The sequence below is a fragment of the Phyllobates terribilis genome, unplaced genomic scaffold, assembly GCF_046119375.1.
Source record: "Phyllobates terribilis strain yellow unplaced genomic scaffold, ASM4611937v1 Scaffold_7__3_contigs__length_470593459, whole genome shotgun sequence".
Classification (NCBI taxonomy): domain Eukaryota; kingdom Metazoa; phylum Chordata; class Amphibia; order Anura; family Dendrobatidae; genus Phyllobates; species Phyllobates terribilis.
The window spans coordinates 164472616-164543930 of NW_027362767.1; the positions used below are offsets into that span (position 1 = coordinate 164472616).

General features: G+C 46.7%; 3 non-coding genes and 3 pseudogenes across 3 annotated transcripts; all 6 read right to left on the bottom strand.

Annotated features, from left to right (window-relative positions):
• Positions 1–17291: 17291 nt before the first annotated feature.
• Positions 17292–17488, bottom strand: LOC141155650 (U2 spliceosomal RNA). The gene has a single exon (XR_012247567.1). It is a non-coding gene; the product is annotated as a U2 spliceosomal RNA (small nuclear RNA).
• Positions 17489–18684: 1196 nt separating this feature from the next.
• On the bottom strand, positions 18685–18783 carry LOC141155638 (U2 spliceosomal RNA; annotated as a pseudogene).
• A 575-nt stretch (positions 18784–19358) lies between these two features.
• LOC141155659 (U2 spliceosomal RNA) lies at positions 19359–19568 on the bottom strand (annotated as a pseudogene).
• Positions 19569–20105: 537 nt separating this feature from the next.
• LOC141155658 (U2 spliceosomal RNA) lies at positions 20106–20296 on the bottom strand. Its single transcript, XR_012247569.1, has one exon. It is a non-coding gene; the product is annotated as a U2 spliceosomal RNA (small nuclear RNA).
• Positions 20297–22236: 1940 nt separating this feature from the next.
• LOC141155651 (U2 spliceosomal RNA) lies at positions 22237–22337 on the bottom strand (annotated as a pseudogene).
• An 11281-nt stretch (positions 22338–33618) lies between these two features.
• Positions 33619–33813, bottom strand: LOC141155657 (U2 spliceosomal RNA). The gene has a single exon (XR_012247568.1). It is a non-coding gene; the product is annotated as a U2 spliceosomal RNA (small nuclear RNA).
• Positions 33814–71315: the final 37502 nt, after the last annotated feature.

The window sequence follows — 71315 nt, forward strand, 5'->3', positions numbered from 1 at the left end:
CAATGTTGATTGTAGTCATGCCTTGACCTAAACACTCCACAATTTGTTGCTTCTCAGCAGCCGACACATCCTTTTTCTTTCCCATTTTGGCAGAAAATGTAGGCTGCTTAATAATGTGAGAGAGCCTTCTTAAGTAGTCTTGCCTTTCATTGGACACACCTGCCAAACTAATTAGCACAGGTGTCTGCAATTGCTTACAGTGATATAAAGAGCCCTGACACACATCACCATCAATGAGTTTAACTGACAAACAAACAAATTCTTCCCTTATCACTCCTAAACACTTTTTGCATAATAATTTGGAACGCAGTGTACATGTGCTTTTCCACAAAACACCAGCGGTTCACGTAGTGAATCTTACAGTTCTAACTTGCCAACCGTGGTCTGTATGGAGTTGTTCAATAAAGGGCCCAAAATTAAGATAACATAGATGGGAGAGGTCTCTATGAATAGGAATTCCTAAGTATTTGATACCCTGTGAGGGACAGGCAAAGGGAAAGTTGGACTGGATGGAATCCTATATGGATTTGGGGAGGGAGACATCGAGGGCCTCAGACTTCGCTGCATTGATTTTAAAATTTGACCATGTAACAAAGTGATCTATTTCAGCCATAACAGCAGGGATGGATATATGTGATTGAGTGATATATACTAGGACATCATCAGCAAATAGAGAGCACTTGTACTCGGTGCCTCCCACCTCAATCCACCTAATATTGGGGTTATGGCGAATTGATGAGAGCAGGTGCTCCGTCACTAGGATGTATAAGAGAGGGGACAGAGAACATCCCTGCCTTGTCCCATTGGTGATTGTGAAAGGTGATGAAAATGTTCTGACGCGCCCCCTGGGCCTTGGGACACCCGGAGCCGGACCCTTTTTGGTGGATGCTGGTGGTTGCAGTCTCCGTGGCGGCAACCCGGTTCCGTGGCTCAGGGCGGTCAAACCAGTGGCGGAACTATTTATGTGGTTTTGATGTTTAAATGTCCGACTACGCCACCCGTGGATTGCGGTCAGAGTGAACCGCCGCTCCAGGGCAGATCGCTGAGGCTGGTGTTGTGGGTGCAGCAGAGCGTAGCATAACTCCCCACGGGAGGAGTATAGCCTCAGGGCAGTGTATGCGGAGGATGGGGGTGATGGTGCAGGGCAGCAGCAGTAACGACACGGAGTCCAGTGATGCAGTCCAGGGCCTTTACTCACAGTTCTTTTTATCCAGACCACGTCTGCAGGTAACGGCTGCCCACGTCGTACTGTGCTCACCAGGTGAGGGGCTCAGACAACTCCCAGATAACTTTGGAGCACTTCACAGGACCCCCTTTGTGTGTCCTTTGTCTGGCCTTTCTTACCAACACTTCTGTCCGGCTGCCTCAGGCCTCCTCTTGGTAAACTTGGCGCCAGTTTCCCTGACCCTATGTGGTGCCTTCCTAGCGGGTGTAGCGAGGGGCTGCGCCACATAAAATGTCAGAGCCTCCGGTTTCTTGCTGAGGGTCGTTTCCTGCCTCCACTAGTTCGGGGACCGGTCTCCCCCTTTGGCCTGACCCCTCCACGCAGGTGGATTCGGGCGTGCGGTGGCGACTCGCCCGTCCGCACCCCTGGGATCCCTTCATTCCTCGTTCCTGGAGCCTTCTCCGCTCCTCTTCCTTCCTTCTCCCTCTTCCAGGCCTGGGCCTCTGTTACTAGGCCCGCCTCCGGAGCAGAGCTCATGCAGAGCCCCTGCTCCCTGCCACTTCTGCTCAGACTTCTCTGCACTGAACTAAGATGGTGCCCACCTTTTATACTCCCTTCTCAATGCACCCAGGAACTGCTTCCTCCCTGCTCCTGCACTACAGGGTTCCCCTTCCTCAGTGTTGCCTCCCCCCACTCCAGCCAGGGACAGGGACTGTCGTGCCCATCTCAGGGGCATATTGGTCGCCCTGCCCCACGGCAATGTGGTGTAATGCATGCAGGTGTCGGGTCCTGATTCACACTCCATCCTTACCTGAGAGTGAGATATCACACCTCTGGGTGAGGTGCAATACGTCTGTAGCAACCGAGCCCTCAGGGTGCTACAGTTCCATTTATCTTCAGCCTAGGTGACGTATTGCAATACAGGGCCGTGATTTTGGCTATAAAAGGGTCCCCTAGACCCCTACCCCAAGCTTTTTAAGAGATTCATATATGGCGTGCCAGGAGACTCTATGGAATGCTTTCTCAGCATCCAACGAGAGTATCTAATTACAAATTTTTAACTGCATCTAGCCCAGGAAATACTTTGTGCCTAGTAGCAGTGTCTGCTAGTCAGCGGATTATCCCGGCTGTTAAGCAAGCTACACCACCTGTAGTTTAGACACTTAATTTTTTCAAAGGAAATGATTCGGGACCATGGGATACTTAGTGAAGAGCATCAGGAGGCACCCCAAGGCATAGGGGCTGGGACTGGCATTAGGATGCCTTGGGGTGGACAGCCGAGCTCGATCCTTATAAAAGCTTTTTAACTGCAGCAGCTTTAGTGGACGCTACTGGAGCTGGAATTGCGCGCCTGCTGGCATGAGACTTGCCCTCCAATAGATCCTTGTAAATGGATTTAAAGTGTATTCATTCAAATTAGAGAGACAATTTAAATTAAAAAGCTTAGAGCTGCCTCCACCACAGGGGGGCTCGCTCGACCCACCAGCGGACAGGCACCAGTATTGGGAGAGGGGGGCTGGCCGTCAGGGTTCACCGCGGCTCTGGCACAAACCCGGCGACACGGAGGTGGCACGGGCAGGAGCGGACTGGCCGTGTCGGCTTCTCACTTTTTGGATTTTAGAAGGGCATGACATGCCTATATCTGTGTCTCCCCCTCCTTTTACTCCTCCACCTCTTTTATTTTCGCATGACTATATGTACTTGTCACTTTTCCATGTGTTAGTTATGTCTTCTGAGCAGTTTGTCAGCTTTTGGACACCTTTCAAGGTGTTTTCTATGTGTTTCTATGTGTTTTTGTTTGCCTGCCATTGTTTTTAACGGTGTTCGAAGGTGTTCGACGAACAGTTCGACGAACAGTTCGGCGAACACACGGGTGTTCGACGAACCGAACCGAACTCGAACACTACGGGGGTGGCTCAACACTAGTCCTAAGCTAGTCTGTACGGAGACCTATAGATGTGGGAAAGGAATCCCTACAAGTACTAAGGACTGGGAGGAAAATGGGACACCTCCTAACAGAAATAGTAGCAGACAGACGAACAAACAAAATATAAAGAACACAGAGGTCCGTAGACCAAGCAAACTAACAGAGTAGATACAGAGCACAGGCTAGCTAGAAAGTAGTTATACAATGAAGTCCAGCAAAGCCAGAAGGGCGGAGCAGGCTTAAATAGGCCAACAAGGTCATGTGACCAGCAAAGGAAAAAAAACCTAAGAGCAAGGTTCTAACAGGTAAAGCTGACCATTTGGTTAAGTATTGTGAGCTTCGTTTAAGTAAAAAAAAAAAAAAAAAAAAAAGGTCAGGTACGCCCGTATTGCTTGTTTACACTCTGCAGGAGTATTTCTTTCTGGTAGTAGTACTTTGTAGGAAGATTTGATTGAATTTCAGGTATTTGTGGATTGTGGTTCAACACTTAATGTGATTGATAAAGGGTTTTTGGAAAAACTTAAATTGAAATCCAAATCTTTGTCATCACCTATTTCTGTGATTGCAATTAATAACACTCCCTTGAAATGTATTACTCACAAGGTTGCTGCATTTCCCCTCACTATCAATGGAGTTCACCAAGAAATTTTGGACTTGGATGTATTAGATAATTGACTCTCTCCGGTCGTTCTAGGTTAGCCTTGGTTAAAACTACCCAATCCTTTAATGGACTGGTCTACTAATGTGATTAAGTCTTGGAGTCTGAAGTGCTATGATAAATGTTGTAATGGTCGCATTGCGGCTGTGGAAAAAGGGGAATTACCGGTACCTACTCAAGATTTTTGGAGGGTTTTTTCGGAGGAGGAGTCGCAAGTTTTACCTCCTCATAGGGATTATGATTGCAACATTGAGTTTGTTCCGGGTGCTACTTGTAACGGGTCTGGGAGGTGGAACCTCTGTGCAACTATACAAGGGGGCAGTCCTTGTAAGGAAGCGGGTGGCTCCCAGGGAAGACGGGCAGGTAGTCACGGCAAGTGACAGGGACAGTCTCTGGGTAGAGGGGCAGGTAGTCACGGCAAGTGACAGGGACAGTCTCTGGGTAGAAGGGCAGCGGGCTGGTGGCTGGTGAACGCTCCCAGGTGAGCGGGCGAGAGTCTCTGGACAGGCAGGTGGTCACGGCAAGTGACGGCAGAACCTCCAGGTAGACTAGCAGACAGGTAGCGGGTGGACGCTCCCAGGTGAGCGGGCAAGAGTCTCTGGACAGGCAGGTGGTCACTGCAAGTGATGGCAGAGCCTCCAGGTAGGCTAGCAGGCAGGTAGCAGGTGAGCGCTCCCAGGTGAGTGGGCAAGAGTCACTGGACAGGCAGGAGGTCACGGCAAGTGACGGCAGAGCCTCCAGGTAGGCTAGCAGGCAAGTAACAGGTGAGCGCTCCCAGGTGAGCGGGTAGGCTGGTCCATAGACCGACTGACAGGTGTCGGAGAGCAGACCGTCGGACCGCAGGCTTGCAAGCTGGTAAGCAGATATCAGGCAGGTATCAAGCAGGAATCTGGCAGATGACTGGCAGGTAACAGGCAGGAATCAGGCAGGTGACTGGCAGGTCACTGGCAACGGGACCTGAGGGCTGAAGCAGAGTGAAGGCTTTGCAACAACATTGCTCGGGCACCTCCATTTTGGAGGAGGTGCCTTATATATGGGAGGTCCTCCGGCAATTGGCCGGGGACTCCTTAGGACGGCGCGCGCGGTCCCTTTAAGAGAGGGGGAGCGCGCGCGCCCTAAGCACACTGCCGGGGAAGGAGCGCGTGCCGGAAGCAGCGGAGAGAGAAGCGCTGGAGGACGCCGCGCCAGGAGCGGGGAGGTGAGAGGGACGGCGTCTCTGCCTAGTACGGGGCAGAGACGCCGATGCTACAGTACCCCCCCTTTAGGCCCCCTCTTTTTTTGGCCAGAAAGAAATTTTTCAAGGAGAAGCGGGGCGTTGATGTTCTCCCTGGGTTCCCAAGTTCTCTCCTCAGGACCAAACCCCTTCCAATCTACCAGAAAAAAGGTCTTTCCTCTTACCCTCTTGGAGGCCAGAATACTCTCTACCTCAAAGACGTCATCAGTGGAAACCGGAGCAGGAGGGGCACCTGGATAATTGGAAAAAGAGTTAAAGACAACGGGTTTGATTAGAGATACGTGGAAGCAGTTGGGAATCCGTAGGGTGGCCGGGAGTTTTAATTTGTAGGCCACAGGGTTAATTTGCCTGAGGACTTCGAAGGGACTGATGAATCGAGGGCCCAACTTGAAGGAGGGTACTTTGAGCCGCACATGTTTGGACGAGAGCCAAACCTTGTCTCCCGGACGGAATTGAGGTGGATCCAGACGTCTCTTATCAGCATATCTCTTCATCCGCTCAGAGGACAGAAGAAGAGCGGACCTGGTACTCTCCCAAATAGTAGAAAATTCACTGACAAGAGACTCCGCAGCAGGGTTGTCCACAGAAACGGAGACAGGAAGCGGAATCCGGGGGTGCTGGCCATAGACAATAAAGAACGGGGACTTGGAAGAGGATTCGCTCTCGTGGTTATTATAAGAGAACTCGGCCCAAGGAAGGAGGTCCACCTAATCAGAATGGTGGGCATTAACAAAGTGCCGGAGATAGCTGGTAAGGATCTGATTGATCCGCTCCACTTGACCATTGGACTGAGGGTGGTAAGCGGAGGAGAAGTCCAGGGTGACGTCCAGCAGTTTACATGTGGCTCTTCAGAAGCGTGAGGTAAACTGAACCCCTCGATCCGACACGATGTGGAGGGGTAGGCCACGGAGACGGAAGATATGGCGAATAAAGTCCTTAGCCAGCTCAGGTGCAGACGGAAGACCAGGCAGGGGAATGAAGTGGGCCATTTTAGAGAAGCGGTCCGCGACCACCCAAATGACAGTACACCCGGCAGAGACAGGAAGATCGGTAATGAAGTCCATAGCGATGTGTTGCCACGGAGCAACAGGTATGGGAAGCGGCAGGAGATGACCAGCTGGTAAGTGTCTGGGAATTTTGTTGCGGCCACAAGATGAACAGGCAGAGACGAAGTCTACCACATCCTTACGCAGGGTAGACCACCAGTAATGCCGGGAAATGAGTAGGAAGGTCTTCTTTTGGCCGGCATGGCCAGCTAGTTTAGAAGAATGACCCCAGCGAAGAACCCTCTCACGGTCTGGGGGCGCCACGAACGTCTTGTCGGGTGGAAGACGAGTCAAATCCAAGGGGGCCACATTCATCACCTTGGAGGGGTCAATAATGTGCATAGGCTCCTCCTCTTGGTCGGAGGACAGGAAGGATCGGGACAAGGCATCAGCTTTGACATTTTTGTCCGCCGGGCGGAAATGAAGGATGAAATCGAAGCGGGCAAAGAACAAAGACCACCGCGCCTGACGTGTATTAATTCTCTAGGCATTTTGGAGATATGCCAGGTTCTTGTGATCCGTATAGATGATCACCGGGTATAGAGCCCCTTCAAGCAGGTAACGCCACTCCTCCAGCGCCAATTTAACAGCAAGCAGTTCTCGGTCTCCTATGGAGCAATTGCGCTCAGAGGAGGAGAAGATTTTAGAGAAAAAGCCGCAGGTTACCATTCTCCCGGAGGAAGACTTCTGGGTGAGCACCGCTCCGGCTCCAGAGGAGGAGGCATCAACCTCCAGGTAGAACTGTTTGTTGCAGTCCGGACGGTGCAGCACAGGGGCAGAGGAGAAGGCTTGTTTCAGGGAAAGGAAGGCCTCCTCAGCTTCGGATGACCATACCTTGGGATTTGCTCCCTTACGGGTGAGCGCAGATATGGGCGCAGTCCGTGACGAGAAGTGAGGAATGAAGAGACGATAGTAATTAGCGAAGCCCAGGAATCGCTGTATCGCCTTCAAGCCCTCCGGACGGGGCCACTTTAGGACAGCAGAGAGCTTCTCGGGATCCATTCGCAAGCCTGTCTGGGAGATAACATAGCCCAGGAAAGGAAGAGAGGTCTGCTCAAAAAGGCACTTCTCGTATTTAGCATAGAGGTCGTTCTGCCTGAGCCTAAGCAGGACCTGACAAACATCCCTCTGGTGTGTGGGAAGATCCGTAGAGAAGACCAAGATGTCGTCCAGGTATACCACCACGCAGGAGTTTAGAAGGTCACGGAAGATGTCATTGACCAGTTCTTGGAAGACGGCGGGAGCATTGCAGAGACCGAAGGGCATCACATGGTACTCATAGTGTCCGTCCCGGGTATTAAATGCTGTTTTCCACTCGTCTCCCTGACGGATACGGACCAGGTTATACGCTCCACGTAGATCCAGCTTGGAGAAGATCCTGGCGCCTTTAAGACGATCAAATAACTCAGAGATGAGCGGAAGGGGGTATTTAATTTTAACCGTGATCTGATTGAGTCCTCTATAGTCAATACAGGGGCGTAGCGAGCCGTCTTTCTTTTTGACAAAGAAGAATCCGGCTCCAGCCGGGGAGGTAGATTTCCGGATAAATCCCCTAGCCAGATTCTCTTCAATGTACTCAGACATGGCCCGGGTCTCGGCTGCAGACAACGGGTAGATACGCCCACGGGGAGGAGTGGTGCCAGGTACCAGGTCGATCGGGCAGTCATATGGCCTATGGGGTGACAACGTCTCTGCTTCCTTCTTACCGAAGACGTCCGCATAGGGCCAGTAAGGAGCCGGGAGACCTGGTAAATTAGCTGGAGTTGGCGGAGGGCGAGCTGGGCGGACCGGAACCAGGCAGGTCCTATGGCAGTCTGGACCCCATCGGAGTACTTCACCGGATCGCCAGTTCAATACGGGTTCGTGGGTCTGGAGCCAAGGTAGACCTAGCAACAGGGAGTGAGAAAGTCCGGACAACACATGGAATGAGATTTCCTCAGAGTGCAGCATTCCCACCTGCAGGGTTATGGGTTCAGTGATGAGCAGGATGGTCTCCGAAAGAAGTCTTCCATCCACGGAAGCGACTGATAATGGTTCAGCCAGGGACTTGGTGGGAATACGGTATCTCTCTACCAGAGACTGGGAGATGAGGTTTCCAGCAGCTCCAGAATCCAGGTGGGCGAGTTCAAAGTGACGGTTTTCTCCCCAAGCAATAGAGACTGGTAAAGTCAGAGACAGAGAGGGCTTACTTTTATCTAGGACGACCTCTCCGAGCGGTCCTAGACACTGGCGTTTCCCGGCTTCTCCGGGCAGGAACGGATGAAGTGCTCCATACTGCCACAATAGAAACAGCTTCCCTCGGCTCGGCGAGATTCTTGGCGAGATCTGACCATCTTGGTCTGGTCGATCTGCATAGGTTCAGGCGAGAGCGCCCGCGGAGTGACTGATTGAGAGGCAGGTCTCAGGGAAGTAGGAGCAGAGCAAGAAAAGTCTTTCTCCCAGGTAGTCTCTTTGGCACGTTCTTGGAACCGGATGCCAATCCGGGTAGCTAGTGACACCAGGTCATCCAGAGTGGTAGGAATGTCCCGACCAGCTAACTCGTCCTTAATCCGACCGGAAAGACCCTCCCAGAAGACGGACACCAGAGCCTCATTTTCCCAGGCAAGCTCAGAAACGAGGGTGCGGAACCGTATGGCATATTGGCCCACGGTGCGACTCCCTTGGCGGAGACGTAGCAGAGAGGAGGCAGAAGAGGTTTTCCGTCCAGGTTCATCGAAGACTTTCCGGAAAGCAGCGAGGAAAGACGGCAGGTCGGACACCAGGGGATCCCCTCTCTCCCACAGGGGATTTAGCCATGCCAGTGCCTCCCCAGTGAGATGGGACATGATGAAGGCCACCTTGGCCCGGTCGGAGATGAACTGGTATGCCAATAGCTCAAAGTGCAGGGTGCACTGGTTTATGAAACCCCGAGCTAAAGTAGGTTCGCCGGCAAAGCGTGGAGGTGCCAGAAGCCGAGGTCCATAGTCGGGTACCATGAAGGGACTTGATTGCGGTACCGCAGGAATGGGCACGGCTGGACCAGAGGTAGACATAGACAAGTCACACAATGCGCCTAGACGAGAGTTAACGGACCGTAGATAGGACAGTACCACCTCCTGCTGAGTTTTCTGACGTAAGACTTCCTGGTGCAGATCGGAGATCTGGGGGCCACCGGGTTCCATGGCCCGAGCAAACTGTAACGAGTCTGGGAGGTGGAACCTCTGTGCAACTATACAAGGGGGCAGTCCTTGTAAGGAAGCGGGTGGCTCCCAGGGAAGACGGGCAGGTAGTCACGGCAAGTGACAGGGACAGTCTCTGGGTAGAGGGGCAGGTAGTCACGGCAAGTGACAGGGACAGTCTCTGGGTTGAAGGGCAGCGGGCTGGTGGCTGGTGAACGCTCCCAGGTGAGCAGGCGAGAGTCTCAGGACAGGCAGGTGGTCACGGCAAGTGACGGCAGAACCTCCAGGTAGACTAGCAGACAGGTAGCGGGTGGACGCTCCCAGTTGAGCGGGCAAGAGCCTCCGGACAGGCAGGTGGTCACGGCAAGTGATGGCAGAGCCTCCAGGTAGGCTAGCAGGCAGGTAGCAGGTGAGCGCTCCCAGGTGAGCGGGCAAGAGTCACTGGACAGGCAGGAGGTCACGGCAAGTGACGGCAGAGCCTCCAGGTAGGCTAGCAGGCAAGTAACAGGTGAGCGCTCCCAGGTGAGCGGGCAGGCTGGTCCATGGACCGACTGACAGGTGTCGGAGAGCAGACCGTCGGACCGCAGGCTTGCAAGCTGGTAAGCGGATATCAGGCAGGTATCAAGCAGGAATCTGGCAGATGACTGGCAGGTAACAGGCAGGAATCAGGCAGGTGACTGGCAGGTAAATGGCAACGGGACCTGAGGGCTGAAGCAGAGTGAAGGCTTTTCAACAACATTGCTCGGGCACCTCCATTTTGGAGGAGGTGCCTTATATATGGGAGGTCCTCCGGCAATTGGCCGGGGACTCCTTAGGACGGTGCGCGCGGTCCCTTTAAGAGAGGGGGAGCGCGCGCGCACGCGCGCCCTAAGCACACTGCCGGGGAAGGAGCGCGTGCCGGAAGCAGCGGAGAGAGAAGCGCTGGAGGACACCGCGCCAGGAGCGGGGAGGTGAGAGGGACGGCGTCTCTGCCTAGTACGGGGCAGAGACGCCGATGCTATACTACTCTTCCCAAGAGTCACTTGTTTAATTTGACTATCCCTGAAAGAAAGGCCTTGGAGGAAAACATACAGACTAGCCTGGCTGCTGGTCACATTAGACCTTCTAAGTCGCCTGTGGAAGTTGGATTTTTCTATGTTATAAAAAAGGACGGGGGTTTACGTCCATGTCTGGATTTTCGTGAAATTAATAAGATTACTGTACGCAATTCCTACCCATTACCGTTAATTCCTGACTTGTTTAACCAGTTAGTGGGGGCCAAGTGGTTATCTAAAATTGATCTCCGGGGGCCATACAATTTGTTACAAGTGAAGGAGGGTGATGAATGGAAAACTGCTTTTAACAATCCGGTAGGTGATTTCGAGAATCTGGTGATGCCTTTTGGTCTTACCAATGCACCTGCATTTTTTCAGAACCTTATTAATGACATCCTGAGACCTTTGATTGGTAAGAATATGGTTGTGTATTTGGATGACATTTTGATTTATTCATCAGATCTACAGTCCCATTGGCAGAGTGTACGTGAAGTTTTGCAGTTATTGAGTGATAATTCACTCTTTGCTAAGCTGGAGAAATGTGAGTTCACTGTGCAGAAAATTAGTTTTTTGGGCTACATTGTCTCCAGCAAGGGCTTTGAGATGGACCCTGTGAAGGTTCAGGCTGTGTAGGAATGGCCTAGGCCTATTGGTTTAAAATCTATACAGAGATTTTTGGGTTTTGCCAATTATTACAGGAAATTCATTAAGAATTTTTCTGTAATTGTTAAGCCTCTAACCGATCTCACCAGGAAAGGTGCAAATACGGTCCAGTGGACTACTGAGGCCATTGAAGCATTTAAGTATCTCAAAGAGAGGTTCAGTTCTGCCCCTATCCTTATGCAGCCTGATGAGACAAAGCCTTTCTTGGTCGAGGTTGATGCTTCATCAGTGGGGGTCGGAGCAGTTTTGTCTCAGGAGAACAGGGATGGAGTACATCCTTGTGTCTTCGTTACAAATTTTTTTTCGGAAACCGAACTGAATTATGATGTTGGAAATCGGGAGTTGCTGGCTATTAAACGCGCGTTTGAAATTTGGCATCAGTTTTTGGAAGGCGTTAGATTTCCTATTCTGGTTTTCACAGATCATAAGAATTTGATCTTTCTGGATGCTTCCAAGCTTTTGCATGCCCGTCAAGCTAGGTGGGCACTTTTTTTTTCTCGGTTTCATTTTTCTGTTACCTGTATCCCGGGTACTAAGAATGCTAAAGCAGAAGCTTTATCTCGCAGCTTCTCTCCTGCGGTCGGTGCCGAGGAGGAGGAGAGCATTTTACAGAAAGGAGTTGTGGTGGCGGCATTGGACTCCATTTTGGAGAATGGGATTCTGAAAGCTCAAGATGATGCTCAATCTAACACTCCCCATGGGAGGTTGTTCGTGCCTAGAACCTTTAGGAGAGATTTGTTTGTGGCGTGTCATGAGTCTCAGTTGGCAGGTCATCCAGGAAGTTTGGACACTAAGAAACCTATTAGTCGCTGTTTTTGGTGGCCTGGATGGCAGAAAGAAGTCATCAAGTGGGTGCGTCAATGTACTGTGTGTGCTAGGTCAAAGGCTTCACATGCTCCTGCTGCGGGGTTGCTTTGCCCTCTGGAGGTTCCCAGTGCACCTTGGACGCATCTCACAATGGATTTTATTGCTGATCTTCCTGTGTACGAGGGTTTTACTGTCATCTGGGTGGTCGTGGACCATTTTAGTAAGATGTGTCATTTGGTTCCATTCATTAAGTTGCCCTGCGCCAAGACACTCGCTAAGGCGTTTGTTAAGGAGATTGTGTTACGGATCTGGGTGGTGGAACCTCTGTCCTTCGGTGCAAGGAGGAACCAGAGGGGCATAACTAGGTATTAACTCGGACTGACCAAGGTCGTATGGCGGCTCAATCGACTCCCTGACCAGGGAAGGACCAAGCAGAGGGACCAGGTGCTACCCTGGGACCGACCTTGTATGAGAGCAGGTGACTCCCACGGGTCAGAAGGCAGGGACTGACCGGTACAGCAGATGAGCATGGCAGGCGGGCTGACGGGTGATTCGGGCAGACGGACTGGCAGACACGGCAGGTAACAAGCAGGAGCCTCCAGGTAGGCTGGCTGGCAGGCACGGCAGGTAACAGGCAGCTGCTTCTAGGTAAGCTGGCTGGCAGGCTCGGCAGGTAACAGGCAGGCGCTTCTAGGTTAGCGGACTGGCAGGCACGGCAGGTAACAGGCAGGTGCTTCCAGGTAAGCGGGCTGGCAGGTAACAGACAGGTGCTTCCAGTTAAGTGGGCTCGCACAGCCCATAGTCAGACTAGTGGACTGGACTGTTGACAGACTGTCAGGCTGGAGAGTAGACAAGCTGGCGGACTGGACTTGTAGTCAGGCTGGCGGACTGGACTTGTAGTCAGGATGGCAAACTGGACTTGTAGTCAGGACGGCGGACTGGAATTGTATTCAGGCTGGCGGACTGGACTTGTAGTCAAGACAGCAGACTGGACTTGTAGTCAGGCCAGCGGGCTGGACTTGTAGTCAGGCTGGCGGACTGGACTTGTAGTCAGGCTGGCGGACTGGACTTGTAGTCAGGACGGCGGACTGGACTTGTAGTCAGGATGGCGGGCTGGACTTGTAGTCAGGCTGGCGGGCTGGACGGGTAGTCAGGCTGGCGGGCTGGACTGGTAGTCAGGCTAGCAGCGGGACCTGAAGGCTGAAGCAGAGTACAACACACAAAGCTACAACCTTGCATGGGCACCTCCGTTTTGGAGGAGGTACCTTTTATATGAAAGGTCCTCCGGCCATTGGCCGGGAACTCCTTAGAACAGCGCGTGCGGCCCCTTTAAGAGGGAGGGAGCGCGTGCCCTAAGCACAGTGCCCGGGAAGCTGTGCGTGCCGGCAGCAACAGAGGCAGGAGCACCAGAGGACGCCAGGCAGGGAGCGTGGCGGTAAGTGGGATGGAGTCTCTGCCTGTCAGGGGGCAGAGACGCTGATACTACAGATTGTCAAGCTTCATGGCATTCCCACGGATATTGTTTCTGATAGAGGACCTCAGTTTGTGGCTTTCTTTTGGCGTGCTTTTTGTGACAGTTTGAGAGTCCATTTGTCATTTTCGTCTGGGTATCATCCTGAGTCTAATGGACAGACTGAAAGAAAGAACCAGGATGTAGAACTGTTCTTTCGCAGAATTTGCTCTTAACAATCATACATTCTCCTCTGCTGGGTGTTCTCCTTTTTTTTGTTGTACTGGGAGACATCCATCTTTTGGTTTGTTCTCCAAATTGGGGTCGGCGGTGCCGGAGGAGGAGAATTTTTCCGGTGATTTGGAGAGAGTTTGGACTAATGTACATTGCAACCTTCAAGAGGCTAACAAGAAGTCCAAGAAGTATTTTGACAGGAAACGTAAGAAGGTTTTGTTTACTGTGGGTGACATGGTTTGGTTTTCCTCAAAGAACCTGCGGTTGAGGATTCCCTCTTAAAAACTGGGTCCTAAGTTTGTGGGTCAATTTAAAGTGCTTCAGGTTGTTAACCAGTCTGCTGTTAGGCTGGATGTCCCTACTTTCTGGAAGATTAATCCTGTGTTTCATGTTTCCTTGTTGAAAAAAGCTGATGTATCAGGTAGGGATGCCACTGTCACAGTTCCTCCTGTGGTGGAAGACGGCGAATATGAAATTTCTCGTATCTTAAATTCTAGATGGCATAGAGGGAGATTACAGTATCTTGTCTCCTAGAAGGGTTTCGGTCCGGAAGATAACTCCTGGGTAAGGACGGATGATGTCTCTGCTCCTATGCTTGTTAGAGCTTTCCACAAGAGATTTCCAGATAGGCCTGGGCCTGGAGGATCCTCATAAAAGAGGGGGTACTGTTAGAACAGCTTTCCCCTTTCTTTCCTTAGTACACGTTGCAGATCATAACACTTCACTGTTATCTTGGGGAAAACCTCTCTTAAGGTTACTTAAAAACGTTTTTCAATACTCCAGCATTAGCGGGTCCCTTTCCATGGCAGATAGCATCTGGCAAAATTTGCTCTTATAACGTGGATATGACAGAGTGGCAACCCAGTAGTCAGCATTATTTTGAAACCTAACTATATGGGGATCATGTTGCAAATAGTGCAGCGAGAAGGCACTGGTATGTCGGGCTCTTCCAGGAGGTCCAAAGCCAGCCTGTAAACTGTGTGCAGAATTATTAGGCAAGTTGTGTTTTAGAGGATTATTTTTATTATTGATCAACAACTATGTTTTCAATCAACCCAAAAGACTCATAATTATCCAAGCTTAATATTTTTGGAAGTTGGAGTGTTTTTTTTTATAGATTTGGCTATCTTAGGAGGATATCTGTTTGTGCAGGTAACTATTACTGTGCAGAATTATTAGGTAACTTAATAAAAACCAAATATAATCCCATCTCACTTGCTTATTTTCACCAGGTAAACCAAGATCAGTGCACAAAATTTAGAAATAAACATTTCTGACATGCAAAAACAAAAAAAATTAGTGATCAGTATAGCCACCTTTCTTTATGATGACACACAACAGCCTTCCATCCATAGATTCTGTCAGTTGCTTGATCTGTTTTCGATCAACATTGCGTGCAGCAGCCACCACAGCCTCACAGACACTGTTCTGACAGGTGTACTGTTTTCCCTCCCTGTAGATCTCACATTTTATGATAGACCACAGGTTCTCTATGGGGTTCAGATCAGGTGAACAAGGGGGCCATGTCATTATTTTTTCTTCTTTTAGACCTTTACTGGCCAGCCACGCTGTGGAGTAGTTGGATGCATGTAATGCAGCATTGTCCTGCATGAAAATCATTTTTTTCTTGAACGATACCGACTTATTCCTGTACCACTGCTGGAAGAAGTTGTCTTCCAAAAATTGGCAGTAGGTCTGGGAGTTGAGCTTCACTCCATCCTCAACCAGAAAAGGTCCCACAAGTTCATCTTTGATGATACCAGCCCATACCAGTACCCCACCTCAGCCTTGCTGGCGTCTGAGTCGGAGTGGAGCTCTCTGCCCTTTATTGATCCAGCCTCTGGCCCATACATCTGGCCCATCAAGAGTCACACTCATTTTATCAGTCCATAAAACCTTTGAAAAATCAGTCTTAAGATATTTCTTGGCCCATTCTTGATGTTTTATCTTATGTTTCTTGTTCAAAGGTGGTCGTTTTTCAGCCTTCCTTACCTTGGCCATGTCCCTGAGTATTGCACACTTTGTGCTTTTTGATACTCCAGTAACGTTGCAGCTCTGAAATATGGCAAAGCTAGTGGTGAATGGCATCTTGGCAGCTTCACGCTTGATTTTCCTCAATTCATGGGCAGTTATTTTGTGCCTTTTTTGGCCAACACGCTTCTTGCGACCCTGTTGGTTATTTGCCATGAAACGCTTGATTGTTCGGTGATCACGCTTCAAAAGTTTGGAAATTTCAAGACTGCTGCATCCCACTGCAAGACATCTCACAATTTTGGACTATTCAGAGCCCGTCAAATCTCTCTTCTGACCCATTTTGCCAAAGGAAAGGAAGTTGCCTAATAATTAAGCACACCTTATACAGGGTGTTAATGTCATTAGACAACACCCCTCCTTATTACAGAGATGCACATCACCAGATTTACTTAATTGGTAGTTGGCTCTCAAGCTTATGCAGCTTGGAGTAGGATAACATGTATAAAAAGTATCGATGGCTGCATAACACTGATGCTTGTTTCCTACATCCCCTCCTGCCAACCGCGTTCAACAGAAAAAGGATGATAATTTAGTAGCCATTTCAAAACTGCAGATGGGTGCAGAGGTCCTTAATCTGTTCCCACTCAGTAAACATGATATGCCCCATGTCTGTACTGTATTGGCCCAGGCTATACGACATGACATACTCCATCAGGGCTCGTTGCTGCTGCCACAGTCGCTGCAACATGTGCAGAGTGGAATTTCAGGATAGTGGTGGAGAAATCGCTGTACCACCAGGTTGAGGACGTGAGCCATGCAAGGTACGTGTGAGAGCTTGCCTCGGCCTAGGGCCGCCACCAGGTTCGTACCGTTATCACACATGGCATTCCCTGGCTCTAGGTTCAGCGGAGACAGCCATTGCTCAAACTGAGCCTGGAGAGCTGTCCACAACTCTTCACCTGTATGACTGCGATCTCCAAGGCATATTAATATGAAGACTGCCTGTTTATGGTGAGCCCTGACTGCGCAGTATCGAGGAAGTGTGTATTCGCTCTGCATTGTTGTAACGCATGTCTCGTTAAGGCAAAGGTTGAGTGCGCAGGTGGAGGCCTTGGACGAGGTGGAGGAGGCAGAAGCAGTGGAGTTTGTGTGAAATACAGAGGATTTTTCTGCAAGCCTTGGGGATTCCAAGATTTGTGGAGCGGCCTCCTTCCTCACCTGCCACCACAACCACCAGAGTCACCCATTGCCCAGTCAGCGAGATGTAACGCCCTTGGCCACGCTTATTCGTCCAGGTGTCTGTGGTGAAATGCACCCTGTCAGATATAGATTTAGTCAAAGAACGGGTGATGTTGTCTGCGACATGCTGGTGTAGTGCAGGCACAGATTTCTTTGAGAAGTAATGTCGATTGGGCAACTGGTACTTGGGGACTGTGATGGCCATCAGCTTTTGGAAACCGTCTGTATCTACCAGGCAGAAAGGCAGCATTTCCATGGTCAACAGATTGGAGATGGTGGAGTTCAACCTCTTAGCTTTGTCATGTATAGAATGAAGCAATCTTTTACGTGATCACAACTGAGTGACTGAGGGCTGGCTGCAGTGCTGAGTGAGGGCGGAGTATGGTGAAACGGACAAACTGCTGCACCGTGAGTGAGGTGCAAATATTACGGTGGATTAAGAAACATGTGGTGTGCTCGGTGAAACAAACACAGCAGGCATGTCTGCTTCTTTTACAGCAGACGGGCTCTCATTCAGCCTGACTGGAGCGGTTAGAGAACCGGAGGTTCTGTGATGGGAGACCTGAATGACAATACTTGGCATGGTAACAGAGGAGGAGGCAGAAGCAGCGGATGTGGTTGATGGGGCAGCTGATGGTTGTTGAGGTCCGCATTTCAGCGCAGTAAGATTCCCAGTGTAACGCATGTTTTATGCACATGTATAGGGGGTACCGCTGCTTGTTTGTTCAATAATTAGTAACCCTCTCTACCCCCCACCCTTCCTGATCATGAGGCGCGTAAGACATTAGGGGGGAGAGGAGAATCTGTGAAAATAGTTGGACGTATAGGGGATGTATCAGATATTAAACTGATAAGAAAAGATACTACACTTGATCTTAGCCAAAAAGGCGAGAAGCGATAACCTGAATTGATTTTGGCCCATGGCTGCACCCTGGCCCCAAGAAGGCACCCATTGTAGGGACAGGGACAAAGACTCCACTTAGGAAGACATGTTGTTCATCAATAGACACCTTAAAACCCACATCTATTCTGCTTGTTGCAGTTGTACCTCACATGTTTTTAATCTGCATAAGTCCACTTATTTTCACACATTCTCCCCCCCCCACCCCAATGTCCCACACGCATCAAGACCGGGGGGGGGGGTAGATAGGCTCCCTACAGACTGAAGCTGGCTGCTGCAGCACTGCCAGGTAAAAGCCAGGAGCCCATTATGACATGTGCAATGTCTGTTCCATTCTTCCATTCTTGCATTATTCCAATGTCCCATTGTACCTTTTCCCCCTAACAATGGAACAATAGAATAATGCAAGAATGGAAGAATGGAATAGACATTTCACATGCCATAATGGAATCCTGGATTTTATCTAGCTATGCTGCAGCAGCCAGCCTCAGTCTGTAGGGAGCCTACAGTCTGCGAAGCAGGGGGACTGCTTCTCGTTTGTTCAATAATTAGTTGCCCTCTCTACCCCCCACCCTTCCCGGACTTGAGGCTTGGGACATTATTGGGGAAAGGAGAATGTGTGAAAATAGGTGGACGTATAAGGGACATATCAGATATTGAACTGATAAAAAAAGATACACCACATGTTTTTAATCTGCATAAGTCGACCTATTTTCACACATTTCCCCGCAATGTCCCACGTGCCTCAAGACTGGGAAGGGGGGGTAGAGAGGAAAACTAATTAATGAACAAACGAGCAGCGGTTCCCCATGCTTCCAAGTCTGAAGGCTCCCTATAGACTGAAGCTGGCTGCAGCAGCACTGCCAGATAAAAGCCAGGAGCCCATTATGACGCGTGCAATGTCTGTTCCATTCTTCCATTCTTGAATTCTTGCATTATTCCATTGTCTCATTGTTCCATTGCCCCCTAACAATGGGACAATGGAATAATGCAAGAATAGAACAGACATTGCACGTGTCATAATGGGCTCCTGGCTTTTATCTGGCAGTGCTATAGAAGCCATCTTTAGTCTATAGGGAGCCAACAGACTGTGAAACAGGGGGGACCGCTGCTCGTTTGTTCAAAAATTAGATAACCTCTCTACCCCCCACCCTTCCCGGTCTTGAGGCTCGTGGGAATTTAGACGGAGGGGAGAATGCGTGAAAATAGGTGGAAATATAATTGATGTATCAGATATTAAACTGATAAGAAAAGATACTACACTTGATCTTAGCCAAAAGGCCGAGAAGTGATTACCTGTATTGGTTTTGGACTATGGTTGCACCCTGGCCCCAAGAATGCACCCATTGTTTGGAAAGGAACAAAGACTCCTGTTAGGAAGACATGTTGTTCATCAATAGACACCTTAAAACCCACAACTATACTGCTTGTTGCAGATGCACCCCACAAGTTTTTAATCTGCATAAGTCCACCTTATTTCACAAATTCAGCCACCCACCCAAACTCCAACTCGCCTCAAGCCCGGATGAAAGTAAAGAGGATAACTAATTAATGAACAAGCCAGCAGCGGTCCCCCCTGCTTCCTAGTCTTTAGGCTCCCTACAGACTGTAGCTGGCTTTATCAGCACTGTAAGATAAAAACCAGGAGCCCATTATGACACATACAATGTCTGTTCCATTCTTCCATTCTTGCATTCTTGCATTATTTCATTGTCACATTGTTCCATTGCCCCCTAGCAATGGGACAATGGAATAATGCAAGAATGGAAAAATGGAACAGACATTGCACGTGTCATAATGGGCTCCGGTCTTTTATCTAGCTGTGCTGCAGCAGGCAGCTTCAGTCTGTAGGGAGCCTACAGACTGGGAAGCAGAGGGGACCGCTGCTCATTTGTTCAATAATTAGTTACCCTCTCTACCCCCCACCCTTCCCGGTCTTGAGGCGCGTGGGACATTACGGGGGAAAGGAGAGGAGAATGTGTGAAAATAGGTGGACGTATAGGGGACTTATCACATATTAAACTAACTGATAAGAAAAGATACTACACTTGATCGTAGCCAAAAGGCAGAGAAGTGATTACCTGAATTGGTTTTGGCCTATAGCTGAACTCTGGCCCCAAGTAGGCACCCATTGTATGGATAGGGACAAAAACTCCCCTTAGGAAGGCATGTTGTTAATCAATAGACACCTTAAAGCTCACAACTATACAGCTTGTTGCAGAAGCACCCCACACATTTTTAATCGCATAAGTCCACTTAATTTCACACATTCTCCTTCCCCCCAATGTCCCACGCGCCTCAAGACCTGGGGGGGGGGCGTAGAGAGGATAACTAATTAATAGACAAATGAGCAGCTGTCCCCTCTGCTTCTCAGTCTGTAGGCTCCCTACAGAATGAAGCTGGCTGCTGAAGCACAGCTAGAAAAAAGCCAGGAGCCCATTATGACACGTGCAATGTCTTTTCCATTCTTCCATTCTTCCATTCTTGCATTTTTCCATTGTCCCATTGTTCCATTGCCCCCTAACAATGGGACAATAAAATAATACAAGAATGGAATAATGGAACAGACATTGCAGGTGTCATTGCAGGGAGCCTACAGACTGGGAAGCAGGGGGGACAGTTGCTCATTTGTTCAAAAATTAGATACCCTCTCTACCCCCTACCCTTTCCGGTCTTGAGGCATGTGGGACTTTAGGGGGGAGAGGAGAATGTGTGATAATAGGTGGACGTACAAGGGAAGGATCAGATATTAAACTTATAAGAAAAGATACTACACTTGATCTTAGCCAAAATGCTGAGAAGTGATTACCTGTATTGGTTTTGGCCTATGGCTGCACCCTGGCCCCAAGAAGGCACCCATTGTATGGAAAGGGACAAAGATTCCACTTAGGAAAACATGTTTCTCATCAATAGACACCTCAACCACTTTACAGCCTGGGGCGTATTAGTACGCACCAGACTGTCACCCCCTTTTCAGCGCGGGCTCCGGCGCTAAGCCCACACTGAACCGGGCACATGTCAGCGATTTATACAGCAGACATATGCCCGCAAAAGCCGTGGGTGGAATCGCGATCCACCCGCGGCTGTTAACATGTTAAATGTCGCTGTCAATCTCTGACATCGGCATTTAACATCACCGCGCCGGAAGAGCGTCACTTAACCAGCCCATCGTTGACCCAGTCACGTGACTGCGGTTCACGATGCGTGGGCATGACAACCCTGGGTCTGCAGCAGACTCCAATGGTTGTCATCAGCTGATCGCTATGAGCGCCGCCTAGTGGTCGGCGCTCATAGCACAGGAGCATTTCTGCTACATAGAGGTGATCTGCTCATCACCTCTATGTAGCAGAGGCGATCAGACAAGTGCTGCTTCTAGTCTCCTATGGAGACTATAGAAGCAAGCAAAAAGTGAAAAAAAATGTTTTTAAAAATATTTAAAAAATTAAAAGAATATAAACGTTTAAATCAACCCCTTTCGCCCCATTCAAAATAAAATAATAAAAAAAAAAACACATACACATATTTGGTATTGCCACGTTCAGAATCACCCGATCTATCAATATAGAAAAATAATTAATCTGACTGGTAAACGGCGTAACGAGAAAAAAATTCTAAATGCCAGAATTACGTGTTTTGGCCGCTGCAACATTGCAATAAAATGCAATAACGAGCGATCAAAAAATCGAATCTACCCCAAAATGGTATCAATAAAAACTACAGCTCAGCATGCAAAGAATAAGCCCTCAATCGGCCCCAGATGCCGAAAAATGGAGACGCTTCGGGTCTTGGAAAATGGCGCCATTTTTTTTTTTTTTAGCAAATTTTGGATTTTTTTTTCACCACTTAAATAAAAAAGAACCTATACATGTTTGGTGTCTACAAACTCGTAATGACCTGGAGAATAATAATGGCAGGTCAGTTTTAGCGTTCAGTGAACGTGTTAAAAAAAATAAAAAAAAACATCTGTGGTATTGCACTTTTTTTGGAATTTCACCGCACTTGGATTTTTTTCCCATTTTCTTGTACATGTTATGGTAAAACCAGTAGAGTTGTTTAAAAGTACAACTCATCCCGCAAAAAATAAGCCCTCACACGACCATATTGACAAAAAAATAAAAACGCTATGGCTCTGGGAACAAGGGGAGCAAAAAAAGATGATGCAAAAACAGAAAATCACAGGGTTGCGAAGGGGTTAAAATCCACAACTATACTGCCTGTTGCAGATGCATCCCACATGTTTTTAATCTGCATAAGTTCACTTACTTTCACACATTCTCTCTCCCCCCAATGTCCCACGTGCCTCAAGACCTGGGTGGGGTAGAGTGGATATCTAATTAAAGGACAAATGAGCAGCTGTCCCCCCTGCTTCCCTTTCTGTAGGCTCCCTACAGAATGAAGCTGGCTGCTGCAGCACTACCAGATGAATGCCAGGAGCCCATTATGACACGTGCAATGTCTATTCCATTCTTGCATTATTCCATTGTCCCATTGTCCCATTGTTCCATTGCCCCCTAACAATGTGACAATGAAATAATGCAAGAATGGAAGAATGGAACAGACATTGCACATGTCATAATGGGCTTGTGGCTCTCATCTAGCTATGCTGCAGCAGCCAGCTTCAGTCTGTAGGGAGCCTACAGACTGGGAAGCAGGGGGGACCACTGCTTGTTTGTTCAATAATTAGTTATCCTCTCTACCCCCCACCCTTCCCTGTCTTGAGGTGTGTGGGACATTAGGGAGGAGAGGAGAATGTGTGAAAATAGGTGGTCGTATAGGGGACGTATCAGAAATTAAACTGATATGAAAAGATACTACACTTGATCTTAGCCAAAAGACCGAGAAGCAATTACCTGAATTGGTTTTGGCCTATAGCTGCACCCTGGCCCCAAGAAAGCACCCATTGTAGGGATAGGGACATAGACACCCCATAGGAAGACATGTTGTTCATCAATAAACACCTTAAAAACCCCAAATATACAACTTGTTGCAGATGCACCCCAAACTTTTTTAATCTGCATAAGTCCACCTATTTGCACACATTCCCCCCCCCCCCCCCCACCCCCCAATATTCCATGCGCTTCAAGATCGGGGAGGTAGAGAGGATAACTAATTAATGAACAAATGAGCAGCTGCCCCCCCTGTTTCCCAGTCTGTAGGCTCCCTACAGACTGAAGCTGGCTACTGCAGCACTGCCAGATAAAAGCCAGGAGCCCATTATGACACGTGCAATGTTTGTTCCATTATTCCATTCTTGCATTATTCCATTGTCCCCTAACAATGGGACAATGGAATAATGCAAGAATTGAAGAATGGGCTCCTGGCTTTTATCTAGCTGTGCTGCAGCAGCCAGCTTCAGTATGTAGGGAGCCTACAGACTGGGAAGCATTGGGTCCGCTGCTCATTTGTTCAATAAATAGTTACCCTCTCTACCCCCACCCCTCCTTGTCTTGAGGTGCGTGAGACATTAGGGAGGAGAATGTGTGAAAATAGGTAGACTTAAAGGGGAGGTTTCAGATATTAAACTGATAAGAAAAGTTTTGTTTTTTTTTCCTCAAATTAAGACCCACATTAATTTTGAAATCATAGCGTGTTTTCACATAACAGGTTCTCAAATCATCATTCATAAAAACAAAACAAAGTCCAAAAAGCACAACCCCGCAATTAACTGTTACTTACTGTAAGAAGTCCAATGTGAAAAGTTCCAGAGTGCTTCTGCTGCTGTCTCAACGTACTTCTTTTTATCCAATAAATTGACATAAAACAGTCTTGCAAGAAAAATCCATCTGAATTCCATGGGGGAAAGAAAAATCTTTTTAAAAATCACCAAATTCCGAACGTCCCATAAAACCTCTTTATATATGGTAAAAATAATGCAGCTTGCCCGTCACCTTTGTGAGTACTTAAAATCTTGACCTATTAAAATCCTTTCAATATCTAAACAATGAAAACCAACTAAAGACACAAACATAAGTGACAATAGGGTAAAAACTTTTTTAGCAAAAAAACAGTCCCAAAAAATATGCGGTATCATTTCCACATTATTGCAACCTTCCCTAGGGCATAATTCTTGTACCTTTATCCCCCGTGCTTTCAAAAAACCCCTTGTTGGCAAGCATCCATGCAACACCATCCAGGTAGCATCCTTCTGTCTATTGCTGATTCCACGCATGAAAAAAAGCTTCCACTCCTGTCCAGACTGTGCATTATTACAAAACAGCACATCACTAGTGTTGAGCGAGCATGCTCGACACTGCTCGTTTACTCGCCTGAGCATCACGCCACTTGGGATGTTCGGCGAGCACTGAGCATTTCCGGGTTACTCGGGCGGGAGCTCGGGTCTCCGCCCTGCACGTTTGGCGCTCTTTACAGAGCCAATGAATAGAGATGAGCGGTGTTCGACTCGAACTGTTCGCCAATCTCAAATTCGAGCTGTTTTGGGAGGTGTTCGAGCCGTTCGACGAACCTGAACGATTTGAAAAAAATTCGGCTGTTCGAGGTTATGTTCGATAACTGTTCGTGCATCAAAATCATAACTGGATTTTTTCTCAGTACTGCTGAAAATTAATGTTAATACGCAGTTTGAGTGTACAGCGGGGCGGGGGGAAGGGCTGGGGATGGATCTCTGCAGAAATAATGAAGATCTCCATTTTTTTTTCTCTTTCCCGCATTTACAGTGGGGAGGTGCAATCTGTCAGCCTATCAGCAGCGCACACACGGAGCAAACTGCTTTTTTTCACACAAGCAAGGGCATGTGTCATTGGCAGTGTTTGCCCTATAAGACCCAGCCATTTTCCCCGTCGCCATCATTTTCTCACTGCTGCAGCTGTGTGTTAGACGGCACCGCTGTTGCTGTGTGCGCTATACTTTGATAATTTGAAGCCAATTTTCGCACAAATCTACAGATAGCTTGGGAGTAGGGAATAGTTGTGATTGCAGTCCTTTTAAGGACTAGGTTACATCATTTCCTACGACTTTTATCAGGCAGGTCTGTGCTCTTAAATAGATAGGATGGGAGCAAAGACTAATTTTAATTGCAGTCCTTTTCAGGGCTAGGTTACATCAGTTTCTATCACTTTTATCAGGCAGGTCTGTGCTCTTAAATAGATAGGTTGGGAGTAAAGACTAATTGAAATTGCAGTACTTTTCAGGGCTAGGTTACATCAGTTCCTATCACTTTTGCCAGGCAGGTCTGTGCCAGTGCTGTGCAAGTTTTTTTCACAGCATTTGGCTAAATCTAGCAAAGCAAATCCTTTTTGTCCTCTTGCAGTGTGTGTTAGTCAGTGGAGAAGCCTATCTGTGTTGCAAGCTACACCACCTGTGTATAGAATACAATTTTTTTTACTGCACCTAGTGAAGTAAAACCTTTTGGGCATAGCATAATTCTATTAGTCCATCTATACTAACCTCCACCAGGTTGCAAATTCAAAATAATTTTTATCTGCAAATAGCTCTGAAAAAATATTTGGGCTTTGGCATGTAGCAGTGTGTGGGACTTGTTCTATTAGTCCATCTATACTAACCTCCAGCAGGCTTCAAATTCAAAATAATTTTTATCTGCATCTAGCTCTGAAAAAATATTTGGGCTTCAGCTTGTAGCAGTGTGTGGAACTTGTTCTATTAGTCCATCTATACTAACCTCCACCAGGTTGCAAATTCAATATAATTTTTATCTGCATCTAGCTCTGAAAAAATATTTGGGCTTCAGCTTGCAGCAGTGTGTGGAACTTGTTCTATTAGTCCATCTATACTAACCTCCACCAGGTTGCAAATTCAATAAAATTTTTTTCTGCATCTAGCTCTGAAAAAATATTTCGGCTTGTAGCAGTGTGTGGGACTTGTTCTATTAGTCCATCTATACTAACCTCCAGCAGGTTTCAAATTCAAAATAATTTTTATCTACACCTAGCTCTAAAAAAATATTTGGGCTTCGGCTTGTAGCAGTGTGCAGTGTGTGGGACTTGTTCTATTAGTCCATCTATACTAACCTCCAGCAGGTTGCAAATTCAAAATAATTTTTATCTGCACCTAGCTCTGAAAAAATATTTGGGCTTCGGCTTGTAGCAGTGTGTGGGACTTGTTCTGTTAGTCCATCTATACTAACCTCCATCAGGTTGCAAATTCAATATAATTTTTTTCTGCATCTAGCTCTGAAAAATATTTCGGCTTGTAGCAGTGTGTGGGACTTTTTCTATTAGTCCATCTATACTAACCTCCAGCAGGTTGCAAATTCAAAATAATTTTTATCTGCATCTAGCTCTGAAAAAATATTTGGGCTTCGGCTTGTATCAGTGTGTGGGACTTGTTCTATTAGTCCATCTATACTCATCTCCATCAGGTTGCAAATTCAATCTAATTTTTTTCTGCATCTAGCCCTGAAAAAATATTTCGGCTTGTAGCAGTGTGTGGGACTTGTTCTATTAGTCCATCTATACTAACCTCCATCAGGTTGCAAATTCAATATAATTTTTTTCTGCATCTAGCTCTGAAAAAATATTTCGGCTTGTAGCAGTGTGTGGGACTTGTTCTATTAGTCCATCTATACTAACCTTCACCAGGTTGCAAATTCAATCTAATTTTTTTCTGCATCTAGCTCTGAAAAAATATTTCGGGTTGTAGCAGTGTGTGGGACTTGTTCTATTAGTCCTTCTATACTAACCTCCATCAGGTTGCATATTCAATATAATTTTTATCTGCATCAAGCCCAGCCAATACTTTTGGGCTAATACCAAAGTTTGGCCACTCAGCTCTGCTTTGTTCCCATCCATTGTTTTTTGTGCAAACAATTCCAGAGTTGTGAATTAGTTAACTACCAAAATGAGTGGAAAAAGGCCTGCTGCTGGTGGACAGGGGAATAGGCATGTTGGGAAGGGAAAAAAAAGGTTGTGTCCGTGGGGTAGGTGTTAAAGCAACAGTAACATCTGCAGAAGAAAGACCATCTTCCAGCCAAACTAAAGTGTCTACTTCTTTTAGCGGACAATGTGATAAGATCCCTTTCTTACGGCCACGCCAATCGCTACAAATTCCAGATGAGGCACAAAAACAGCAGGTGCTTCAACGGATATCAAGTGCTCCTTTAAGTGGGCTCTCCTCCACCTCAACTTCAACATCACAAATACTCCAGTCCTCAGAGGTGTCACCCCAATTGCACTTGCTTCCTCACAGCTCCCAAGTCTCCAGCTGCCCGTCTGAGTTTGGGGTAGAACAGATGGTTGAGTCTGCAGAGCTGTTTACTCATGCTATAGCCAGGGAATCAGAGGTCGGCTCCAGAGCTTCTGTGAATCCAGACGACGAAATGATCTGCACTGATGCCCAGAATCTTTATGAGTCGGATCCAGGACCAGACGCAGAAGGTTCTGACCATAATGTAGACCCTCGTTCCCAAACTGTAACTCCTGTTGGTGGAGACAATGAGGAAGATGATGATTAAACTCAAGTACCTGATTGGAGCGACAACTTTAGTTTTTTGTCAGGGCAGGAAGAGGTTGGCTCTGAGGACCACGGGTGTGATAACACACAGGGTGATGATGACGAGGTTGGAGATCCCACTTACTGTCAACCCACAGTCAGCCAAGAGATGAGGTCAGCAGAGGAGATGGAGGAGGATGCTTGTGACGACGAGGTCAGGTTGCGCCTTCCTGGACAGAGACGTAGTACTGGAAGCACGTCAACAACTGCATCCTCAAACACAACTCTGCCTCTGACCACAAGTTGTGGTGGCTCTTCAGGTCGCATGGGTGCTAAGCCTTGCATAGCCTGGGCATTTTTTCAGATCGATAAAGATGACCCAACTCGTGTAATCTGTAACATTTGTCAGCAAAAGCTAAGTAGAGGCCAAAAAATACATAGTTTGAGTACTTCATGCATGAACCGGCACATGGATATGAAGCATAATTTGCAGTAGGAAGCTCACTGTGCTACAATGCGGCCTAGCCGGACGGGCCAACCACCGTCTGCCACATCTTGTGCATCCGCGGCATCTTCATCCTCTGTGACTGGGGGGACAGCAGTCACACCTGTTTTGGGACGCAGACCTGCCAACTCTTTACCCGCAACAGCCAGCGTGATTGGCAGGTCATCATTTTCTTTGGAGGTGGAAACACCAGCTGGTGTTCAGCGCTGTCCGACATCGATAGCACCACCTTTGGATCAAGGTAACCTATCATGTCCGCCTGCATCTTCCTCACAGACCGGCAGTTTGCCGGGGACATTCTTCTCAACCCCGTCTAAGCACAACAGCCAGCCCTCGGTCCCTCAGATGTGGACAAGTAAAAGACCATTTCCTCGTAGCCATGAGAAAGCTAAGAGGTTGAATTTCACCATCTGCAAGCTCTTGGCTATAGAAATGCTTCCTTTCCGCCTGGTGGACACAGAGGATTTTCAAGACCTTATGTTCGTCGCACTGCCCCAGTACCAGATGCCCAGTCGGCCCTACTTCTCAAAGAAAGGTGTACCTGCGCTCCACCAGCATGTCGCACACAACATCACCGCTTCTTTGAGAAACTCTGTGTGTGACAGGGTGCATTTCAGCACAGACACTTGTACGAGAAGGCATGGACAGGGGCGTTACATGTCGCTGACTGGGCACTGGGTAACTATGGTGACAGCAGGACAAGGTGCTGCTGTCCAAGTCTTGCCGTCCCCACGAGTTGTGCGTCAATTATCTTTATCTCAAAGTTCCTCCACTGCTTCTGCCTCCTCAACCTCCTCTCGGTCCTTCACCTGCACCCAAAGCCTATCTGGTCATGCCACAAGCTTTCTAACTGCGCAGAAGAGATCCTGCACACCTCCTTACTATGGTGGCAGCAGGGCTCAAAGTCATCAGGCGGTTTTTACTTTGAAATATCTGGGAAATGTGAGTCACACAGCTGAGGAGTTGTGGTCAGCTCTGAAGAACCAGTTTCATCAATGGTTGTCTCCACTGGACCTGAAACCAGGGAAGGCCGTGTGCAACAACGCTGCAAACCTGGGTGCGGCCCTTCGCCGGGGCAATGTCACACAAGTTCCTTGTATGGCTCACGTGTTGAACCTGGTTATCCAGCAATATTTAGCCCACTATCCCGGACTAGCTGGCCTTCTGCAGAGGGCACGGTCGCTGTGTGCTCACTTCCGCCGTTCGCATCCCGCAGCTCAGCAACTTACATCTCTACAGAAGTCATTGGGCCTGCCACTTCACCGGCTAAAATGCGATGTGCCTACCCGGTGGAATTCAACTCTGCACATGTTGCAGCTACTCTGGCAGAACCGACATACCCTGGTGCAATACGTTGTGACGTATAGCCTGGGCCAAAGAGATCCAGAGGTGGGGCAAATCACGCTGGAGGAGTGGTCTCAGATCAGGGACCTATGCACCCTTCTGCACAGTTTTGAAATGGCGACGAAGATGTTTAGTGCTGACGATGCCATTATCAGCATGACTATTCCGGTGATTTACATGCTGGAGCACATTTTAAACAGAATTCGAAGTCAGGTGGTGAAACAAGAGGAGGTGGAGGAAGTAGAGGAGGAGGAGTTGTATGCGGAAGGGCTAACATCTGCAAGGTCCAGATGGTCGGCAGCACCAAGGCGGCAGGCATGTGAGGGTGGGGGAGATGGTTTTACCAGGGCGCATGGTAGCAGCCAAACTAGTGAGGAAGGTGCAGGAGCCCAGGAAGAAGTGGAGGACGAACTGATGGAAGACTCATCAGATGAGGGAGACCTTGATCACATTTCTGTTGTGCGAGGTTGGGGGGAGAGGGCAGAGGAAGGAAGCATGATTGTTACCTCGCCACCAACACAACAGGGACTTGGTGCTCCTGGATGCGCAAGACACTTGAGTGCCTTCTTGCTGTACTACCTGCAACATGACCCTCGAATTGTGAGAATTAGAAATAATCCTGACTACTGGGTTGCCACACTCTTAGATCCACAGTACAATAGTAAATTTGCAGAAATTATTCCTGCCATAGAAAGAGATGCACGCATGCAGGAATATCAGCAGAGACTGTTGCAGAATCTTACATGTGCTTTTCCCCAAAACACTAGTGGTGCACGTCGTGAATCTCACAGTTCCAACTTGCCAACCGTGGGACCGTCGAGTGTTCAGCACTCAAAACGTAACAGAAACACAGTATCTGCTGGTAACATCAATTTTGCTGAATCATTTCACCATTTTTTGAGCCCATCCTTTGCAAGTCCTCAGGAGACAAGAAGTCTGACACATAGTCAACGCCTAGAGACGATGGTACAAGAGTATCTCCAAGTAAACATTGAAGCCATGACTGTGTCACTGGACCCTTGTTCTTTTTGGGCTTCCAATCTGAATAAATGGCTGGAGCTCGCCACTTACGCCTTGGAGATGTTGTCATGCCCCGCAGCCAGGGTTCTGTCTGAACGTGTGTTCAGCGCTGCTGGTGGTGTGCTGACAGATAAGCGCACATGGCTCCCCACTGATAATGTAGACAGACTCACGTTCATAAAGATGAACAAATCATGGATCTGAAAAGACTTTTCTACCCCTGTGTCATCCTGGGGAGAGTAAAAGCTTGATGATTTGTTAAAATCACCTCACCAACCGTTTTAAGCTTTCAAATTACTAATCATGTTTATCTGTATCTTGGCTGGAAAATAATTTGGGCCATGTAGCAGTGTGCAGTGCTGATTCTATTAGGCCATCTATACTAAACTCCACCAGATTTAAAATTACTAATCATGTTTATCTGTATCTTGGCTGGAAAATAATTTGGGCTTTGTAGCAGTATGCAGTACTGATTCTATTAGGCCATCTATACTAAGCTCCACCAGCTTTCAAATTAATAATAATTTTTAGCTGCATCTAGCCCGGAAAATAATTTTGGGGCTCCTAGATGCGCAAGACACATGAGTGCCTTCTTGCTGCACTACCTGCAACATGACCCTCAGATTGTCAGAATTCGAAGCAATCCTGACTACTGGGTTGCCACACTCTTAGATCCTCCACACCCTTCGATCAACCTTTTCATTTAAATAAAGAACAAAAAAATGGTCATTTTTGAAATTATAAGCATTAGCAGGTTATTAGAAACTGAATCAAAACTTTATTGTAGGTGATGTTACATTTGCACAGAGGACCCCTTTTTCGAAAGGAGCTTCAGAACTGTCTCGTCCATTGAATTTGTCAGGTTTTGGATGGTTTCTGCTTCAATTGTTTTGCATGAGGACAGAATACCCTCCCAGAGCTGTTGCTTAGATGTGAACTGCCTCCCGCCATCATAGACACTCCTTTTGATGATGCTCCAGAGGTTCTCAATGGGGTTCAGTTCAGGGGAGCATGGGGGTCACACCATAAGTTTGTCCCCTTTTATGCCCATATCAGCCAGAGATGCATATGTGTTATGTGCAGCATGAGACGGTGCATTATCATGCATGAAAATGATCTTGCTGCGGAATACACGGTTCTTCTTCTTGAACCATGGCAGGAAGTGCTGTTTGAGAAACTCCACATACATTATGGAGTTCATCTTTACCCCTTCAGGGATCCTAAAGGGGCCAACAATCTCTCTCCCCATGATTCCAGCCCAAAACATTACTCCACCTCCTCCTTGTTGGCGCCGTAACCTTATTTGCATCGGGTGTCCATCAACCAGCCATCCTCCACTCCATCCATCTGGATCATCGAGCGTTGCACCGCACTCATCGGTGAACAAAACAGTTTTGAAGTCAGTCTTCATGTATTGTTTGGCCCACTGGAGCCATTTCTGCTTGTCTGCAGTGGATAGAGGAGGTCGACAGGATGGCTTACGCACAGCTGCAAACCTCTGAAGGACTCTGCATCTTGTTGTTCGGGGTACGTTGGAGGCACAAGCAGCTTCAAAAACTTGTCTGCTGCTATGACAAGGCTTTTTTGCCACTGCTCTTTTAACCTGACGTAAGAAAGAGTCCTCAATTTTCCCTTATCAGCACGCACACGTGTGTACTGTGAATCAGCTACATACTTCTTGATTGTGCGATGATCAGGATGAAGTGTCTTGGCAATGTTGATTGCAGTCATGCCTTGACCTAAACACTCCACAATTTGTTGCTTCTCAGCAGCCGTCACATCCTTTTTCTTTCCCATTTTGGCAGAAAATGTAGGCTGCTTAATAATGTTGGACAGCCTTCTTAAGTAGTCTTGCCTTTCATTGGACACACCTGCCAAACTAATTAGCACAGGTGTCTGCAATTGCTTACAGTGATATAAAGAGCCCTGACACACATCACCATCAATGAGTTTAACTGACAAACCAAAAAATTCTAACCTTATCACTCCTAAACACTTTTTGCATAATAACTTGGAACACAGTGTACATGTGCTTTTCCACAAAACACCAGTGGTTCACGTAGTGAATCTTACAGTTCTAACTTGCCAACCGTGGTCTGTATGGAGTTGTTCAATAAAGGGCCCAAAATTAAGATAACATAGACGGGAGAGGTCTCTATGATTACGAATTCCTAAGTATTTCATACCCTGTGAGGGCCAGGCAAAGGGAAAGTTGGACTGGAAGGAATCCTGTATGGATTTGGGGAGGGAGACATCGAGAGCCTCAGACTTCGCTGCATTGATTTTAAAATTTGACCATGTAACAAAGTGATCTATTTCAGCCATAACAGCAGGGATGGATATATGTGATTGAGTGATATATACTAGGACATCATCAGCAAATGCAGAGCACTTGTACTCGGTGCCTCCCACCTCAATCCACCTAATATTGGGGTTATGGCAAATTGATGAGAGCAGGTGCTCCATCACTAGTATGTATAAGAGAGGGGACAGAGGACATCCCTGCCTTGTCCCATTGGTGATTATGAAAGGTGATGAAAATTTTCCATTTATCTTCAGCCTAGGTGACGTATTGCGATACAGGGCCGTGATTTTGGCTATAAAAGGGTCCCCTAGACTCCTACCCCAAGCTTTTCAAGAGAATAATATATGGCGTGCCAGGAGACTCTATGGAATGCTTTCTCAGCATCCAATGAGAGTATCTAAATACAAATTTTTAACTGCATCTAGCCCAGGAAATACTTTGTGCCTAGTAGCAGTGTCTGCTAGTCAGCGGATTATGCCAGCTGTTAAGCAAGCTACACCACCTGTAGTTTGGACACTTAATTTTTTCAAAGGAAATGGTTCAGGCCCCGGGACACTCAGTGAAGATCATCGGGGAGGCACCCCAAGGCATAGGGGCTGGGACTGGCGGTAGGACGCCTTGCGGTGGACCGCCGAGCTCGATCCTTATAAAAGCTTTTTAACTGCAGCAGCTTTAGTGGACGCTACTGGAGCTGGAATTACGTGGCTGCTGGCATGAGACTTGCCCTCCAATAGATCCTTGTAAAAGGATTTAAAGTGTACTCATTCAAATTATAGAGACAGTTTAAATTAAAAGATTAGACCTGCCTCCACCGCAGGGGGGCTCGCTCGACCCACCAGCGGACAGGCACCACTATTGGGAGAGGGGGCTGGCCGTCAGGGTCCACCGCGGCTCTGGCACAAAGCCGGCGACGCGGAGGTTGCACGGGCAGGAACGGACTGGCCGTGTCGGCTTCGCACTTTTTTGGGTTTAGAAGGGCATGACATGCCTATATCTGTGTCTCCCCCTCCTTTTACTCCTCCACCTCTTTTCTTTTCGCATGACTATATGTACTTTTCACTTTTCCATGTGTTAGTTGTGTTTTCTGAGCAGTTTGTCAGCTTTTGGACACCTTTGAAGGTGTTTTCTATGTGTGTCTATGTGTTTTTGTTTGCCTGCCATTGGTTTTAACGGTGTTCGAAGGTGTTCGATGAACAGTTCGACGAACAGTTCGGCGAACATACGGGTGTTCGAAGAACCGAACCAAACTCTAACACTACGGGGGTAGCTCAACACTACTCCCTACAGACTGAAGCTGGCTGCTGCAGCACTGCCAGATAAAAGCCTGGAGCCCTTTATGACACGTGCAATGTCTGTTCCATTCTTGCATTCTTGCATTATTCCATTGTCCCATTGTTCCATTCCTCCCTAACAATGGGACAATGGAATAATGCAAGAATGGAAGAATGGAACAGACATTGCACTTGTCATAATGGGTTCCAGGCTTTTATCTAGCTGTGCTGCAGCATGCAGCTTCAGTCTGTAGGGAGCCTGCAGACTTTGAAGCAGGGGGGACTGCTGCTCGTCTGTTCAATAATTAGTTACCCTTTCTACCCCCCACCCTTCCTGGTCTTTATGCGCATGGAACATTAAAGGGGGGGAGGAGAATGTGTGAAAATAGGTGGACGTATAGGGGATGTAACAGATATTAAATTGATAAGAAAAGATACTACACTTGATCTTAGCCAAAAGCCCAAGAAGCAATTACCTGAATTGCATTTGGCCTATGTCTGCATCCTGGCCCCAAGAAGGCTCCGATTGTAGGGATAGGGACAAAGACTCCCCTTAGGATGGCATGTTGTTCATCAGTAGACACCTTAAAACCCATAACTATACTGCTTGTTGCAGATGCACCCCACATGTTTTTAATCTGAATAAGTCCACCTATATTCACACATTCTCCCCCTCCCCCAATCTCCCACACGCCTCAAGACCAGGGGGATTAGAGAGGATAAATACTTAATAAACAAACGAGCAGTGGTCCCCCCTCACCCTGATGCTCCTTCCTCCCACCATGCCGAGTGTCGACAGACAGCAACTGATCCCACACTTGGACACTCTGAAGAGCTGTTCATTGGTCCATTTCCATATTTGTGCCCCTTGCCTGATCCGCTTGAAGTGGTGGAAGAGGAGATGCTATGTAGCGATGCCCAAATATTTGAACAGCCATGGCCAGAGGAAGTCGACCCTGGCAATTTGTCACAAGACGTGGACTATGACAAGACACAATTGCCACGAAGTGAGGAGGAGGATTGTGGTGCGCAAGTGGAAGAGGAGGAGGTGGTGGATGATCTTGTAACTGACCCAACGTGGCAGGAGGACATGCAGAGCGAGGCCAGCAGCACACAGGGGAAGGGAGGCAGAGTATCCCAACAGGCAGGAAGAAGCAGTGTGGTTGCCGCACATAGAATATGGACAACAGTTCACCGTAACACCAACATGAGGGACGTTGCCAGTACAACCGGTAGGTCTTCCAGAGTCTGGAATTTTTTTAAAGACTCTATTGACAACCCCAAAAAGGCCATTTGTATCATCTGCCATGCCAGCATCAGCAGGGGTGACAAAACCTCCAGCCTGACCACCACCAGCATGATCAGGCACATGTCAGCAAAGCACCCGACTTTGTGGGGCGAACCCCAGGGTCCACAACCAGTATCAGCGGGTGTCAACACTGCTTCTTCCACTGTTGTGCATATAATAGAACCCCCTGTTGTGCGTGCAAGGCAATCCCCGGTACATACTGCATGCAAAGATGCCCCCTTCTCTCAGTCTTCACTTGTTATGGCAGTTTCTCAAGAAACAGCAATCAACATCCACATCCCACCGCAGCGTTCAATTGTCCATATCCCAGAGCTTTGAACGAAAGTGCAAATTCGCAGCCAACGCCCCACAGGCCACAGTCCTAAATTCACACATTACACGACCGCTTGCGTTGGAAATGCTGCCTTTTATGATTGTGGAGACAGAATCCTTCCGCAACCTTATAGCGGTGGCCGTCCCACGGTACTCGGTCCCCAGCCGTCACTATTTTGCCCAGGGTGCCATCCCCGCACTACACAAGCAGGTGTCCCAAAACATCTGCCGTGCCCTCAACAACGCAGTTACTGGGAGAGTCCACCTGACAACGGACACGTGGACTAGTGCTTGTGGCCAGGGATGGTACATCTCCCTGACGGCACACTGGGTAAACATAGTGGAAGCTGGGACCCAGTCGGACCTTGGGACGGAACACATCCTCCCCACACCGAGGATTGCAGGCCCTATGTCAGTCAGAGTTGCCCCCACAGTGTACAGCTCCTGCGTATCATCCTCCTCCTCCTCATGTTCAGCCTCCATCTCAGATATCACCACATCAGTTACAAGCTGGAAGCACTGCAGTACTGCCTCAGCCAAGCGACAAAAGGCTGTGCTGAAACTCATAAGCTTAGGTGATAAACCTCACACTTCTTGAGAGTTGTGGATAGCTGTGAAAGAGCAGGCAGATCTGTGGCTGAGACCGCTGAACCTACATCTACGCATGGTCGTGTGTGACAATGGCCGTAACCCGGTGGCGGCTCTGAGGCGAGGCGAGATCACACACGTACCATGCCTGGCTCATGTGCTTAACCTCGTCGTTCAGCGGTTTCTTATATCGTACCCCGAGTTGCCAGATCTGCTCGTCAAAGTACGCCGCCTGTCAGCTCATTTTCGCAAGTCGGCTACAGCTTCCACCGCCCTTGCTGTGTTGCAGCAGCATTTGCAGCTTCCGGCACACCGACTGGTGTGTGATGTACCCACACATTGGAACTCTACCCTCCACATGTTGCAAAGGATTTGTGAGCAGAAGAGAGCAGTTGTGGAGTACTAGCTGCAACAAGGCCGTCAATATTCACATCAGACTCCACACATAAGACCTCAGGAGTGGACCTGGATGTCTGACATATGTACCAACCTGACAAACTTTGAGGAGTCCACCAAGATGGTGAGTGGCGATGACACCATCATTAGTGTCAGCATCCCAATTGTCTGTATTTTGCAACACTCTCTACAGAGAATTAAAGAGGAGGCATTGCAGCCAGAGTATGATGAGATGGATCAAGAAGCCATAGCGGTCGATTACACACAGCCCAGCCTCATCTCATCCCAACATGCATTGGGCGACAATGAGGGAGAGTAGGAGGAGGAGGAGGAAGAACAGGAGCTGGTATCATGCGCTTTAGACGGTAGTATCTGTACAAATGTCATACCGCCGGTTCAGCGTGGTTGGCTTGAGGACAGGGGGGAGGAGGAGGAGGAGGAGGAGAGCATGGTCAGTCGTCATCTTGGTGAGGACACGAAGTCTTGCCCATTACCAGTCTGGCACGCATGGTTGACTTTATGTTACGCTGCCTTAACTGTGACCCTCGCGTTGTCAAAATGTTGGGTGACAGTCATTACTGGTTGGCGACACTTTTAGACCCCCGCTACAAGGAGAACTTTCACTCTCTTATTCCTGAGGTGGAGAGGTTTACAAAAATGGGACAGTACCAGAAGGACCTTGCTGCAGAACTGTTAAAAAAATTCCCATCTGAACACGCTAGCGGCAGAGGTCACAGTTCCTTTTCCAACTAAGGCGTATAGGCGAGAGAGACGCAACACCAATCCAGCAGAGGCAGGGGAACGCTGTCAACGTTCTGGGACAGTTTTCTGAGACCCTCCCAGCTTACAGGCCCTGAGGCGCGGGGTACTCTCACAAGGAGTGGAAAGTTTCAAAAGATTGTGAGGGAGTACCTTGCCGACCGTACCAGCGTCCTCCGTGATTTCTCTGTGCCTTTTAATTTTTGGGTATCCAAGCTGGACACTTGGAATGAACTCGCTCTGTACGCCTTGGAGGTCCTGGCCTGCCCTGCCACTAGCGTGTTATCGGAGCGTGTTTTTAGTGCCGCTGGGGGAATTATAACAGACAAGCGCACTCGCCTGTCAACTGACAATGCTGACAAGCTGACCCTTATCAAAATGAACAAAGGCTGGATTGGGCCAGACTTCTCATCACCACCAAATGACAGCAGAGAAACATAAAGTCAAATCCACTGTGTTATTTTGGGAGGTGTATTCCCAAGCACCATTTCACACCCACACATGGGTATACGCTTCCTCATTTCAGCTGTATTTTGATCTTCTCCTTATCCTCAGCCTCCACCACCACTATGCCACCAGGGTGACCTTCGTCCGTGTTGCCAGCATTGCAAGTTTCTCCCTCCTATTTTTTGCAGCTTTTGCTTGGAAGGCATAGGCAAAGACTATGGGAGACCCACTCCGCAACAGTGGGAATAACATTTTTAAGATGCTGTACTGCATGGCTCTTGTTTGCCAGCATTGCAAGTTCCTCCTTCCTAATTTTTGGCAGCTTTTACTTGGAAGGCATAGGCAAAGACTATGGGAGACCCACTCCCCAATAATGGGAATAATGTTTTTAAGACACTGTACTGGATGTCTCTCATTTGCCAGCAATGCAAGTTCGTAAGTACTAATTTTTGGCAGCTTTTGCTTGGAAGGCATAGGCAAAGACTATGGGAGACCCACTCCCCAATAATGGGAATAATGATTATAAGATGCTGTACTGCATGGCTCTTCCAACGGGCATTTAAACAGTCTTTTAAGCTACTGCGACCTCACCACTTTCCCCAGGGGCATTAAAACCGTCTTGTTAAGCTACTGCGACCTCCACATCTCTTCCAAGGGGCATTAAAACCATCTTGTTAAGCTACTGCGAATTCCAGGTCTCTTCCAAGGGGCATTAAAACCGTCTTGTTAAGCTATTGCGACCTTCAACACCTTCCCCAGGGGCATTAAAACTGTCTTGATAAGCTACTGCGACCTCCACCATTCTTCCAAGTGGCATTAATACTGTCTTGTTAAGCTACTGCGACATCCACCACTTTTCCAGGGGCATTGATATTGTTTTTTTATTCCACTGCGACCTCCACGTCTCTTCCAAGGGGCATTAAAACCGTTTTGTTAAGCTACTGCAACCTCCAAATCTCTCTTCCAAGGGGCATTAAAACCATCTTGAAAAGCTACTGCAACCTCCACATCTCTTCCAAGGGGCATTAAAATCGTCTTGTTAAGCTACTGCAACCTCCACGTCTCTTCCAAGGAGCATTAAAATCATCTTCTTAAGCTACTGCGACCTCCACCACTTTTCCCAGGGGCATTGATATTGTCTTTTCATTCCACAGCGACCTACACGACTCTTCCAAGGGGCATTAAAACCGTTTTGCTAAGCTACTGCAACCTCCAAATCTCTCTTCCAAGGGGCATTAAAACCATCTTGTTAAGCTACTGCAACCTCCACGTCTCTTCCAAGGGGAACTAAAACCGTCTTGCTAAGCTACTGCAACCTCCACGTCTCTTCCAAGGGGCATTAAAACCGTCTTGTTAAGCTACTGCGACCTCCACCACTTTTCCCAGGGGCATTGATATTGTCTTTTCATTCCACTGCGACCTACACGTCTCTTCCAAGGGGCATTAAAACCGTCTTGTTAAGCTACTGCGACCTCCACCACTTTCCCAAGGGGCATTAAAATTGTCTTGTTAAGCTACTGCGATCTCCACCATTCTTCCAAAGGGCATTAAAACCATCTTGTTAAGCTACTGCAACCTCCATATCTCTACCAAGGGGCAATAAAACTGTCTTGTTAAGCTAGTGCAACCTCCACGTCTCTTCCAAGGGCCATTAAAACCGTCTTGTTAAGCTACTGAGACCTCCACCACTTTTCCCAGAGGCATTGATATTGTCTTTTTATTTCAATGAGACCTCCACCTTTCTTCCAAGGGGCATTAAAACCATCTTGTTAAGCTACTGCGGCCTCCTCGTCTCTTCCAAGGAGCATTAAAACTGTCTTGGTAAGCTACTGCGACCTCCACAACTCTTCCAAGGGGCATTAAAATAGTCTGGTTAAGCTACTGCGACCTCCACCACTTTTCCCAGGGGCATTGATATTGTCTTTTCATTCCACTGCGACCTACACGTCTGTTCCAAGGGGCATTAAAACCGTCTTGTTAAGCTACTGCGACCTTCACCACTTTCCCAAGGGGCATTACAACCATCTTGTTAAGCTACTGCGACCTCCACCATTCTTCCAAGGGGCATTAAAACCGTCTTGTTAAGCTACTGCGGCCTCCACGTCTCTTCCAAGGGGCATTAAAACTGTCTCGGTAAGCTACTGCGACCTCCACGACTCTTCCAAGGCGCATTAAAACCGTCTTGTTAAGCTACTGCGACCTCCACCACTTTCCCGAGGGGCATTAAAACTGTCTTTTTAAGCTACTGCGACCTCCACGACTCTTCCAAGGCGCATTAAAACCGTCTTGTTAAGCTACTGCGACCTCCACCACTTTTCCAAGGGGCATTAAAACTGTCTTGTTAAACCACTCTTACCTCCACCTCTCTTCCAATGGGCATTAATACCTTCTTGTTAAGCTACTGCAACCTACACCACTCTTCCAAGGGGCATTAAAACTCTTTTGTTAAGCTACTGTCACCTCCACCACTCTTATAAGGAGCATTAAAACCGAATTGTTAAACCGCTCTGACCTTCACGTCTTTTCCAAGGCGCATTAAAACCGTCTTGTTAAGCTACTGCGACCTCCACCACTTTTCCAAGGGGCATTAAAACTGTCTTGTTAAACCACTCTTACCTCCACCTCTCTTCCAATGGGCATTAATACCTTCTTGTTAAGCTACTGCAACCTACACCACTCTTCCAAGGGGCATTAAAACTCTTTTGTTAAGCTACTGTCACCTCCACCCCTCTTATAAGGAGCATTAAAACCGAATTGTTAAACCGCTCTGACCTTCACGTCTTTTCCAAGGCGCATTAAAACCGTCTTGTTAAGCTACTGCGACCTCCACCACTTTCCCGAGGGGCATTAAAACTGTCTTTTTAAGCTACTGCGACCTCCACCATTCTACCAAGGGGCATAAAAACCGTCTTGTTAAGCTACTGCAACCTCCATGTCTCTTCCAAGGGGCATCAAAACCGTCTTGTTTAGCTACTGCAACCTCCACGTCTCTTCCAAGTGTCATTAAAACCATCCTGTGAAGATACTGTGACCTCCACCACATTTCCCAGGGGAATTGATATTGTCTTTTTATACCACTGCGACCTACACCATTCTTCCAGAATGGAAGAGACGTGGAGGCCTCAGTAGCTTACAAATACAATTTTAATCCCCCTTGGAAGAGACGTGGAGGTCAGACTGGTTTAACAAGACAGTTTTAATGCACCTTGGAAGAAACGGGGAGGTCTGAGTGGTTTAAGAAGACGGTTTAAATGACCCTTGGAAGAGACGTGGAGTTCAGAGTAGCTTAACGAGAGGGTTTTAATGCCCCTTGGAAGAGTTATGGAGGTCGCAGTAGCTTAACAAGATGGTTTTAATGCCGCTTGGAAGAGACGTGAAGTTCAGAGTAGCTTAATAAGACGGTTTTAATGCCCCTTGGAAGAGTGGTGGAGGTCACAGTAGCTTATCAAGACAGTTTTAATGCCCCTTGGAAGAGTGGTGGAGGTCACAGTAGCTTAACAAGACGGTTTGAGTGCCTCTTGGAAGAGACGAGGAGGTCAGAGAGGTTTAAAAAGACGGTTTTAATGTCCCTTGGAAGAGACATGGAGTCAAGAGTAGATTAACAAAATGGTTTTAATGCACCTTGGATGGGTGGTGGAGGTCGCAGTAGCATAACATGACGGTTTTAATGCCCCTTGGAAGAGACGTGTGGGGTCAGAATAGCATAACAAGACGGTTTTAATGCACCTTGGAAGAGACGTGGATGTAAGAATGGTTTAACAAAATGGTTTTAATGCCCCTTGAAAGAGTGGTGGAGGTTGCAGTCGCTTAACAAAACGGTTTTAATGCCCATTGTTAGAGACCACTGAGGTAAGAGTGGGTTAACAAGACGGTTTTAATGCCCCTTTGAAGCGTGGTGGAGGTCACAGTAGCTTAACAAGACAGTTTAATTCCCCTTGGAAGAGTGGTGGAGGATGCAGTAGCTAAAGACGACAGTTTTATTGCCCCTTGGAAGAGACGTGGAAGTCAGAGTGGTATAACAAGACAGATTTAATGCTCCTTGGAAGAGACTTGGAGGTCAGAGTGGCATAACAAGACGGTTTTATTGCCCCTTGGAAGAGATGTGGAGTTCAGAGTAGCTAAACAAGACGGTTTTAATGCCCCTTGGAAGAGTGGTGGAGGACGCAGAAGCTTAACAAGACGGTTTAAATGCCCCTTGGAAGAGACGTGGAGGTCAGAGTGGTTTAAGAAGACGGTATTAATGCCCCTTGGAAGAGACGTGGAGGTCACAGTAGCTTAACAAGACGGTTCTAATGCCCCTTGGAAGGGTTGTGAAGTTCTCAGCAGCTAAACAAGACAGTTTTCATGGCCCTTGGAAGAGAAATGGAGGTCAGAGTAGCTTAACAAGATGGATTTAATGCCCCTTGGAAAAGTGGCGGAGGTCACAGTAGCTAAAGAAGACAATTTTAATGCCCCTTCGAAGAGTGGTGGAGGTCGCAGTAGCTTAACAAGACGGTTTTAATGCCCCTTGGAATAAACGTGGAGGTAAGAGTGGTTTAACAGGACTGTTTTAATGCCGCTTGGAAAAGGTGTGGAGTTCAGAGTAGCTTAACAAGACAGTTTTAATTCCCCTTGGAAGGTTGGTGGAGGTCGCAGTAGCTAAACAAGACAGTTTTAATGCCTCTGGGAAGAGACGTGGAAGTCAGTGTTTTAACAAGACGGTTTTAAAGCTACTTGGAAGAGACTTGGAGGTCAGAGTGGCTTAACAAGACAGTTTTAATGCCCCTTGGAAGAGATGTGGAGTTCAGAGTAGCTTAACAAAACGGTTTTAATGCCCCTTGGAAGAGTGGTGGAGGTCTGAGTGGTTTAAAAAGACGGTTTTAATACTCCTTGGAAGGGATGTGGAGGTCAGAGTGGTTTAACCAGATGGTTTTAATGCCCCTTGGAAGAGATGTGAAGTTCAGAGTAGCCTAACAAGACGGTTTTAATGCCCCTTCTTAGAGTGGTTGAGGTCGCTTTAGCTTAACAAGACAGTTTTTATGCCCCTTGGAAGAGACGTGGAGGTTAGAGTGGTTTAACAAGTCGGTTTTAATTCCCCTTGGAAGAGACGTGGAGGTCATAGTGATTTAAAAAGACAGTTTTAATGCCCCTTGGAAGGATGTTGGAGGTCGCAGTAGCTAAACAAGATAGTTTTAATGCACCTTGGAAAAGACGTGGAGGTAAGAATGGTTTAACAAGACAGGTTTAATGCCCGTTGGAAAAGACGTGGAGGTCAGAGTGGTTTAACAAGAAGGTTTTAATAACCCTTGCAAGTGTGGTGGAGGTCACAGTAGCTTAACAAGACGGTTTTAATGCCCCTTGGAAGAGACGTGGAGGTCAGAGTGGTCTAACAAGACGGTTTTAATGCCCTTTGGTAGAGACGTGGAGTACAGAGTATCTTATCAAGATGGTTTTAATGCCCATTGGAAGGGTGGTGGAGGTCGCAGTAGCTTAACAAGACGGTTTTAATGCCCCTTGGAAAAGACGTGGAGGTAAGAGTGGTTAAACAAGACTGTTTTAATGCCCATTGGAAGAGACGTGGAGTTCAGAGTAGCTTAACAAAACATTTTTAATTCCCTTGGAAGGGTGGTGGAGGTCGCAGTAGCTAAACAAGACAGTTTTAATGCCTCTGGGAAGAGACGTGGAAGTCAGAGTGTTTTAACAAGACGGTTTTAAAGCTACTTGGAAGAGACTTGGAGGTCAGAGTGGCTTAACAAGACAGTTTTAATGCCCCTTGGAAGAGACGTGGAGTTCACAGTAGCTTAACAAAAAGGTTTTAATGCACCTTGGAAGAGTGGTGGGAGTCTGAGTGATTTAAAAAGACGGTTTTATTGCTTCTTGGAAGGGACGTGGAGGTCAGAGTGGTTTAACCAGATGGTTTTAATGCCCCTTGGAAGAGATGTGAAGTTCAGAGTAGCCTAACAAGAAGATTTTAATGCCCCTTCTTAGAGTGGTTGAGGTCGCATTAGCTTATCAAGACAGTTTTAATGTCCCTTGGAAGAGACGTGGAGGTCAGAGTGGCTAAACAAGTTGGTTTTAATGCTCCTTGGCAGAGACTTGGAGGTCAGAGTGGTCTAACAAGACTGTTTTAATGCCCCTTGGAAGAGACATGAAGTTCAGAGTAACTTAATAAGACTGTTATAATGCCCCTTGGAAGAATGGTGGAGGTCGCAGTAGCTTAACAAGACGGTTTAATGCCCCTTGGAAGGGTGGTGGAGGTCACAGTAGCTTAACAAGACAGTTTAATGCCCCTTGGAAGAGACGTGGAGGTAAGAGAGGTTCAAAAATATGGTTTTAATGTCCCTTCGAATAGACGTGGAGTCAAAAGTAGCTTAACAAGACGGTCTTAATGTCCCATGGAAGGGTGGTGGAGGTCGCAGTAGCTTTTCAAGACTGTTCTAATGCCCCTTGGAAGAGACATGGGGGTCAGAATAGCTTAACAAGATGGTTTTAATGCCCCTTGGAAGAGTGGTGGAGGTCACAGAAGCTTAATAAGACAGTTTTAATGCCCCCTGGAAGAGTGGTGGAGGTAGCAGTAGCTTAGCAAAACGGTTTTAATGCCCCTTGGAAAAGACATGGTGTTCAGAGTAGCTTAACAAGACAGTTTTAATGCCCCTTGAAAGAGTGGTGGAGGTTGCAGTAGCTTAACATAACAGTTTTTAGGCACATTGGTAGAGACATGGAGCTAAGAGTGGTTTAACAAGACGGTTTTAATGCCCCTTGGAAGGATGGTGGAGGTCACAGTAGTATAACAAGACAGTTTTAATGACCCTTGGAAGAGACGTGGAGGTCAGAGTGGTTTAACAAGACGGTTTTAATGACCCTTGGAGGAGTGGTGGAGGACGCAGAAGCTTAACAAGACGGTTTAAATGCCCCTTGGAAGAGACGTGGAGGTCAGAGTGGTTTATGAAGACGGTATTAATGCCCCTTGGAAGAGACGTGGAGTTCACAGTAGCTTAACAAGACGGTTCTAATGCCCCTTGGAAGGGTTGTGAAGGTCTCAGCAGCTAAACAAGACAGTTTTCATGGCCCTTGGAAGAGAAATGGAGATCAGAGTAGCTTAAAAAGACGGATTTAATGCTCCTTGGAAAAGTGGTGGAGGTCACAGTAGCTAAAGAAGACAATTTTAATGCCCCTTCAGAGAGTGGTGGAGGTCGCAGTAGCTTAACAAGACGGTTTTAATGCCCCTTGGAATAGACATGGAGGTAAGAGTGGTTTAACAGGACTGTTTTAATGCCGCTTGGAAAAGGCGTGGAGTTCAGAGTAGCTTAACAAGACAGTTTTAATTCCCCTTGGAAGGGTGGTGAGGACGCAGTAGCTAAACAAGACAGTTTTAATGCCTCTGGGAAGAGACGTGGAAGTCAGTGTTTTAACAAGACGGTTTTAAAGCTACTTGGAAGAGACTTGGAGGTCAGAGTGGCTTAACAAGACAGTTTTAATGCCCCTTGGAAGAGATGTGGAGTTCAGAGTAGCTTAACAAAACGGTTTTAATGCCCCTTGGAAGAGTGGTGGAGGTCTGAGTGGTTAAAAAAAGACGGTTTTAATACTCCTTGGAAGGGACGTGGAGGTCAGAGAGGTTTAATCAGATGGTTTTAATGCCCCTTGGAAGAGATGTGAAGTTCAGAGTAGCCTAACAAGACGGTTTTAATGCCCCTTCTTAGAGTGGTTGAGGTCGCATTAGCTTAACAAGACAGTTTTTATGCCCCTTGGAAGAGACGTGGAGGTTAGAGTGGTTTAACAAGTCTGTTTTAATTCCCCTTGGAAGAGACGTGGAGGTCATAGTGATTTAAAAAGATGGTTTAAATGTCCCTTGGTAGAGACGTGGAGGTAAGAGTGATTTAACAAGACAGTTTTAATGCCCCTTGGAAGGATGTTGGAGGTCGCAGTAGCTAAACAAGACAGTTTTAATGCACCTTGGAAAAGACGTGGAGGTAAGAGTGGTTTAACAAGACAGGTTTAATGCCCGTTGGAAAAGACGTGGAGGTCAGAGTGGTTTAACAAGAAGGTTTTAATGCCCCTTGCAAGTGTGGTGGAGGTCACAGTAGCTTAACAAGACGGTTTTAATGCCCCTTGGAAGAGACGTGGAGGTCAGAGTGGTCTAACAAGACGGTTTTAATGCCCCTTGGTAGAGACGTGGAGTACAGAGTATCTTATCAAGATGGTTTTAATGCCCCTTGGAAGGGTGTTGGAGGTCGCAGTAGCTTAACAAGACGGTTTTAATGCCCCTTGGAAAAGATGTGGAGGTAAGAGTGGTTAAACAAGACTGTTTTAATGCCCATTGGAAGAGACGTGGAGTTCAGAGTAGCTTAACAAAACGGTTTTTATTCTCCTTGGAAGGGTGTTGGAGGTCGCAGTAGCTAAACAAGACAGTTTTAATGCCTCTGGGAAGAGACTTGGAAGTCAGAGTGTTTTTACAAGACGGTTTTAAAGCTACTTGGAAGAGACTTGGAGGTCAGAGTGGCTTAACAAGACAGTTTTAATGCCCCTTGGAAGAGACGTGCAGTTCACAGTAGCTTAACTAAAAGGTTTTAATGCACCTTGGAAGAGTGGTGGGAGTCTGAGTGATTTAAAAAGACGGTTTTATTGCTTCTTGGAAGGGACGTGGAGGTCAGAGTGGTTTAACCAGATGGTTTTAATGCCCCTTGGAAGAGATGTGAAGTTCAGAGTAGCCTAACAATACGGTTTTAATGCCCCTTCTTAGAGTGGTTGAGGTCGCATTAGCTTATCAAGACAGTTTTAATGCCCCTTGGAAGAGACGTGGAGGTCAGAGTGGCTAAACAAGTTGGTTTTAATGCTCCTTGGTAGAGACTTGGAGGTCAGAGTGGTCTAACAAGACTGTTTTAATGCCCCTTGGAAGAGACGTGAAGTTCAGAGTAACTTAATAAGACTGTTATAATGCCCCTTGGAAGAATGGTGGAGGTCGCAGTAGCTTAACGAGATGGTTTTAATGCCCCTTGGAAGAGACGGGAAGGCCACAGTAGCTTAACAAGACAGTTTTCATGCCCCTTGGAAGAGACGTGGAGGTCAGAGTGGTTTAACAAGACGGTTTTAAGGCTCCTTGGAAGAGATGTGGAGGTCAGAGTGGTTTAACAAGGCCGTTTTAATTCCCCATGGAAGTGTGGTGGAGGTCTCAGTAGCTTAACAGGATGGTTTTAGTTCCCCTTGGAAAAGACGTGGAGGTCAGAGTAGCCTAACAAGATGGTTTTAATGACCCCTTGCAAGAGTGGTGGAGGTCACAGTGGCTTACCAAGACAGTTCTAAATCCCCTTGGAAGAGTGGTGGAGGTTGCAGTAGCTTAACAAGACGGTTTTAATGCCCCTTGGAAGAGACTTGGATGTTACAGTAGCTTAACAAGACAGTTTTAATGCCCATTGTAAGAGACGTGGAGGTTAGAGTGGTTTAACAAGACGGTTTTAATGCTCCTTGGAAGAGACATGGAGATCAGAGTGGTTTAATAAGACGGTTTTAATGCCCGTTGGAAGAGACGTGGAGTTAAGGGTAGCTTAACAAGATGGTTTTAATGCTCCTTGGAAGAGTGGTTGAGGTCGCAGTAGCTTAGCAAGACAGTTTTAATGCCCCATGGAAGAGACGTGGAAGTCAGAGTGGTTAAACAAGACGGTTTTAATGCCCCTTGGAAGAGACGTTGAGTTCAGAGTAGCTTAACAAGAGGGTTTTAATGCCCTTTGGAAAGGTGGTGGAGGTCGCAGTAGCTAAACAAGACAGTTTTAATGCCCCTTGGAAGAGATGTGGAAGTCAGAGTGTTTGAACAAGACTGTTTTAAAGATACTTGGAAGAAACTAAGAGGTCAGAATTTCTTAACAAGACGGTTTAATGCCCCTTGGTAGAGACGTGGAGTTCAGAGTAGCTTAACAAGTTAGTTTTAATGCCCCTTGGAAGAGTGGTGGAGGTCGCAGTAGCTTAACAAGACGGTTTAATACCCCTTGGAAGAGACTTGGAGGTCAGAGTAGCTTAAGAAGATTGTTTTAATGCCCCTTGGAAAAGTGGGGGAGGTTGCAGCAGCTTAACAAGACAATTTTAAGCCCCCTTGGAAAAGTGGTGGAGGTCGCAGTAGATTAACAAGACGGTACTAATGCCCCTTGGAAGAGACGTGGAGGTCAGAATGGTTTAACAAGACAGTTTTAATGCTCCTTGGAAGAGACGTTGAGTACAGAGTAGCTTAACAAGACGGTTTTAATGCCCCTTAGAAGTGTTGTGGAGGTCACAGTAGCTTAACAAGACGGTTTTAATGTCCCTTGGAAGATTGGTGGAGGTCCCAGTAGCTTAGCAAGACAGTTTTATTGCCCCTTGGAAGAGACGAGGAGGTCATAGTCGTTTAACAAGAATGTTTTAATTCCCCTTGGAAGAGACGTGGAGGTCAGAGTGGTTTAACAAGACGGTTTTAATGCCCGTTGGAAGATACGTGGAGGTCACTGTGGCTTAACAATATGGTATTAATGCCACTTGGAAGAGTGGTGGAGGTCGCAGTAGCTTAAAAAGACAGTTTTAATGCCCCCTGGACGAACGTGGAGGTCAGAGAGGTTAAAAAAGACGGTTTTAATGCCCCTTGGAAGAGTGGTTGAGGTCGCAGTAGCTTACCAAGACAGATTTAATGCCCCTTGAAAGAGAAGTGGAGGTCAGAGTGGTTAAACCAGATGGTTTTAATGCTCCTTGGAAGAAACGTGGAGTTCAGAATAGCTTAACAAGACGGTTTTAATGCCCCATGGAAAGGTGGTGGAGGTCGCAGTAGCTGAACAAGAAAGTTTTAATGCCCGTTGGAAGAGACGTGGAGGTCAGAGTTGTTAACAAGACGTTGTTAATGCCCCTTGGAAGAGTGGTGGAGGTCACAGTAGCTTAAAAAGACAGTTTTAATGCCCCTCTGAAGAGTGGTGGATGTCGCAGTAGCTTAACAAGACGGTTTTAATGCAACTCGGAAGAGATGTGGAGTTCAGAGTAGCTTAACAAAATGGTTTTAAAGCCCCTTGGAAGAGTAGTTGAGGTCGCAGTAGCTTAGCAAGACAGTTTTAATGCCCATGGAAGAGACGTGGAGGTCAGAGGTGTTTAATGAGACGGTTTTACTGCCCCTTGGAAGAGACGTGCAGTTCAGAGTAGCTTGACAAGACGGTTTTAATACACCTTGGAAGGTTGGTGGAGGTCGCAGTAGCTAAACAAGACAGTTTTAATGCCCCTTGGAAGAGACGTGGAGTTAAGAGTAGCTTAACAAGACAGTTTTAATGCCCATTGGAAGAGTGGTGGAGGTAGCAGTAGCTTAACAAGATGGTTTTAATGCCCCTTGGAAGAGACGTGGAGGTCAGAGCGGTTTAAAAAGACGGATTTAATGCTCCTTGGAAGAGAAGTGGAGGTCAGAGTAGCTTAACGAGATGGTTTTAATGCCGCTTGGGAGAGTGGTGGAGGTCTCAGTAGCTTAACAAGATGGTTTTAATGCCCGTTGGAAGAGACGTGGAGGACAGAGCGGTTTAACAAGACGGATTTAATGCCCCTTGGAAGAGATGTGGAGTTCAGAGTAGCTTAACAAAATGGTTTTAATGCCCCTTGGAAGGGTGGTGGAGGTCGCAGTAGCTTAACAAGACGGTTTTAATGCCCATTGGAAGAGACGTGGAGGTCAGAGTGGTTTCACAAGACGGTTTTATTTCCCCTTGGAAGAGACGTGAAGTTCAGAGTAGCTTAACTAGACGGTTTTAATGCCCCTTGGAAGAGTGGTGGAGGTCACAATAGCTTAACAAGACGGTTTTAGTGCCCGTTGGAAGAGACGTTGAGGTCAGAGTAGTTTAACAAGATGGCTTTAATGACCCTTGGAAGAGTGGTGGATGTCACAAAAGCTTAACAAAACAGTTTTAATGCCCCTTGGAAAAGTGGTGGAAGTCGCAGTGGCTTAACAAAATGGTTTTAATGCCCAATGGTAGAGACGTGAAGGTTGTAGTGTTTTGACATGACGGGTTTTAATGCCCCTTGGAAGTGTTGTGGAGGTCACAGTAGCTTAACAAGACGTTTTTAATGCCCCTTGGAAGAGTGGTGGAAGACGTAGTAGCTTAACAAGACAGTTTTAATGCCCATTGGAAGAGAAAAGGAGGTCATAGTGGTTTAACAAGACTGTTTAAATGCCCCTTGGAAGAGACGTGGAGGTCAGAGTGGTTTAACAAGACGGTTTTAATACCCCTTGGAAGAAACGTGGAGGTCAGAGTTCTTTAACAAGACGGCTTTAATGCCCCTTTGAAGAGTGGTGGAGGTCACTGTAGCTTAACAAGACGGCATTAATGCCCCTTGGAAGAGTGGTGGAGGTCGTAGTACCTTAAAAAGACAGTTTCAATGCCCCTTGGAAGAAGGTGGAGGTCAGAGTGGTTTAACAAGACGGTTTTAATGCTCCTTGGAATAGACGTGGAGGTCAGAGTATCTTAACAAGACAGTTTTAATTCCCCTTGGAAGAGTGGTTGAGGTCGCAGTAGCTTAACAAGACAGTTTTAATGCCCCTTGGAAGAGACGTGGAGGTCAGAGTGGTTAAACAAGATGGTTTTAATGCTCCTTGGAAGAGACGTTGAGTTCAGAGTAGCTTAACAAGATGGTTTTAATGCCCCTTGGAAAGGTGGTGGAGGTCGCAGTAGCTTAACAAGACAGTTTTAATGCCCGTTGGAAGAGACGTGGAGGTCAGAGTAGCTTAACAAGACGGTTTTAATGCCCCTGCGAAGAGTGGTGGAGGTCACAGTAGCTTAAAAAGACAGTTTTAATGACCCTTGGAAGAATGCCGGATGTCGCAGTAGCTTAACAAGACGGTTTTAATGCCCCTTGGAAGAGATGTGGAGTTCAGAGTAGCCTAACAAGACGGTTTTAATGCCCCTTGGAAGAGTAGTTGAGGTCGCAGTAGCTAAGCAAGACAGTTTTAATGCCCCTTGGAAGAGACATGGAAGTCAGAGTGGATTAACAAGACGGTTTTAATGCTCCTTGGAAGAGACGTGGAGTTCAGAGTAGCTTAACAAAACAGTTTTAATGCCCCTTGGAAGAGTGGTGGAGGTCGCAGTAGCTTAACAAGACGGTTTTAATGCCCCTTGAAAGAGAAGTGGAGGTCAGAGTAGCTTAACGAGATGGTTTTAATGCCCCTTGGTAGAGTGGTGGAGGTCGCAGTAGCTTAACAAGATGGTTTTAATGCCCCTTGGAAGAGACGTGGAGGTCAGAGCGGTTTAACAAGATGGATTTAATGCTCCTTGGAAGAGATGTGGAGTTCAGAGTAGCTTAACAAAATGGTTTTAATGCTCCATGGAAGGGTAGTGGAGGTCGCAGTAGCTTAACAAGATGGTTTTAATGCTCTATGGAAGAGAAGTGGAGGTCAGAGTAGCTAAACAAGACAGTTCTAATGCCACTTGGAGGAGTGGTGGAGGTCGCAGTAGCTTAACAAGACGGTTTTAATGCCCATTGGAAGAGACGTGGAGGTAAGAGTGGTTTCACAAGACGGTTTTATTTCCCCTTGGAAGAGACGTGGAGTTCAGAGTAGCTTAACTAGACGGTTTTAATGCCCCTTGGAAGAGTGGTGGAGGTCACAATAGCTTAACAAGACGTTTTTAGTGCCCATTGGAAGAGACAATGAGGTCAGAGTAGTTTAACAAGATGGTTTTAATGACCCTTGGAAGAGTGGTGGAGGTCACAGTAGCTTAACAACACAGTTTTAATGCCCCTTGGAAGAGTAGTGGAAGTCGTAGTAGCTTAACAAAACGGTTTTAATGCCCAATGGTAGAAACGTGGAGGTAGTAGTGGTTTAACATGACGGTTTTAAAGCCCCTTGGAAGTGTTGTGGAGGTCACAGTAGCTTAACAAGACGGTTTTAATGCCCCTTGGAAGAGTGGTGGAGGACGCAGTAGCTTAACAAGACAGTTTTAATGCCCCTTGGAAGAGAAAAGGAGGTCATAGTGGTTTAACAAGACTGTTTAAATGCCCCTTGGAAGAGACGTGGAGGTCAGAGTGGTTTAACAAGATGGTTTTAATGTCCACTGGAATAAACGTGGATGTCAGAGTTCTTTAACAAGCCGGCTTTAATGCCCCTTTGAAGAGTGGTGGAGATCACTGTAGCTTCACAAGACGGCATTAATGCCCCTTGGAAGAGTGGTGGAGGTCGTAGAACCTTAAATAGACAGTTTTAATGCCCCTTGGAAGAACTTGGAGGTCAGAGTGGCTTAACAAGACGGTTTTAATGCCCCCTGGAATAGACGTGGAGTTCAGAGTAGCTTAACAAGACAGTTTTAATGACCCTTGGAAGAGTGGTTAAGGTCGCAGTAGCTTAACAAGACAGTTTTAATGCCCGTTGGAAGAGATGTGGAGGTCAGAGTAGCTTAACAAGACGGTTTTAATGCCCCTAGGAAGAGTGGTGGAGGTCACAGTAGCTTAAAAAGACAGTTTTAATGCCCCTTGGAAGAATGGTGGATGTCGCAGTAGCTTAACAAGACGGTTTTAATACCCCTTGGAAGAGATGTGGAGTTCAGAGTAGCCTAACAAGAAGGTTTTAATGCCCCTTGGAAGAGTAGTTGAGGTTGCAGTAGCTAAGCAAGACAGTTTTAATGCCCCATGGAAGAGACGTGGAGGTCAGAGTGGTATAACAAGATGGTTTTAATGCCCCTTGGATGAGACGTGGAGTTGAGAGTAGTTTAACAATTCAGTTTAAATGCCACTTGGAATGACGTGGAAGTTAGAGTGGTTTATCAAGACGGTTTTAATGCTCCATGGAAGAGACGTGGATTTCCGAGTAGCTTAACAAGACAGTTTTAATGCCCTTGGAAGAGTGGTGGAGTTCGCAGTAGCTGAACAAGACAGTTTTAGTACCCATATGAAGAGACGTGGAGGTCAGAGTGGTTTAACAAGAAGGTTTTAATGCCCCTTGGAAGAGACGTCGAGTTCAGAGTAGCTTAACGAGATGGTTTTAATGCCCCTAGGAAGATACGTGGAGGTCAGAGCGGTTTAACAAGATGGTTTTAATGCTCCTTGGAAGAGATGTGGAGTTCAGAGTAGCTTACCAAAATGGTTTTAATGCCCCTTGGAAGGCTGGTGGGAGTCGCAGTAGCTTAACAAGACGGTTTTAACGCCCCATGGAAGAGATGTGCAGGTCAGAGTAGCTAAACAAGACAGTTTTAATGCCCCTTGGAAGAGTGGTGGAGGTCTCAGTAGCTTAACAAGATGGTTTTAATGCCCATTGGAAGAGACATGGAGGTAAGAGAGGTTTCACAAGACGGTTTAAATCCCCCTTGGAAGAGTGATGGAGGTTGCAGTGGCTTAAACAGTTGGTTTTAGTGCCCGTTGGAAGAGATGTTGAGGTCAGAACAGTTTAACAAGACAGTTTTAATGCCTCTTGGAAGAGTTGTGGATATCGCAGTAGCTTAACAAAACGATTTTAATGCCCAATGGTAGAGACGTGGAGGTAAGAGTGGTTTAACAAGTCGGTTTTAATGCCCCTTGAAAGTGTTGTGGAGGTCACAGTAGCTTAACAAGAAGGTTTTAATTCCCCTTGGAAGAGTGGTGGAGGACACAGTAGCTTAACAAGACAGTTTTAACGCCTCTTGGAAGAGAAAAGGAGGTCATAGTGGTTTAACAAGACTGTTTTAATGCCCCTTTGAAGAGACGTGGAGATCAGAGTAGTTTAACAAGACTGTTTTAATGCCACTTGGAAGAGACGTTGAGGTCAGAGTTTTTTAACAAGACGGCTTTAATGCCCCTTTGAAGAGTGGTGGAGGTCACTGTAGCTTAACAAGGTGGAATCAATGCCCCTTGGAAGAGTGGTGGAGGTCGTAGTAGCTTAACAAGACAGTTTTAATGCCCCTTGGAAGAACGTGGAGGTCAAAGTGGTTTAACAAGAAGGTTTTAATGCCCCTTGGTTTAGATGTGGAGTTCAGAGTAGCTTAACAAGAAAGTTTTAATGCCTTTTGGAAGAGTGGTTCAGGTCGCAGTAGCTTAACAAGACAGTTTTAATACCCGTTGGAAGAGATGTGGAGGTCAGAGTGGTTAAACAAGACGGTTTTAATGCTCCTTGGAAGAGACATTGAGTTCAGAGTAGCTTATCAAGACTGTTTTAATGCCCCTAGGAAAGGTGGTGGAGGTTGCAGTAGCTTAACAAGACAGTTTTAAAGCCCGTTTGAAGAGACGTGGAGGTCAGAGTAGCTTAACAAGACGGTTTTAATGCCCCTTGGAAGAGTGGTGGAGTTCACAGTAGCTTAAAAAGACAGTTTTAATGCCCCTTGGAAGAATGGTGGATGTCGCAGTAGCTGGACAAGACGGTTTTAATGCCCCTTGGAAGAGATGTGGAGTTCAGAGTAGCCTAACAAGACGGTTGTAATGCCCCTTGGAAGAGTAGTTGAGGTCGCAGTAGCTAAGCAAGACAGTTTTAATGCCCCATGGAAGAGACGTGGAGGTCAGAGTGGTTTAACAAGATGGTTTTAATACCCCTTGGAAGAGGCATGGAGTTCAGAGTAGCTTAACAAGACAGTTTTAATGCCCCTTGGAAGAGACGTGGAAGTCAGAGTGGTTTATAAAGATGGTTTTAATGCTCCTTGGAAGAGATGTGGAGTTCAGAGTTGCTTAACAAGACAGTTTTAATGCCCCTTGGAAGAGTGGTGGAGGTCGCAGTAGCTTAACAAAAGAGTTTTGATGCCCCTTGGAAGAGTGGTGTAGGTTGCAGTAGCTTAACAAGAAGGTATTAATGCCCATTGGAAGAGAGGTGGAGGTAAGAGTGGTTTAACAAGACAGTTTTAATGCCCCTTGGAAAAGACGTGGATTTCAGAATAGCTTAACAAGACGATTTTAATGCCCCTTGGAAGAGTGGTGGAGGTCGCAGTAGCTTAACAAGACGGTTTTAATGCCCATTGGTAGAGACGTGGAGGTGAGAGTGGTTTAACAAGACGGTTTTAATGCCACTTGGAAGTGTTGTGGAGGTCACAGTAGCTTAACAAGATGGTTTTAATGCCCCTTGGAAGAGTGGTGGAGTACGCAGTAGCTTAACAAGACTGTTTAAATGCCCCTTGGAAGAAACGTGGAGGTCAGAGTGGTTTAACAAGACAGTTTTAATGCCCCTTGGAAGAGACGTGGAGGTCAGAGTGGTTTAACAAGACGGCTTTATTGCCCCTTTGAAGAGTGGTGGAGGTCACTGTAGCTTAACAAGACCGTATTAATGCCCCTTGGAAGAGTGGTGGAGGTCGCAGTAGCTTAACAAGACAGTTTTATTGCCCCTTGGAAGTACATGGAGAGCAGAGTGGTTTAACAAGAGGAGTTTAGTGCCCCTTGGAAGAGAAGTGGAGTTCAGAGTAGCTTAACAAGACGGTTTTAATGCCCCTTGGAAAAGTGGTGGAGGTCGCAGTAGCTTAACAAGACGGTTTTAATGCCCCTTGGAAAAGACGTGAAGGTCAGAGCGGTTTAACAAGATGGTTTTAATACCCCTTGGAAGAGACGTGGAGTTCAGAGTAGCTTAACAAGACAGTTTTAATGCCCCTTGGAAGAGACGTGGAAGTCAGAGTGGTTTATCAAGACGGTTTTAATGCTCCTTGGAAGAGACGTGGAGTTCAGAGTTGCTTAACAAGACAGTTTTAATGCCCCTTGGAACAGTGGTGGAGGTCGCAGTAGCTTAACAAGATGGTTTTAATGCCCCTTGTTAGAGACATGGAGGTCAGAGTAGCTTAAAAAGACAGTTTTAATGCCCTTGGAAGAGTGGTGGGGGTCGCAGTACCTTAACAAGACGGTTTTAATGGCCCTTGGAAGAGACATGTAGGTCAGAGTGGTTTAAAAAGAAAGTTTTAATGCCCCTTGGAAGAGACATGGAGGTCAGAGTGGTTTAACAAGACGGTTTTAATGCCCCTTGGAAGAGACGTGAAGGTCAGAGCGTTTTAACAATGCGGTTTTAATGCTCCTTATAAGAGTGGTGGAGGTGACAGTAGCTTCACAAAAGAGTTTTAATGCCCCTTGGAAGAGTGGTGTAGGTTGCAGTAGCTTAACAAGAAGGTATTAATGCCCTTTGGAAGAGAAGTGGAGGTAAGAGTGGTTTAACAAGACAGTTTTAATGCCCCTTGGAAAAGACGTGGATTTCAGAATAGCTTAACAATAGAGATGAGCGTTGTTCGACTCGAACTGTTCGCCAATCTCAAATTCGAGCTGTTTTGGGTGGTGTTCGAGCCGTTCGGCGAACACGAACGATTTGAAAAAAATTCGGCTGTTCGAGGTTATGTTCGATAACTGTTCGTGCACCAAAATCATAACTGGATTTTTTCTCAGTAATGCTGAAAATTAATGTTAATACGCAGTTTGAGTGTACAGTGGGGCGGGGGGAGGGGCAGGGGGAGGGGCAGGGGATGGATCTCTGCAGGAATAATGAAGATCTCCATTTTTTTTTCTCTTTCCCGCATTTACAGTGGGGAGGTGCAGTCTGTCAGCCTATCAGCAGCGCACACATGGAGCGAAGTGCTTTTTTTCACACAAGCAAGGGCATGTGTCATTGGCAGTGCATGTCACATGTCCTTGCCCTATAAGACCCAGCCATTTTCCCCGTCGCTACCATTTTCTCACTGCTGCAGCTGCGTGTTAGACGGCACAGCTGTTGCTGTGTGCGCTATACCTTGTTAATTTAAAGCCAATTTTCGCACAAATATACAGATAGCTTGGGAGTAGGGAATAGTTGTGATTGCAGTCCTTTTAAGGACTAGGCTACAGCATTTCCTACGACTTTTATCAGGCAGGTCTGTGCTCTTAAATAGATAGGTTGGGAGTAAAGACTAATTGTAATTGCAGTCCTTTTCAGGACTAAGTTAGATCAGTTCCTATCAGTTTTTGCCAGGCAGGTCTGTGCCAGTGCTGTGCAAGTTTTTTTCACAGCATTTGGCTAAATCTAACAAAGCTAATCCTTTTTGGCCTATTGCAGAGTGTGTAGTCAGTGGAGTAGCCTATCTGTGTTGCAAGCTACACCACCTGTGCATAGAATACCAATTTTTTTACTGCACCTACTGAAGTAAAACCTTTTGGGCATAGCATCATTCTATTAGTCCATCTATACTGACCTCCATCAGGTTGCAAATTAAAAATAATTTTTATCTGCATCTAGCTCTGAAAAAAATATTTGTGCTTCTAGCAGTGTGTGCGACTTGTTCTATTAGTCCATCTATACTGACCTCCATCAGGTTGCAAATTAAAAATAATTTTTATCTGCATCTAGCTCTGAAAAAATATTTGGGCTTCTAGCAGTGTGTGGGACTTGTTCTATTAGTCCATCTATAATGACCTCCATCAGGTTGCAAATTGAATATCATTTTTTTCTGCATCTAGCTCTGAAAAAATATTTGGGCTTCTAGCAGTGTGTGGGACTTGTTCTATTAGTCCATCTATAATGACCTCCATCAGGTTGCAAATTAAAAATAATTTTTATCTGCATCTAGCTCTGAAAATTTTTTTGGCCTCCTAGCAGTGTGTGGGACTTGTTCTATTAGTCCATCTATACTGACCTCCATCAGGTTGCAAATTAAAATTAATTTTTATCTGCATCTAGCTCTGAAAAAATATTTGGCCTTCTAGCAGTGTGTGGGACTTGTTCTATTAATCCATCTATACTGACCTCCGTCAAGTTGCAAATTAAAAATAATTTTTTTCTGCATCTAGCTCTGAAAAAATATTTGGCCTTCTAGCAGTGTGTGGGACTTGTTCTATTAGTCCATCTATACTGACCTCCATCAGGTTGCAAATTAAAAATAATTTTTATCTGCATCTAGCTCTGAAAAAAATATTTGGCCTTCTAGCAGTGTGTGCTACTTGTTCTAATAGTCCATCTATACTGACCTCCATCAGGTTGCAAATTAAAAATAATTTTTATCTGCATCTAGCTCTGAAAAAATATTTGGGCTTCTAGCAGTGTGTGGGACTTGTTCTATTAGTCCATCTATACTGACCTCCATCAGGTTGCAAATTAAAAATAATTTTTATCTGCATCTAGCTCTGAAAAAATATTTGGGCTTCTAGCAGTATGTGGGACTTGTTCTATTAGTCCATCTATAATGACCTCCATCAGCTTGCAAATTGAATATCATTTTTTTCTGCATCTAGCTCTGAAAAAAATATTTGGGCTTCTAGCAGTGTGTGGGACTTGTTCTATTAGTCCATCTATAATGACCTCCATCACGTTGCAAATTAAAAATAATTTTTATCTGCATCTAGCTCTGAAAAATTTTTTGGCCTCCTAGCAGTGTGTGGGACTTGTTCTATTAGTCCATCTATACTGACCTCCATCAGGTTGCAAATTAAAATTAATTTTTATCCGCATCTAGCTCTGAAAAAATATTTGGCCTTCTAGCAGTGTGTGGAACTTGTTCTATTAGTCCATCTATACTGACCTCCATCAAGTTGCAAATTAAAAATAATTTTTATCTGCATCTAGCTCTGAAAAAATATTTGGCCTTCTAGCAGTGTGTGGGACTTGTTCTATTATTCCATCTATACTGACCTCCATCAGGTTGCAAATTGAATATAATTTTTTTCTGCATCAAGCTCTGAAAAAATATTTGGCCTTCTAGCAGTGTGTGGGACTTGTTCAATTAGTCCATCTATACTGACCTCCATCAGGTTGCAAATTGAATATAATTTTTTTCTGCATCTAGCTCTGAAAAAATATTTGGCCTTCTAGCAGTGTGTGGGACTTGTTCTATTAGTCCATCTATACTGACCTCCATCAGGTTGCAAATTCAATATAATTTTTTTCTGCATCTAGCTCTGAAAAAATATTTGGGTTTCTAGCAGTGTGTGGGACTTGGTCTATTAGTCCATCTATACTGACCTCCATCAGGTTGCAAATTAAAAATAATTTTTATCTGCATCTAGCGCTGAAAAAATATTTGGCCTACTAGCAGTGTGTGGGACTTGTTCTATTAGTCCATCTATACTGACCTCCATCAGGTTGCAAATTTATTATAATTTTTTTCTGCATCTAGCTCTGAAAAAATATTTGGGCTTCTAGCAGTGTGTGGGACTTGTTCTATTACTCCATCTATACTGACCTCCATCAGGTTGCAAATTAAAAATAATTTTTATCTGCATCTAGAGCTGAAAAAATATTTGGCCTTCTAGCAGTGTGTGGGACTTGTTCTATTAGTCGATCTATACTGACCTCCATCAGGTTGCAAATTAAAAATAATTTTTATCTGCATCTAGCTCTGAAAAAATATTTGGCCTTCTAGCAGTGTGTGGGACTTGTTCTATTAGTCCATCTATACTGACCTCCATCAGGTTGCAAATTGTATATAATTTTTTTCTGCATCTAACCCAGACAATAGTTTTGGCCTAGTACCACAGTTTGGCCACTCAGCTCTGCTCGGTTCCCATCCATTGTTTTTTTGTGCAAACAACTCCAGAGTTGTGAATTAGTTAACCACCAAATTGAGTGGAAAAAGGCCTGCTGCTGGTGGAAAGGGGAATAGGCATGTTGGGATTGGGAAAAATGGTTGTGTCCGTGGGGTAGGTGTTAAAGCAACAGTAACATCTGCAGAAGAAAGACCATCTTCCAGCCAAACTAAAATGTCTACTTCTTTTAGCGGACAATGTGATAAGATCCCTTTCTTATGGCCACGCCAATCGCTACAAATTCCAGATGAGGCAGAAAAACAGCAGGTGCTTCAACGGATATCAAGTGCTCCTTTAAGTGGGCTCTCCTCCACATCAACTTCAACATCACAAATACTCCAGTCCTCAGAGGTGTCACCCCAATCGCACTTGCTTCCTCACAGCTCCCAAATCTCCAGCTGCCCGTCTGAGTATGAGGTAGAACAGATGGTTGAGACTGCAGAGCTGTTTACTTATACTATAGCCTGGGAATCAGAAGTCGGCTCCAGTGCTTCTGTGAATCCAGACGAGGAAATGATCTGCACTGATGCCCAGAATCTTTATGAGTCGGATCCAGGAAAGGACGCAAAAGGTTCTGACCATAATGTAGACCCTCATTCCCAAACTGTAACTCCTGTTGATGGAGACAATGAGGAAGACGATGATGACACTCAAATACCTGATTGGAGCGACAACTTTAGATTTTTGTCAGGGCAGGAACAGGTTGGCTCTGAGGACGACGGGTGTGATAACACACAGGGTGATGATGATGAGGTTGGAGATCCCACTTACTGTCAACCCACAGTCAGCCAAGAGGTGAGGTCAGCAGAGGAGGTGGAGGAGGATGCTAGTGACGACGAGGTCAGGTTGCGCCTTCCTGGACAGAGACGTAGTACTGGAAGCACGTCAACAACTGCATCCTCAAACACAACTCTGCCTCTGACCACAAGTCGTGTTGGCTCTTCAGGTCGCATGGGTGCTAAGCCTTGCATAGCCTGGGCATTTTTTCAGATCGATAAAGATGACCCAACTCGTGTTATCTGTAACATTTGTCAACAAAAGCTAAGTAGAGGCCAAAAAATACATAGTTTGAGTACTTCATGCATGAACCGGCACATGGACATTAAGCATAAGTTGCAGTGGGAAGCTCACTGTGCTACAATGCGGCCTAGCCGGCCGGGCCAACCTCCGTCTTCCCCATCTTGTGCATCTGCGGCCTCTTCATCCTCTGTGACTGGGGGGACAGCAGTCACACCTGTTTTGGGACGCAGACCTGCCACCTCTTTACCAGCAACTGCCAGCGTGATTGGCAGGTCATCATTTTCTTTGGAGGTGGTAACACCAGCTGGTGTTGAGCGCTGTCCGACATCGATAGCACCACCTTTGGATCAAGGCAACCTAACATGTCCGCCTGCATCTTCCTCACAGACCGGCAGTTTGCCGGGGACACCCTTATCAACCCCATCTAAGCACAATAGCCAGCCCTCGGTCCCTCAGATGTGGACAAGTAAAAGACCATTTCCTCCTAGCCATGAGAAAGCTAAGAGGTTGAATTTCACCATCTGCAAGCTCTTGGCTACAAAAATGCTGCCTTTCTGCCTAGTGGACACAGAGGATTTTCGAGACCTTTTGTCCTTCGCAGTGCCCCAGTACCAGATGCCCAGTCGGCACTACTTCTCAAAGAAAGGTGTGCCTGCGCTCCACCAGCATGTCGCACACAACATCACCGCTTCTTTGAGAAACTCTGTGTGTGACAGGGTACATTTCACCACAGACACTTGTACGAGTAGGCATGGACAGGGGCATTACATGTCGCTGACTGGGCGCTGGGTAACTATGATGACAGCAGGAGAAGGGGCTGCTGTCCAAGTCTTGCCGTCACCACGAGCTGTGCGTCAACCCTCTTTATCTCAAAGTTCCTCCACTGCTTCTGCCTCCTCAACCACCTCTCGGTCCTCCACCTGCACCAAAGCCTGTCTGGTCATGCCACAAGCTTTCTAACTGCGCAGAAGGGATCCTGCACACCTCCTTACTATGCTGGCAGTAGGGCTGAACGTCATCAGGCGGTTTTTACTTTGAAATGTCTGGGAAATGTGAGTCACACAGCTGAGGAGTTGTGGTCAGCTCTGCAGAACTAATTTCATGAATGGTTGTCTCCAATGGACCTGAAACCAGGGAAGGCCGTGTGCGACAATGCTGCAAACCTGGGTGCCGCCCTTCGACGGGGCAATGTCACACACGTGCCTTGTATGGCTCACGTGTTGAACCTGGTTGTCCTGCAATTTTCAGCCCACTATCAAGGACTAGATGGCCTTCTGCAGAGGGCAATGTCGCTGTGTGCTCACTTCCGCCGTTCGCATCGCGCAGCTCAGCGTCTTACATCTCTTCAGAAGTCGTTGGGCCTGCCACTTCACCGGCTAAAATACGATGTGCCTACCCGGCGGAATTCAACTCTGCACATGTTGCAGCGACTGTGGCAGCACCGACAAGCCCTGGTGTAATACGTTCTGAAATATAGCCTGGGTCAAAAAGATCCAGAGATGGGGCAAATCACGCTGGAGGAGTGGTCTCAGATCAGGGACCTATGCACCCTTCTGCACAGTTTTGAAATGGCTACGAAGATGTTTAGTGCTCACGATGCCATTATCAGCATGACTATTCCGGTGATTTACATGCTGGAGCACATGTTAAACAGAATTCGGAGTCAGGTGGTGGCACAAGAGGAGGTGGAGGAAGTAGAGGAGGAGGAGTTGTATGCGGAAGGGCTAACATCTGCAAGGTCCAGACGGTCGGCAGCACCAAGGCGGCAGGCATGTGAGGGTGGGGGAGATGGTTTTACCAGGGCGCATGGTAGCAGCCAAACTAGTGAGGAAGGTGCAGGAGCCCAAGAAGAAGTGGAGGATGAACTGATGGAAGACTCATCAGATGAGGGAGACCTTGATCACATTTCTGTTGTGCGAGGTTGGGGAGAGAGGACAGAGGAAGGAAGCATGATTGTTACCTCGCCACCAACACAACAGGGACTTGGTACTCCTGGATGCGCAAGACACATGAGTGCCTTCTTGCTGCACTATCTGCCACATGACCCTCGAATTGTGAGAATTAGAAATAATCCTGACTACTGGGTTGCCACACTGTTAGATCCCCGGTACAAAAGTAAATTTGCAGAAATTATTCCTGCCATAGAAAGGGATGCACGCATGCAGGAGTATCAGCAGAGACTGTTGCAGAATTTTACATGTGCTTTTCCACAAAACACCAGTGGTGCACGTAGTGAATCTCACAGTTCCAACTTGCCAACCGTGGGACCGTCGAGTGTTCAGCACTCAAACCGTAACAGAAACACAGTATCTGCTGGTAACATCAATTTTGCGGAATCATTTCACCACTTTTTTAGCCCATCCTTTGCAAGGCCACAGGAGACAAAAAGTCTGACACATAGTCAACGCCTAGAGACGATGGTACAGGAGTATCTCCAAGTAAACATTGAAGCCATGACTGTGTCACTGGACCCTTGCTCTTTTTGGGCTTCCAATCTGGATAAATGGCCGGAGCTCGCCACTTACACCTTGGAGATCTTGTCATGCCCCGCAGCCAGCGTTCTGTCTGAACGTGTGTTCAGCGCTGCTGGTGGTGTGCTGACAGATAAGCGCACGCGGCTCTCCACTGATAATGTAGACAGACTCACGTTCATAAAGATGAAAAAATCATGGATCCGAAACGACTTTTCTACCCCAGTGTCATCCTGGGGAGAGTAAAAGCTTGAAGATTGGTTAAAATCGCCTCCCCAGCCGTTTTAAGCTTTCAAATTACTAATCATGTTTATCTGTATCTTGGCTGGAAAATAATTTGGGCTTTGTAGCAGTGTGCAATACTGATTCTATTAGGCCATCTATACTAAACTCCACCAGATTTAAAATTACTAATCATGTTTATCTGTATCTTGGCTGGAAAATAATTTGGGCTTTGTAGCAGTGTTCAGTACTGATTCTATTAGGCCATCTATACTAAGCTCCACCAGATTTAAAATTAATAATAATTTTTAGCTGCATCTAGCCCGGAAAATAATTTTGGGGCTCCGAGATGCGCAAGACACATAAGTGCCTTCTTGCTGCACTACCTGCAACATGACCCTCAGATTGTCAGAATTCGAAGTAATCCTGACTACTGGGTTGCCACACTCTTAGATCCCCCACACTCTTCGATCAACCTTTTCATTTTAATAAAGACCAAAAAAATGGTCATTTTTGAAATTATAAGCATTAGCAGGTTATTAGAAACTGAAATCAAACAGTTTTCAACTCAAAACTTTATTCTAGGTGATGTTACATTTGCACATAGGACCCCTTGTTCGAAAGGAGCTTCTGAACTCTCTCGTCCGTTGAATTTGTCAGGTTTTGGATGGTTTCAGCTTCAATTGTTTTGCATGAGGACAGACTACCCACCCAGAGCTGTTGCTTAGATGTGAACTGCCTCCCGCCATCATAGACACTCCTTTTGATGATGCTCCAGAGGTTCTGAATGGGGTAGAGGTCAGGGGAGCATGGGGGTCACACCATAAGTTTGTCCCCTTTTATGCCCATATCAGCCAGAGATGCAGATGTGTTATGTGCAGCATGAGACGGTGCATTATCATCCATGAAAATGATGTTGCTGTGGAATACACGGTTCTTCTTCTTGAACCATGGCTGGAAGTGCTGTTTGAGAAACTCCACATACATTATGGAGTTCATCTTTACCCCTTCAGGGATCCTAAAGGGGCCGACAATCTCTCTCCCCATGATTCCTGCCCAAAACATTACTCCACCTCCTCCTTGTTGGCGCTGTAGCCGTGTTTGCGTAGGGTGTCCATAAACCAGCTATCCTCCACTCCATACATCTTGACCATCGAGCGTTGCACGGCACTCATCCGTGAACAAAACAGTTTTGAAGTCAGTCTTCATGTATTGTTTGGCCCACTAGAGCCGTTTCTGCTTGTGTGCAGTGGATAGAGGAGGTCGACAGGATGGCGTACGCACAGCTGCAAACATCTGAAGGACCCTGCATCTTGTTGTTCGGGGGACGTTGGAGGCACCAGCAGCTTCAAAAACTTGTCTGCTGCTATGACAAGGCTTTTTTGCCGCTGCTCTTTTAACCTGACGTAATTGCCTGTAGGAAAGAGTCCTCAATTTGCCCTTATCAGCACGCACACGTATGTACTGTGAATCAGCTACATACTTCTTGATTGCCAAGACACTTCATCCTGATCATCGCACAATGTTGATTGTAGTCATGCCTTGACCTAAACACTCCACAATTTGTTGCTTCTCAGCAGCCGACACATCCTTTTTCTTTCCCATTTTGGCAGAAAATGTAGGCTGCTTAATAATGTGGGACAGCCTTCTTAAGAAGTCTTGACTTTCATTTGACACACCTGCCAAACTAATTAGCACAGGTGTCTGCAATTGCTTACAGTGATATAAAGAGCCCTGACACACATCACCATCAATGAGTTTAACTGACAAACAAACAAATTCTTCCCTTATCACTCCTAAACACTTTTTGCATAATAATTTGGAACACAGTGTACATGTGCTTTTCCACAAAACACCAGTGGTTCACGTAGTGAATCTTACAGTTCTAACTTGCCAACCGTGGTCTGTATGGAGTTGTTCAATAAAGGGCCCAAAATTAAGATAACATAGATGGGAGAGGTCTCTATGAATAGGAATTCCTAAGTATTTGATACCCTGTGAGGGCCAGGCAAAGGGAAAGTTGGACTGGATGGAATCCTGTATGGATGTGGGGAGGGAGACATCGAGGGCCTCAGACTTCGCTGCATTGATTTTAAAATTTGACCATGTAACAAAGTGATCTATTTCAGCCATAACAGCAGGGATGGATATATGTGATTGAGTGATATATACTAGGACATCATCAGCAAATAGAGAGCACTTGTACTCGGTGCCTCCCACCTCAATCCACCTAATATTGGGGTTATGGCGAATTGATGAGAGCAGGTGCTCCGTCACTAGGATGTATAAGAGAGGGGACAGAGGACATCCCTGCCTTGTCCCATTGGTGATTATGAAAGGTGATGAAAATGTTCTGACGCGCCCCCTGGGCCTTGAGACACCCGGAGCCAGACCCTTTTTGGTGGATGCTGGTGGTTGTAGTCTCCGTGGCGGCGACCCGGTTCCGTGGCTCAGGGCGGTCAAACCAGAGGAGGAACTATTTATGTGGCTTTGATGTTTAAATGTCCGACTACGCCACCCGTGGATTGCGGTCAGAGTGCAGACTGCTGAGGCTGGTGTTGTGGGTGCAGCAGAGCGTAGCATAACTCCCCACGGGAGGAGTATAGCCTCAGGGCAGTGTATGCGGAGGATAGGGGAGATGGTGCAGGGCAGCAGCAGTAATGACACGGAGTCAGTGATGCAGTCCTGGTCCTTTACTCACAGTTCTTATTATCCAGACCACTTCTGCAGGTAACGACTGCCCACATCGTACTTTGGTCACCAGGTGAGGGGCTCAGACAACTCCCAGTTAACGTTGGAGCGCTTCACAGGACCCCCTTTGTGTGTCCTTTGTCTGGCCTTTCTTACCAACCCTTCTGTCTGGCTGCCTCGGGCCTCCTCTTGGTAAACTTGGCGCCAGTTTCCCTGACCCTATGTGGTGCCTTCCTAGCGGGTGTAGCGAGGGGCTGCGCCACATAAAATGTCACAGCCACCGGTTTCTAGCTGAGGGTCGTTTCCCGCCTCCACTAGTTTCGGGGACCGGTCTCCCCCTTTGGTCTGACCCCTCCACGCAGGTGGATTCGGGCGTGCGGTGGCGACTCGCCCGTCCGCACCCCTGGGATCCCTTTGTTCCTCATTCCTGGAGCCTGCTCTGCTCCTCTTCCTTCCTTCTCCCTCTTCCAGGCCTGGGCCTCTGTTACTAGGTCCGCCTCCGGAGCAGAGCTCATGCAGAGCCCGTGCTCCCTGTCACTTCTGCTCAGACTTCTCTGCACTGAACTAAGATGGTGCCCACCTTTTATACTCCCTTCTCAATACACCCAGGAACTGCTTCCTCCCTGCTCCTGCACTACTGGGTTCCACTTCCTCAGTGTTCCCTCCCCCCACTTCAGCCAGGGAAAAGGACTGTCGTGCCCATCTCAGGGGCATATTGGTCGCCCTGCCCCACGGCAATGTGGTGTAATGCATGCAGGTGTCGGGTCCTGATCCACACTCCATCCTTACCTGAGAGTGAGATATCACACCTCTGGGTGAGGTGCAATACGTCTGTAGCAACCGAGCCCTCAGGGTGCTACAATTCCATTTATCTTCAGCCTAGGTGACGTATTGAGATACAGGGCCGTGATTTTGGATATAAAAGGGTCCCCTAGACCCCTACCCCAAGCATTTTAAGAGAATAATATATGGTGTGCCAGGAGACTCTATGGAATGCTTTCTCAGCATCCAACGAGAGTATCTAATTACAAATTTTTAACCGCATCTATCCCAGGAAATACTTTGTGCCTAGTAGCAGTGTCTGCTAGTCAGCGGATTATCTCGGCTGTTAAGCAAGCTACACGACCTGTAGCTTGGACACTTAATTTTTTCAAAGCAAATGCTTCGGGACCACGGGATACTCAGTGAAGAGCATCAGGAGGCACCCCAAGGCATAGGGGCTGGGACTGGCGGTAGGACGCCTTGCGGTGGACAGCTGAGCTCGATCCTTATAAAAGCTTTTTAACTGCAGCAGCTTTAGTGTACGCTACTGGAGCTGGAATTACGCGGCTGCTGGCATGAGACTTGCCCTCCAATAGATCCTTGTAAAAGGATTTAAAGTGTATTCATTCAAATTAGAGAGACAATTTAAATTAAAAAGCTTAGAGCTGCCTCCACCACAGGGGGGCTCGCTCGACCCACCAGCGGACAGTCACCAGTATTGGGAGAGGGGGGCTGGCCGTCAGGGTCCACCGCGGCTCTGGCACAAACCCGGCGACACGGAGGTGGCACGGGCAGGAACGAACTGGCCTTGTCGGCTTCTCACTTTTTGGATTTTAGAAGGGCATGACATGCCTATATCTGTGTCTCGCCCTCCTTTTACTCCTCCACCTCTTTTCTTTACGCATGACTATATGTACTTGTCACTTTTCCATGTGTTAGTTATGTCTTCTGAGCAGTTTGTCAGCTTTTGGACACCTTTGAAGGTGTTTTCTATGTGTTTCTATGTGCTTTTGTTTGCCTGCCATTGGTTTTAACGGTGTTCGAAGGTGCTCGATGAACAGTTCGGCGAACACACGGGTGTTCGACGAACCGAATTCGAACACTACGGGGGTGGCTCAACACTACTTAACAAGACAATTTTAATGCCCCTTGGAAGAGTGGTGGAGGTCGCAGTAGCTTAACAAGACTTTTTTAATGCCCATTGGTACAGACGTGGAGGTAAGAGTGGTTTAACAAGATGGTTTTAATGCCACTTGGAAGTGTTGTGGAGGTCACTGTAGCTTAACAAGACGGTATTAATGCCCCTTGGAAGAGTGGTGGAGGTCGCAGTAGCTTAACAAGACAGTTTTAATGCCCCTTGGAAGTACATGGAGATCAGAGTGGTTTAACAAGACGGTTTTAATGCCCCTTGGAAGAGATGTGGAGTTCAGAGTAGATTGACAAGACAGCTTTAAAGTCCCTTGGAAGAGTAGTTGAGGTCGCTGTAGCTAAGCAAGACAGTTTTAATGCCCCATGGAAGAGACGTGAAGGTCAGAGTGGTTTAACAAGACGGTTTTAATGCCCCTTGGAAGAGATGTGGAGTTCGGAATAGCTTAATAAGATGGTTTTAATGCCCCTTGGAAGGGTGGTGGAGGTCGCAGTAGCTAAGCAGAATAGTTTTAATGCCACTTGGAAGAGACGTGGAAGTCAGAGTGGTTTATCAAGACGGTTTTAATGTTCCTTGGAAGAGTCGTGGAGTTCAGTGTAGCTTAACAAAACAGTTTTAATGTCCCTTGGAAGAGTGGTCCTGGTCGCAGTAGCTTAACAAGAAGGTTTTAATACCCCTTTGAATAGCCGTGGAGGTCAGAGTAGCTTAAAAAGATGGTTTTAATTCCCCTTGGAAGACTGGTGGAGGTCACAGTAGCTTAACAAGACGGTTTTAATGCCCCTTGGAAGAGACATGGAGTTCAGAGTAGGTTAGCAAGACGGTTTTAATGCCCCTTGGAAAAGTGGTGGAGATCGCAGTAGCTTAACAAGTCGGTTTTAAGTCCCCTTGGAAGAGACGTGGAGGTCAGAGTAGGTTAACAAGACGGTTTTAATGCCCCATGGAAAAGTGGTGGAGATCGCAGTAGCTTAACAAGAAGGTTTTAAGTCCCCTTGGAAGAGACGTGGAGGTCAGAGCAGTTTAACAAGACGGTTTTACTGCTCCTTGGAAGAGATGTGGAGTTTAGAGTAGCTTAATTAGATGGTTTTAATGACCTTGGAAGGGTGGTGGAGGTCGCAGAAGCTTAACAAGACGGTTTTAATGCGCCACGGAAGAAACGGGGAGGTCAGAGTAGTTAAACAAGACAGTTTTACTACCCCTTGGAAGAGTGGTGGAGGTCACAGTAGCTTAACAAGATGGTTTTAATGCCCATTGGAAGAGAGGTGGAGGCAAGAGTGATTTCACTAGATGGTTTTAATGCCCCTTTTAAGAGACGTGGAGTTCAGAGTAGCTTAACAAGATGGTTTTAATGCCCCTTGGAAGGGTGGTGGAGGTCGCAGTAGCTTAATAAGACAGTTTTATATTCCCCTTGGAGTAGAAATGGAGGTCAGAGAAGCTTAACAAGACGGATTTAATGCCCCTTGGAAGAGTGGTGGAGGTCACAGTAGCTAAACAAGACAGTTTTAATGCCCTTGGAAGAGTGGTGGAGGTCGCAGTAGCTTAACAGGACGGTTTTAATGCCCCTTGGAAGAGACGTGGAGTTCAGAGTAGCTTAACAAGACGGTTTTAAAGCCCCTTGGAAGAGTGATAGAGGTCGCAATAGCTTAACAAGATGGTTTTAGTGCCCCTTGGAAGAGACGTGGAGGTCAAGGTGGTTTAACAAGACGGTTTTAATGCCCCTTGGTAGGGATGTCGAGTACAGAGGAGCTTTACAAGACGGTTTTAATGCCCCTGAAAGGGTGGTGGAGGTCGCAGTAGCTTAACAAGATGGTTTTAATTCCACTTGGAAGAGACGTGGAGGTCAGAGTGGTTTAACAAGACGGTTTTAATGCTCCTTGGAAGAGACGTGGAGCTCATAGTGGTTTAACAAGACGGTTTTAATGCACCTTTGAAGAGACGTGGAGATCAGAGTAGCTTAACAAGACAGTTTTAATGCCCCTTGGAAGAGTGGTTGAGGTCGCAGTAGCTTAATAAGACAGTTTTAATGAACCTTGGAAGAGTGGTGGAAGTCGCAGTCGCTTAACAAGACGGCTTTAATGCCCCTTGGAAGAGACGTGGAGGTATGAGTGGTTTAGCAAGACGGTTTTAATGCCCCTTGGAAAAGACGTGGAGTTCAGAGTATCTTAACAAGACGGTTTTAATGCCACTTGGTAGTGTTGTGGATGTCACAGTAGCTTAACAAGACAGTTTTAATGCACCTTGGAAGTGTTTTGGAGGTCACAGTAGCTAAGCAAGACAGTTTTAATGCCCCGTGGAAGAGACGAAGAGGTCAAATTGGTCTAACAAGATGGTTTTAATGCCCCTTGGAAGAGATGTGGAGGTCAGAGTGGTTTAACAAGATGGTTTTACTACCCCTTGGAAGAGTGTTGGAGGTCACAGTAGCTTAACAAGATGGTTTTAATGCCCATTGGAAGAGAGGTGGAGGCAAGAGTGATTTCACTAGATGGTTTTAATGCCCCTTGGAAGAGACGTGGAGTTCAGAGTAGCTTAACAAGATGGTTTTAATGCCCCTTGGAAGGGTGGTGGAGGTCGCAGTAGCTTAATAAGACTGTTTTATTTTCCCCTTGGAGTAGAAATGGAGGTCAGAGAAGCTTAACAAGATGGATTTAATGCCGCTTGGAAGAGTGGTGGATTTCACAGTAGCTAAACAAGACAGTTTTAATGCCCCTTGGAAGAGTGGTGGAGGTCGCAGTAGCTTAACAAGACGGTTTTAATGCCCCTTGGAAGAGACATGGAGTTCAGAGTAGCTTAACAAGACGGTTTTAAAGCCCCTTGGAAGAGTGGTGGAGGTCGCAATAGCTTAACAAGATGGTTTTAGTGCCCCTTGGAAGAGACGTGGAGGTCAAGGTGGTTTAACAAGACGGTTTTAATGCCCCTTGGTAGGGATGTCGAGTACAGAGGAGCTTTACAAGACGGTTTTAATGCCCCTGAAAGGGTGGTGGAGGTCGCAGTAGCTTAACAAGATGGTTTTAATTCCCCTTGGAAGAGACGTGGAGGTCAGAGAGGTTTAACGAGACGGTTTTAATGCTCCTTGGAAGAGACGTGGAGCTCATAGTGGTTTAACAAGACGGTTTTAATGCACCTTTAAAGAGACGTGGAGATCAGAGTAGCTTAACAAGACAGTTTTAATGCCCCTTGGAAGAGTGGTTGAGGTCGCAGTAGCTTAATAAGACAGTTTTAATGAACCTTGGAAGAGTGGTGGAAGTCGCAGTAGCTTAACAAGACTGCTTTAATGCCCCTTGGAAGAGACGTGGAGGTAAGAGTGGTTTAGCAAGACGGTTTTAATGCCCCTTGGAAAAGACGTGGAGTTCAGAGTATCTTAACAAGACGGTTTTAATGCCACTTGGTAGTGTTGTGGATGTCACAGTAGCTTAACAAGACAGTTTTAATGCACCTTGGAAGTGTTTTGGAGGTAAAAGTAGCTAAGCAAGACAGTTTTAATGCCCCGTCGAAGAGACGAAGAGGTCATATTGGTCTAACAAGATGGTTTTAATGCCCCTTGGAAGAGATGTGGAGGTCAGAGTGGTTTAACGAGACGGTTTTAATGCCCCTTCGAAGAGACGTGGAGGTCAAACTGGTTTTACAAGATGGCTTTAATGCCCCTTTGAAGAGTGGTGGAGGTCGCTGTAGCTTAACAAGACGGTTTTAATGCCCCTTGGCAGAGTGGTGGAGGTCGCAGTGGCTTAACAAGACGGTTTTATTGCCCCTTGGAAGAACGTGGGGGTCAGAGTGGTTTACAAGACGGTTTTAATGCCCCTTGGAATAGACGTGGAGTTCAGAGTAGCTTTAAAAGACGGTTTTAATGCCCCTTGGAAGAGTGGTGGAGGTCACAGTAGCTTAAAAAGACAGTTTTAATGCCCCTTGGAAGAGTGGTGGAGGTCGCAGTAGCTTAACAAGACAGTTTTAATGCCCCTTGGAAGAGACGTGGAGGTAAGAGTGGTTTAACAAGACGGTTTTAATGCTCCTTGGAAGAGACGTGGGGTTCAGAGTAGCTTAACAAAACGTTTTTAATGCCGCTTATAAGAGTGGTGGAGGTCACAGTAGCTTAACAAGACAGTTTTAATGCCCCTTGGAAGAGTGGTGGATGTCGCACTAGCTTAACAAGACGGTTTTAATGCCCCTTGGAAGAGACGTCGAGTTCGCAGTAGCTTATCAAGACAGTTTTAATGCCCCTTGGAAGAGACGTGGAGGTCAGAGTGCTTTAACAATACGGTTTTAATGCTCCTTGGAAGAGACGTGGGGGTCAAAGTGGTATAACAAGACGGTTTTAATGCCCCTTGGAAGAGATATGGAGTTCAGAGGAGCTTAACAAGGCGGTTTTAATGCCCCTTGGAAAAGTAGTTGAGGTTGCAGTAGCTTAACAAGACAGTTTTAATGCCCCTTGGAAGAGACGTGGAGGTCAGAGTGGTTTAATAAACATTTTTAATGCCCCTTGGAAGAGAC